This window comes from Acanthochromis polyacanthus, chromosome 10, assembly GCF_021347895.1.
Source record: "Acanthochromis polyacanthus isolate Apoly-LR-REF ecotype Palm Island chromosome 10, KAUST_Apoly_ChrSc, whole genome shotgun sequence".
Taxonomy (NCBI): domain Eukaryota; kingdom Metazoa; phylum Chordata; class Actinopteri; family Pomacentridae; genus Acanthochromis; species Acanthochromis polyacanthus.
The window spans coordinates 18,063,418-18,135,506 of NC_067122.1; the positions used below are offsets into that span (position 1 = coordinate 18,063,418).

At 40.4% G+C, this 72,089-nt stretch overlaps 3 protein-coding genes across 4 annotated transcripts in view; all 3 read right to left on the reverse strand.

The window, feature by feature from the left end:
* Positions 1 to 8,361: 8,361 nt before the first annotated feature.
* klhl4 (kelch-like family member 4) lies at positions 8,362 to 35,202 on the reverse strand. 2 transcript variants are annotated; one of them, XM_022190582.2, is made up of 12 exons: positions 35,063 to 35,198; positions 29,893 to 30,359; positions 22,096 to 22,263; positions 20,745 to 20,881; positions 20,055 to 20,251; positions 17,451 to 17,663; positions 15,949 to 16,135; positions 15,639 to 15,863; positions 13,088 to 13,250; positions 11,600 to 11,812; positions 10,194 to 10,365; positions 8,362 to 9,846 (listed from the first exon to the last, which is right to left on the reverse strand). In XM_022190582.2, exons 2-12 carry the CDS (start codon positions 30,351 to 30,353, stop codon positions 9,787 to 9,789), a joined length of 2,196 nt encoding a protein of 731 aa, XP_022046274.2. In that variant the 5' UTR covers positions 30,354 to 30,359; positions 35,063 to 35,198; the 3' UTR covers positions 8,362 to 9,786. The 2 variants fall into 2 exon arrangements, with proteins under 2 accessions (XP_022046274.2, XP_022046275.2); XM_022190583.2 differs by lacking the exon at positions 29,893 to 30,359 and having other exon boundaries at positions 8,462 to 9,846; positions 35,063 to 35,202.
* A 1,960-nt stretch (positions 35,203 to 37,162) lies between these two features.
* On the reverse strand, positions 37,163 to 46,284 carry LOC110948781 (neuroblast differentiation-associated protein AHNAK-like). Its single transcript, XM_051954382.1, has 2 exons — positions 46,147 to 46,284; positions 37,163 to 40,536 (listed from the first exon to the last, which is right to left on the reverse strand). Exons 1-2 carry the CDS (start codon positions 46,181 to 46,183, stop codon positions 38,159 to 38,161), a joined length of 2,415 nt encoding a protein of 804 aa, XP_051810342.1. The 5' UTR covers positions 46,184 to 46,284; the 3' UTR covers positions 37,163 to 38,158.
* Positions 46,285 to 60,117: 13,833 nt separating this feature from the next.
* LOC110948780 (neuroblast differentiation-associated protein AHNAK-like) overlaps positions 60,118 to 72,089 on the reverse strand; it is a 13,667-nt gene continuing 1,695 nt past the window's right edge. Inside the window, exons 2-6 of the mRNA XM_051954383.1 lie at positions 65,970 to 66,033; positions 60,998 to 61,058; positions 60,741 to 60,894; positions 60,425 to 60,651; positions 60,118 to 60,303 (exon numbers count right to left, since the gene is read on the reverse strand). Of these exons, the coding sequence (XP_051810343.1) occupies positions 60,247 to 60,303; positions 60,425 to 60,651; positions 60,741 to 60,894 (438 nt within the window). The 5' untranslated portion in view covers positions 60,998 to 61,058; positions 65,970 to 66,033 and the 3' untranslated portion in view covers positions 60,118 to 60,246. The remainder of the gene's footprint in view (positions 60,304 to 60,424; positions 60,652 to 60,740; positions 60,895 to 60,997; positions 61,059 to 65,969; positions 66,034 to 72,089) is intronic.

Consider the following 72,089-nt stretch of genomic DNA (forward strand, 5'->3'; position numbering starts at 1 on the left):
AGGTGGGTGGCATCCAGAAATCCAGAAGCATGGTTCCAGTGGTGAAGGCCTGTTAGCATTGGCATGAGCATTAGCATGATACTACACAGCTTTCAACATGCTTAACAAGAGTTTGAATTCACTTCCTCTTTGATGGTGTGATTTCCAGGCATGTGAAAAGTGAATGGTTTCCAGAGATGAGTGGTGTGGGGTGATCCTGTTGTTCAGGTTACTGCTGTGTGTGACTGAATGAAGCTGATGTGCTTCAAACAAAGGAATGGGGGGGATTCCAGGTGGGAGAGAGACTGCTGGTGATTGGTTCAGGTGTTGTGACTGACAGTGAGGAGGTCCAGTAATATGGAAGTGACTGACTGTGACTGATTGTGACTGATTGTGACTGGCAGGTGTCTGTTCATGTTGTGAATCTTTATGGCCAACAAGAACAATTACAGAGTGACGAGTGACTATTGCAGAGTGAGTGCTACAGCTGTGGCAGGAAATGTCATCGCACTCCTGTCAGTTTGGATCCTACTGTAAGATGCAAACAAATTGAGCAACATTAATGAATCGGAGTATGGACTCACAATATCTTGTCCATCTAAAATGTTCTTCTTATTATCACTGCACCAAAAGCGGTAAATCCCTCCCACAAGAACAGCTCAGGGTTCCTTGGTTGGGCGCTTTTCCTTTAACAAAGCTGTTTAATCGTGTTTACACTGAATAAACTTGCTCCGGAGTGGGTTTGATCTTATGGATATATTGTCATGACAACCAATCCAACAATTGTTTCAAAGAGACAAGAAATCCAAGATCATGCCATACCATCAACAAATATTGTCTAGCTAAAACCTTAATCCACATACAGAGAAGGACCCTGGGCTGCAAACCTGACCAAACAGCAAGTCCAAACAAGAGTAAGCAGGTCCCACAGTCCTCTGGGTGAAGGCCTGCTTTCAGCTAATTCCACCACAACCATTCCATCATCCCAACACCCACTCCGAGCCTCATCAAAAGTGGAAATGTTTACTATTAGGTCATGCTGTTACCTTACTGTAACAAAATAAGTCTCTTTCAAATTGTAGTTGAGAGTGCAGTTTAGCTGTATAGGAATGTATTTTTTGAGAGACAGGGTTGGAACAAAGATGATGGCAGAAATAAAAACACTAACTTGTTGGAAATGTTTTGATCTAAGATGCATTTTATTGTAAACTTTTACTTTCTCAAAGATGGCACCTGATGTGTTGATTGATTATGCCTCACCATACGTGACGCAAAGCTGACTGTCCCTACGATATGTATAAACTAAAATATTTTATTGATGGTTGTTAAAGCTAAAGTGTTGTTTTCTTGAGACTATAATCAACATTAATGGTTACCATTTTCGCATCAGTGTTTATTGGACTTGTGGGTGATCAGAAGTCTATTGTTTATCAGAAACTCTATATAATGATCGTATTTTCAGTTCTTTTCTGTTTTTTGGTTGAGGGCATCTGTTGAAAAGATTGCTGCACATTTCACAACAAGTCTATAGATGCTTCAAGTTAAGTCACAATAAGAAGATGCATTTCCAACCACTGTCTGATCAATCCCCTTATATGTCACTAATTGAAAAAGTAATAGTGTTCTAATTACTTCACAGCAAAAGTAATTAGTTGAATTACTTCTTAATTTACTTTTGCCACTCAGCCGAGCTCTGCCAAAGGTGCTTTAAAGAGCTCCAAAGGTTCCATACAAGAAAATGCAAAAATGCGAAATTCTGGTATTTTCTGCCCATCAACAGCCAGCTGAATAGCACTCTGGGAAATTTCCCTTATAGTGAAGCTATTAACTATGAATACAACCCAGGTGACCCCTAAATCTAGGCTGACTAGCTGCTAAAGTTAGAGCCAAGTAAAAACAACATGTAACACTAATTAAAACCATTTGGGGGTTTCAAATCTGGGAGTGACTTTATTTTTCTTTTGATCAAGAATAACTACCTCCCTTCATCTTCACCCTTTGTTCCAAGCTACAAAATCCCAAACAAATGCAAGACTCCATAAAATGTCTCACCTCTGCATGTAAACTCAAATCCCCATTATTATTTGAGACCAACACACATTTTAAATGCGTCCAGGAGTTTATATTGCGTGCAAGTAGGTCTGAATTTATCTAGTCTCCTAATCGCATGTGTTTTTCACATTATATTAAATGCACTGCACAGTGGCCTGTGAAGCCACAGTTAGATAGAAAAGCCTGTTAAGTTCACCAGTAATTAATATCATCCAGCTAATAATATCAGAATTAACTCATCAGAATGTTAAACCAGACATTCCATTTAAAGGGGAACTTCGTTTTTTTTTCAACCTGGGGTCTGTTTTCATATGTCATTTCATACATGTGAGTGATGGAGAAATGAATTTTCAACATAGCTCCAGTATTTAGCCAGGCAGGCAGCTTCGCAGCTCAGAAAGCTAGAAAGCAAATCTCGTTCCGAAATCTCGCGATAGCTCGCACCAAAACACCGGTGGGGGAAACAGCTGTTCCGCAGAGCAAGATTTGCTTTCTAGCGTCCTGAGATTTGGATACAGACCACAACAAACAGCGATCGCCAGGTAATGTGGAGGTTTTCCTTCACTTCTCATCTCTACTATGTTGTGGGACACTCGTTGAGACTATCCAAGCCGGTCAGTGTGGGAAAAAAAGCACGTTAGGGTGGACTTTGATGCGGGGGTGCAAGTTGCCCCATACTTTTCGCTAGCCGAGCTGCTAGCTGAGCTGCTAAGCTGCCTGCCTGGCTAAATACTGGAGCTATGTTGAAAATTCATTTCTCCATCACTCACATGTATGAAATGACATATGAAAACAGACCCCAGGTTGAAAAAAAAACGAAGTTCCCCTTTAATAGTAGGAGACATACCCAGTTTGGTGTATCCTGGAGATTTCCTCTGTATTGTGTTGGATATGCAAGTTTTCTGCACACTTTTCCTTTCTGTGTTTGCACAAAAGCTTCACTAAGTTACCGTACGTAATAATTTCAACCTGTATCCTTCACCTTCGACATTGCTGCACAAACCTGACCCAGAGTGTGTTCGGAGGTGGACATTTGTTGGCTCTTCATCCATTCCAAGGCCTTCCATTATGGCTCAGGATGACAGATGAAGATACGCCAGTGTTCTCCCACAGGCTGTAAAGCATGAGGTCTAACCTTCCTTACAGCAGAAGTAATGGTCCACACCTTTAATTGTCGTGGGCTGTTCATCTTCACTAACAATAGCAGTAAGCAATGGGTCTGGGAAAGAAAGGCAGTCGTGTCTGACAAAGGAAGTGATTTAGCTCTGGAGGCAATTCGTAAGCGGTCGCTGCACGGGCAGCAGTAATGTGCCGAGAGAAAGATCATATAGGGTAAGAGGCGTAGCAGACACAATAGTGGCACACAAGCAGCGCTAGATGTTTTTTTCCTCCCGTTGCAAGGATTTATCAGAAAAAAAGAGGCAGTAAAAATGTATATTGTGTGTGTCCTTCAGCAAGCTATGCCTGTGTTATTGAAGTGGACATGATGTTCTCTGAATTATGGATGCTGCAAAGACTGAGGAAGTGAGTTGGACGGAGCAAGTTTGTTGTCACGTCTGTGTCTGTCAGAAAACAAACAACACATCTCATTTAAAGAATTGGGCTGCTTGGGTATGTGATCTTCTTCAGGTCTTGATGTTTCCTCATTTTTTATTTGATGTCAAAACATCATTTGATGCTCAACTTTCGAAAGTCCACTTTCAGTTTTGTATTTCTTTATTCCACACAGACTTCCAAAGAGGCAAATCAGCTGTGAAAAAAATGTACAATTGACGGGCACTGGTTTACTGTCTGAATTACACACACAAAACAAGGAACAGACAAGTGTAGTTACCAAATTAAAGCGTGTTTCCTGGGAAAGTCGGGGCACAATAAAATGATAGATTGCATGTTGTATGCAGAGGGATGCTGTACACTCACAAAAATAGCCTAATTGCATTCTTTCCTGTGAGAAGTCCACAAATGTTGAATCTAGATACTCAGGCGTATTGGCAGCAAGCTGCTAGACGGCAGATGACTAGCTTCAAACGAGTAGTGAGGGGGAGGGATGTAAAATCTTGACAAACAGTGAGAGCCAGCGTCCACATCATCTCTCGCCCCTGACAGGCTTCCCCATGCATGAATTCAAAGCTGGTAAAACCATGGCTGGATTCATTTTGATCTGACATCCATCATGTAGATCAGTGTTGTGGTTTCACTGTACTGTGTCCACGATAAGATGTTTTGGCAATCGGCCCATGACATCTGTTAGAGCCAGTCAAGAGAATCAGGGACCAATTTGGCATTTGTGTCACAAGTTATTGTTCCCTTTTGGCTTTGAGCACTATTCAGTCATTATAGAATAGTCACACAAGCTCCAGAATGATGCCGCCGAGTGACTGCCTTCTTTAAAAATAGTTTTTCAAATTAATAGGTTAATGAAAAAATATGTATTTATTTGTGTATGTGAAGCTTGTTATCCTGATTTTCTAAAATGTTCATGTCTGTACTGTACTTTTTTTTTTTTAATGGAACAGCAGAGGTTTTTTTTCTCTTTCCATTTGTTATAACCGGTACAGTCTTTGCAGCCAGCTGCCTAGGGGTAAACATGTTGTGTGTGAGAGAGTTAGAAACCATTATGGGATAAACTACATGATATGCTGCAATATTAATAGTGATGCAGACTAGATGCATGTCTAAGAGACTGATTGCAGCCATAAAAACAAGCCCTGCTCGGACTCATCCAATCAGAAGCAAGTCTGCGTTCTCCTATTACTGACAGAAATATTTGACCATGCAGCGAGTTAGCTAATAGTGGCGTCCAGACATCCTCAGAATATCAGCCTCATAGCTGAGTTATAGGGCTACAGCTGAACAGTAGCAGCTTGCATGGCTGAAGCATGGCAGCATGTGTGTGGAAGGCGTTAGGCAGATGGGATGTGTCTGATATCTCTCACTCAACATAATGAGACAGGAATGCGCTTCACCAATCTTAGGGCCTGACTGATGGCAAGAGACACAGTGCCCACTCATACGGGAGGGATCTTTCCCCTCTTCAAAGATAATGAGATGACAATGTATTCAACTATCATTAGATGGAGACAGGGTTTGGGGGGAGGATAGAGGGAGAAACATTTTACAGCACTTGTCTGCTGCCTTTGATCAGAAGGGAGAAGCAACTGTCATTCTTTGTATCAGTGCTGGACTCATGAAAGCTCAGCTAACTACTTTATCACTTTCAGTGTCACCAGAAGGCTATACAGTGGTTTGTGGCGTACTTCCTCGAGGAGGAGATTCTCCAGGCTCGAAGGGGAACGCACATCTCATCGGTTAGATATTGTCCTGCTGCCTGTGTGATATGTTAAATATGTCGTTTCTCCCTCTGAATTCAGTCGCTTGACAAAAAATTGTTGCAGTGTAAAATCAATTTGTCATCACCTGGGAAGAAAAGAGACGACGTTTTGCCTGGCGTGGCACTCCATTGCAACATGTCAAAAGTGCCATGTTAACAGGCTTATTTAAGCAGGCTTGACGAGACAGTCTTATTCTAAGTTGACAGTTTGTTGTGGCACTTGTAGGATCCATCTTGTCTTTAGTCCCTGTGGTGAAGATCTCTCGCTTGTTTTTTTTCCTTTCTTTTTTTATTCACAGTCTTTCTCAGAACACTGTGTTTTGACATATAAACCATCCAAATCCTTTTTTTCCAGGCATTCTTCATTCAGCATTAGGCCAACTGATCTGCGGTGAAGTTCTGAAACTGTGTTTTGACAGCGAACAATTATGCAGTGTTATCATTTAACTGGCACAAGAAATGTGCTTTGATGAAGTCCAGAATTTGCTGCCTGTAACATGTTATTCTTGTATGGCGATGCTTTGTAATTTATGAAAATGTTAATTCCTCCTGAAATCAAATATATGTATTGAAACATAATAAGAAAGCAACTTTTTTTTTTTTTTTTGCACGAGTCTTCACAGCCAAAGATCAATATGGTACTACATTTGCAACTCCCGCTGTGTTGTTGCATCTTTCCCCCATCACTTTCTATCTCTGTTCACTGTCACAAAAAGAATAAAATACGAGGGAAAGCTGCTTCTTTACTCCTAAAAGAAAACACAAAAAAGAGGCTAGGAGCAGAGCTTAAAAAACAGAACAGTCTGTCAAGCTTTGTCTCACAATCATGACACATTGTTCAAACTTTGGCAATGCCAAAATCCCTTTAAAACCTGACAAATCATCTCTCAAGTCAGAACTCATCGTGTTCGTGGGCTTTAAGCTTCCCTTGAAACTCAGCAAGATGCTCAATTGAAAGTAAGAGAATGAGACGCCTTAACATCCAATTTCCCAACATTTCATCATCATGTCTCAATAATTATGCAGGGTTATTAGCTCAAGTATTTGTCCTTGGCATTCTTAATGCTGGTTGACATTTATTATGAACAGTAATGGTATTGGAGATTCTGATTTGCCGTTCAGGGTGGTGAGTACATCCTTTGCAGTGCAACAGCACCCTCTCTTGATAATTTATGATACAATTACATCACCATGCGGGAGCTTACGGTGCAAGACAAGGGTGATGGTGAAATAATACGAAAAGTCAGACTGCTAAGATGAACTGAGTTGAACACTCAGTAACAAACCCTGAAGGTCTGGATGCATAATTAGATACTGTGTTTAGATATTCTAAAGTACACAGTAAGAAAGCAATACCCATTCCTACTTTCTGAATCATCTCCTTCTGCACTAAATAGCCACAATCCAATTCTAGTCCTCTAAAAGCTTCAAACTTATTCTTTAAGTCATGTCGTAATGTTCCTGGATTTAAAAGAGGAGATCATTTCACTCTAATTCAATCAGTATGGTTTCCTTTCAGGGTTAAAAATAATAATAAAAAAACATCTAGTGTCTCTCTTTCTCTTCAATGAAGCTAAATGTCACCAACTAATTAATCAATTACTCTTGCTTTGGGGATGAGGCCTGTTTTAATATGTACATTTCCCACATTTTATGAAGGAATAAACTGTTGTGTAATCGTTTATTTGGATTAGAAGTGCGGTGAATCATCTCAATGCATCACCGACGGTGACTCAGATGTATAATGAGGAAGTATTAGCCAACATGCTGAGTTCAGAAAATTAAATTTGGAGAGGAACTGAGATTCTTCTTTCACAATGTTTTATTCCTCATAATTTAGGTCACAAACACCTATAAAGTTAAATAACGAGGATACCAGAGATAATCATAGCAGGATTTCTACACCAGTGCTTTTCCACTTCAGCTAAAGCAGCTATAAATTAAATCAGTGCTGTTCTGCATCGCTTCTGAATTATCAGTAAATTCTATTTGTTTGAATCCCAACAGAACGTGGTAAAAGTCAAATTAGTCAGTCCATGTAATGTTTTATGTATCTTCTCTTGTTCATTAAAGTGTTTCAGCATAAGATGAAGGATATTTTTTGGCACTTTAAACTAGAATAATACTTGGAAACATGACGCATTTTGATTTGAATCGTAGTCTCATCGTGTGGATGCACTCTGCGTGTACACTCACTTTGTGTTTTTGACTGTAACCTATGATTAGACTGACTTGAAAGAGTAGCTTAGTCTAACAAACGTGAAATTTCAAATTGAGCAATACTGAGCAAACCCACATCACACGAGTACAAGTGAAAGGAGCAGAAAAGAAGGAATCTTGTATATTTATATTATTGTAACTCTAACTTATCACAATCATTACAGGGCCAAATTGAATAAAGCTATTTTCATCATAATGGCCTCACAGTTCTACACTCATTAGTCTATGCTTCTCGAATTAACTGTACAGAGATTTGGTGAGATAAATTCTACATGTTGGAGCTTTCAGTAATATTATACTCCGAAGAGGTGAGCTTAGGTAAAAGCTATTATCCTTTTATTGATTTCCCTTATGAGATCTGACAGGAGAAGATGCAGATAAACAGAAATAGAAAGCCAGAGAAGGAGATGAATCTTAACATCAGGTGCGATATGGGATGTAGAAAATGGCTTGCTCTCTATTATATTGTGTGTTTTCGAAACATCTGTAGGCTTCTGAATTAAACCAGTACCTCTGAACACATAAGCCAATATTTTGCATGCAAAAAATGATCAAAATCTACACCAAACAAGTCGGAGGAGGGAGGATCGGAGGGACTATTTGGAGGGTAAACAAGGAAAAAAAAAACAAAGGCAAGCAAAAGCAGTTGGTCGTCAGTCTGTTGGTGGGAGACTGGAAAAAAACAGTCAACAAACATGCTTGCTTGATTTAGGGAGTGTGGTACTGAAATGAGAACAAAACTGAGGTTAATGTTGACATCAAAGTAGCGTCAGAGTCTGTTTAGTCAAAGAATCAGTTTTGTTTACTTAAAGCAGAACAACAAGAGGAATCAGAATCTGCCCGCTGTGGGGGCCACAGAACGAAACATGGATTTGAACATGCAGAGAAGACTGGAGTCATTTTATTTATAGGTTTGCATGCTGTACAAAATTATGATAAAAACATTAAAAGTAACATTTGGCCCCAAAAACATGTCTTAATTACAGTTACAAATTGTTTTTCGCTGCGAACAAGTTGGCAATGAAAAATGTTGAACAACAGATTCAGATCGGAGGTTTGGACGCAGCTGGTTTCACTTAGCTTGGTGTTGCATGAGGGTTAATTAAAAGGTTGCGCTGCGTGATCCACATGACCAAGAAGGCAATGTATATATATATATATATATATATATATATATATACTAAAAAATACAGAGGAGACAATGATCTTTATATATATTACTGTAGAAATCAAACGAAACATTCACTCAGCTAGCATGCCTTGAAAGACAAAAGAATAATAGTTACTGTAGTCACCAGCAGACACTGGTTTAGGCATGATTCTAGGAACGCAAACGTAGTTTCAGAAAGTTCACAAAAGTCTGTACAGCAATGTGAAATATCAATATGATATATTTTCTGTAATTCACAAATTTGTAAACCTTTATATAACGTATAACAAGACATCTAAGACAAGCAAATGACTTTGGTGTTCTGTAGCTACAAGCTAGAAAAAAAAAACAAAATCAATAAAATGTCCAAATATATTTTTCTGATTAAAGTTTGATTCCATTCCCAAACTTCAAATCAAACTCATCACACTCAGTGTTCACAGTGGTTTTCTTCACTAAAGAGTAAGAATCTGTTCAGAAAACCCATTAAGGAATGACACTGGTACGTAATCATGTCTGTTTATTATGACAGTGTGTATTATATTGGCTGTAAAGGGACATACAAACCCAAAAATATACTGTGTGAGATGGCACTGATAAGAAATGCTTGTGTATAAATGTAAACTAACCCAGAGTTCGGCTTTTTTAGTCAAAATGCTTTACATTTACATATAATCTTGCAGACATTCAAACAACTTTTCAGAAAACTAGTATAACAAACCAGTAGAACAAAGGCTCAGCACTGATTTGCTACAGCTTTGCCAAGTCTATGAAAATTCTTGATCGGTTGAGAATGTTGAGAATGTGCGGCGCATTCCAGTTTCTGAACAAGTCCTCCCCAGTGGGCAGACATGTCCACTAATGATAGAAACAATGGTTTATGGGCAAGGCTCTGTCTGTGTTTCCCTCTGAAAAATCTGGAGAGCTGAGTTAAAGGGAAAAAAAATGAAAAACACGACTCTCAGAGGATGTGTCCTTGATCTGTTGTTTTGTTTGTCCACTCTTCTTCGTTGCTCTCTCATTTGTTTTCCCATGCTGTTGTGAGACAAAATGCTCAAGGCAATTTCACCACCACCACGCAGGCGCCTGCCCTGCCAATGTTGAGAGGGACCTCCTACAAGAAGACAGAGAGGTTAACATGCAGCCTCTCATCCGAGGCCGCCTTCAAAAAGTCCCATTTTACTTCATGCAGAAAAGAGGGTTACAGTACCAGGATTGAAATAACAACAATTTTGAAATAGAAAAACAACTATGAAATATTGATAGGTTTCGGTGACTTTATCTCTTGAAGTAATGTTACGTGTCACTAGTTTCGGCAAAACAAGCTGCAATACCATTGAATTACAGTTTTAAGTGTCAAAATCTCTTCAAAACAGAATTGGCATTGTAGCATTAATAGGTGTATAATGTGTAAGCATGCTTTTAAAACTGCAAAAAAATTGTTTAAGTTGTGGTGAATACCTCGGTCCACTCATTGTTCAGTGCATCGTAGGACTCGACGGTGCTCAGATATGACTGGCCGTCATATCCACCCACTGCATAAAGCCTGTCACCCAGCAAGCAAACACCCACGGCATCCCGGGGAACGCTGAGGGAGGACACCGTGGTCCACGTGTCCGTCTTTGGATCATACCTGCAGTTGAAACATTTCGTCAAACAACTGTAATTGGTAATAATAATAATAGTAGTAATAATAAAAATACATTTTATGCATATGTGCCTTTCAAAACACCCAAGGACATTGTACAAAGTTAAAACACATTAACAATGTAAAACTTAAAGATGCAAACATTTTAAATAAAAGAAGGAAATGTAACAATTTTAGAACAGCAGAAAAAATTGTAGACAAATGGAAGTCAGAGCGAGTGGGCTTGTTTGAACAGGTGAGATGATATTTGCTAATGTCCACTGTGTCAATGTTTCGAATATCAGGTGGGAGAAAGTTCCAGAGCGGCAAGGTGAAAGAAGATTTTCTGAAAAAAATTCATTCATCTGATCAGCCAGAATCTCAAGAGGAAAACAGCATCCCATCTCCACTAATTGGAACATCCTCATGTTTGCCCTCTTTAATCACAGATGTCTCAGTGGTCACTGGTGAACTCTTTTAAGTGCAGACAGAAAACCAAATAGAAACATAAAAGCAAAATGCAAAACTGTCTCTTGAACAGCAGCTGAGGGATGCTGAGTCCAGAGAGAGCTGGTCTCATCAGTAGAGGCAGAATTTGCAGGGCAAAGGGTTTTTTTTTTCATCATAGAGACCTTACTGAAAGCTAAGACACATTATCTTGTGTATTTCATGATGTCTGAGTAAAAAGCTGACCCACATGTTAAAAAATACAGTCTTGTATTGATGACACAAGGTTTAAAGCTTTAAAAACAAGTTAAAATGTTTTTAAAGTGAAAATAATGTTTGGAAACCTACAGCCATCAACCAAAATGATTTCATTTTGGTTGATGGCTATGACTGCTATTTATATTGTAAGTGACAATTTTGTGGTATTTTCTAAGATTCACAAGCGTCATGGTACTTGTGTCCAAACTTATGGCCATGGCTGTATTGCAACCCTACATTTATTTACAGTCATCCATCCAGCACTTCACGTTCACATCCAGCAGGACTATTGTGGCCACCAGATGGCGCCAGATATTCTAAAATCAAACCTGGTGTTGTAACCATGATCTCTCTGATTGTGGTGTAACAGACATTTCTCAAAATGCAGGAACAGGGTGGAGATCGAGAGGAGCTCCACTCCCTTTTGTTCTTCTGAGAAAATCAACAGGCTTTGGCGCCCATATTACCGAGTTCCAGTTACAGAAATCCAAGCACAACATGGTGTGTTTTAACCAGAGGATAAGCATTTACTGACCTCTCAACACAATCGGAGAGTCTGGAACAGTGGTTGGAGGCAGGGGCATCGTGTCCGCCTACAGCGTACAGGAAGTTGTTATACGTCGCTACTCCCACTCCTCCTCGCCTCTTGGCCATGGGGGCACACATGCTCCACTTGTTGGTGTGCGGATCAAAGCACTCCATCGACCTCAGACAAGAGCTGCCATCTCTGCCACCTACAGCAAACAGTCTGAGGAGTGAAACAAAATGGTTCAAATTCTGAAATATTTGGCTTGTACACAACACGGTGGATCTGGCACAAGTAGCTCAAAAATAGTGATGGAGCAGTAATAATGTGACAGACCGGAGAAGATACAGCAGAAAGCAGTGGATAGCATTTTTCAAAGACCCTTCCTTGAAATATGTTCTCTTCCAGAAAAATCATATCATTGATTTAAGAGCTTGTAGCTCACAGGCCCAACATCAAGAAAGCAGAGGATAGAGAAACAGTTTCCTTGTTGTCTATTTCTGACCGAGCTGCAAAAATAACTCTGCATCGACGTGACACTGAATACTGAATGTAGCTGAGCGGCATCCTCTTTTCTGCTTCTGCACACAAACACATTCGAATTAGGGCAGAGAGCCAGTCTGTTCTTTGCTTAATTTATTTTTAAACAGTGTCGTACGGCTTTTAATACATACAAATACATAAAGCGTTGTGCTTTTATCGTGTCTAGATTACACTGTATAAATTACCACACTAATCGCAGCAGCCTCTGCTCTGAGCTGCAGACTATTGCACAGCCATGTTGCAGTTTATCTCACACAGACCACAAAGGCGCAGAAGAAGTATAATGTTGTCAGTCTAATAGTGCACCATTACTGCGCTTCAGCTTCTCTTGGACCAGTGAACTCTGAGTTACACAAGCATGATTGTGTTATTTTGCGCCCAATTCCAAATTATGCATGAGGTTACTGCTGACTGTTTTTCAGACCATTTTGTGCTGTAGGGTTCTTGTCATTTTAACTTATTTTAGTACAGTGTGCACATTAACTCGCAAAATACTGAATATTGTAGATAAACATTTTTGCCCTTCTTTCACTTGACGTCAGAATATTACTTTAGGCTAAAAAAATATATATATTTGGCAACAGCAATAGAGAACACAGAGATTTTAAGTGTCTAGCGAGGCAATCAACAAGTTGATTTTGTCGTAAAACTGGTTGAGACAAGCAAGAAGTTGCAAGACCAAGCAAAGAACAACAAAGAAGACACATTTATTACAGACAGAGCCCTTTCAAAAGCCTGCACTAACAGAGGCATTTCTTTTCTTAGTGTAAATTGTACGTGTCTGCCTCATTCTTTATTGTGACTTTATGGATGCAACTACCTTCAAATTCTGGCACATATTTCAAAGCAGCAGAAAGGCAACAACGTACTTTGCCGCAGGGTATACTGCAGCATGTTTTATCAAACAGATATGTCGGGATGGAGGTTCGGTAAACATAGGACGGATCAACTTACTTTCCATTGAGGGCTGTGACTCCCATGGTGCTCCGTGGTGTTGACATGCTGGCCACATAGTTCCACTGTCTGGCCTGTGGGTCCCAGCGCTCCACTGTGTTGAGATAACTCCAGCCATCATGGCCTCCCACCGCATACATGGGGCCCTCCAGCACAGCAATACCTGCACAAATGGAGAAAAAAGTGATGGATGCCTCACAAAACAAATGATTTTGTCAAACAAAAGAAGAGATCGTGCCCTGTGTGTACTCCTGTTTCACTTTGGCATCTTAATATGTGTATTTGTATATAGAAAAGCAACAGAGTATAAAAGCTGAAGTAGCTTCTACTACCATAAATACTTCATGAATTATGAAAGGCACATTTTAAATCAAGTACTTCGATTTTGTGGGATTTTGTGGGATTGTGTAATGGCTATATGTAGGAGAAATACACAATCGATGTCATAATGCCTGCAAATATCAACATACAGTACACTCATTTATGTATTTCACTGAAGCTAAATGAAACAAAGCTTATTTTCTTGTTCAGATTAGGTACAAAAGTGTATGTTTTATCATATGGTAAACTAGATGTTACTGAATCTTGAGTCAAAAAAGCTAAATGATTTCCAAATGATACTGTTTCTTCTTTCCACAGTTCCTGGAGAGAGCTGAGGCAAAGGTACATTTCTCGTTTTAGAACTGAACAGAGTGAGTCATCCAGCTGACCAAAGCTATTCAGAAAACAGGAAGACTGGAAAACTACATTGTTATTCTGTATTCCCAAGTCACACAGGAAAGCAGTTTTCACCAGCAACAATGGCAAGAGGATGTTAAACACAATGGATTTTCATATTACAACCTCTTTTCCTTTGGTGAGAGTTCAATTATTTCGAGGGAACATGAGAGCAAGACCGCGTTCAGAGAACTTTGAATGACATAAACACCATCAGGCTGCAGCTATCCTTGTACTGAAGCTCTTTTTGTCACTCACCGGTGGTTTGTGAATTAAAAAAAAAGGCCTACTTTTTTTTCTTGTCTTTACCCCTAATGCACACAGCAGGAAACGGCCACGCAGGGATGTTAGCAGACTCTAAGTTCAAACATATTCAGATTAAAAATATGCACATGATAAGCAAAGCAGCAAGAGATATTTTGCTACAGGAAAGATCAAACGTAGCACCGATAATCTGTACAGTGGGATCTCCTGGGCTCGCTGATACCTCCGACCACACTGGGTGCGAGAGTTGAATGCTTTGACAAGATCCCCCTGTTCTGTTACCCAGACCTGTTTCAACTGTAAATCAAAACGCTTCTGATATGAGATTTATTGGGCAGGGAAGGCTAAGGAAGAGCAGGACCGGCACAGCTTGCCAGGCTTTGATAGGGGAATGGGAAAATATCAAAGGTCCATGTCAAAGAACTTTTTTTTTTTTTTTTTTTTTACACCATACCAGTTGTGACCCTCTGAGCATGTCTCCTGCAATTTTTTGGTGTTTCATAACACCAGGTTGCCTGACTGAGCTAAAACCTCAAGCCTTCAACAGAACCATGTTTCATTTTCCTCTGAATCTATAATGCAAAGGTAAAAAGATTTTTTGACTCAAACATTTAAAAAAAAAATGAAAATACACATAGCATTTTACCTTTGAAAATAGTAACAAGTAATTTTCTTCATGACATATGGAGGTTAAAACAGTCATTGATTAATCAGTTTTGAAATTAATAGGCAGCTATTTTTAATCAAATGATAATTTAAGTCATTTACTAAGAAAAAACGCCAAACATTCCCTGCTTCTAGTTCCTTAAGTGGGAAGATTTGATGATTTTCTGTGCTCTGTGAAATTTCCATGGACATTTTATATCTTTTCTGACACTAAATAGACCAAATACTTAAAGGCATTAGAGGAGATTTAATTTCATACGACTTTGGACGTAGCATGCGCATGCGCACATACAACCTCTGCCTCACCCCCTCTAACCTCCCCCTCTTAACATTTACGAAGAAACACCCCCCTCCAGAAACTTGCGTAGGACTCGTGAAGTTGTCTTTTACGGCTGGGTCCCCCTGGATCTTTATCTGCCATTATGTAAAAAAGATGAGCAAAACAATTCGCCAGCTAACTACGAAGCTATACCAAAGCAACACATACAGAAAACACATAAGTCCAAGGCGTACGTAATCTATGTAACTAGGCCTGAGCCGGAAGAGTTTTGATTGACAGGAAAGGGAGCAAACCAAAGGCCTCGGTCCAAGGGCGTTGATTGGCTGATGTTTTTCAGGTCCTGCCATGTCCACAATTATTTTATTTTATTTTTTTTTATTCTTCCACTAAAGGTCAGTATATTCATTTTATGTGAATCAGACAAATGAAACAAAAAAAAACATCCTCCATAATGCCTTTAAGCATTGTTTCAGAGAATGAGCTACAGCCAAACTGATAGTGATAACAATCATTAAATGCAGTCCTACCAGCATATTAGCTGATTTTCTAAACAAAGTAATGTCATGTCTGCAACATTAGTTCACATGTGTATTTTTTAGTGAAATATTAAAGTCAAACACTCACCGAGTCCATGCCTGTGTGTTGACATTGGGGGCATGGTGGACCACACTTTGCTGATGGGATTGTAGCACTCCACCATGTTGGACGTTTTCAGACCGTCTCTCCCTCCGACCACATACAGCTTGTTGTCGATCACTGCCACACCAAACTGCAGCCGGCGTCCGTTCATGACTCCAACCTGGACCCAAGTGTTCGTCCGGAGGTCATACTTCTCTATGGTGGTCGAGCCTAAAATCGAAAAACGGCAGCAAGTGTTACAATGTAAATGAGCTCATGCTGCTGTGCTTTGACAATTCCTGTGTTTAAGCGATACCTTTGGTCGCATCCATCCCTCCTACAGCATAAAGTGCTCCCACAGTGGACTTTCGAGGTTTTGTTCTTGGACTCTGAAACATGGGACGTCGTTCGGGCAGGAGATGGTACTTCATGGCCTCCATCAGCAGCTTTTGACATTCCAGATCATCAGAGAACATCCTGTTGTTTTCCAGGTCTGCAAGGAGCTGCATTGTCAAGACAAAGCATTAATCAGCTACATCATTAGAGAGAGAGTGCATTACAGAGACACGGAGAAAGTGCCAAATGTTGACAGTGTTTAGACAAATCACCTTTGAATACATGCCATGAAGGGTTAGATATAGATTTGAATGAAATTTGGGGTTACAAATTAGTATTATTAGTGCTATTGCCCTGTCAGTGTCATCGTGGAACAGAAAGACTATGATTTCAGCATCTCTCTCACTTAAAGGAATAATTACTATCAGCATCAAGTGAGGTCATTTTTATTAGACCGATATGTACAAAGACATTCTCATCTATGAGTGGGGTGACAGTAAACACAGACTTGTTCATCAATCCATTACTATAAAGCAAATTGCAATATCATGTCTTACAATTAGGTATACCAGCATGTTCACTAAACCATTCTAGACTGTGTTGTCATATTTTGATATTTTTTGGTAAATAGACTTCAGCTTAAGCAACTTTACTGTGTTGAAAAATCGAAACCTCTGAATTAAATGTCCTCTTTCATTTCACATGGAAACTACACTGAAGACTGAGCAAGTTGCTTTTCCAAAAGGTCCTGTATTATGTGGTTTTATGGAATATTCCGTCACACATTTCATTTCCATGAATCAGACTTTTGTATTTATTTATTGCTTTGCCTGCAAGTAATGTCAGCAGCACAACTCTGTTCATTTTAAAAACCAGTACCAGTTTTGACAAAAATAATGATTCATTTCTGCTGTTTATTTGCCTCACAGCAAGCAACATCTCCCAAGCCAATGTATGAAATGACTTATGTATTAGACCATTTTTCCCCACATATTTTTCATTCATGAAAACATTTGCTGCGGGTTTTTGGTAATTTTTTTTTAAGAAAAGGCACTGTGCTATTTTTGCTGCATCTGTTGTGATGAAAATAAATGTAAAATTCGCATGAGCATAATTAGCTTTGGAAAAGCAATTCGTCAGGGCAAATAAAGCATTTTCTGCCTTTGTGTCAGCCAAAGGATGCTTATCAGTGTTTGGTGTTGTGTAAATTCAGATGACACAGCTGTAAAACATTGCTTCATTGTAGTAGTGTGTTATTTTTATAATGTAAGTTGCAGTGTTTCAAATGGTATAGTTAAAGTTAAAGCACACAATTTACACACAGCCAAAAAACAATATATATACACATTCTAATATTACAATATATATGTAAGTACATATACAGGAGGTCTTGTGATTATTAAGTTATTAATTACAAATTCAAACACAAGCAGAGTGGCTACACTTTGCAATCTTCATTTTATTTTTTCTCTGCTTTCTCACCTGTGGAGGAAGAAGAGGCAGGCGGATGTAAGACAGAAGCACTCCAAGGTCCTGTTGTCGATGCTGGACATCGTATCTCACCCACATCATCAAAGCCTGGAAGATTGTTTCTTCATCAGGAACGTTGATGTCATCGCTGGAAAGCAGCTTAACAATCTCAGCCGTGGGAAGCAGCAGGAACTCTTGGTTCTGAATGACCTCTAGGAAGTGTTCCTGGAACGTAGAGGAGACACCGAGGAGACAGATAATCATCAGTTATTAGCCAAGGACTGCGTTTTGTGCAGCATTTTGCGTGTCTGTGTGTGTGTGCTTCGACACCAAAGAGCACCGAGTGGCACAAGGACAGAGAGATTAAGAAAAATGAAGCGAGGAGATAGTGCCAATTTGGAGGTTTCTATCTTATAATAAGAGGCAACCACAGAGGAATTGTCTCTATTTCTCATCAGTTTTAAATGAGCAGCTGAAACTGTCATCTGTTTCACTTATCTCATTAAATAAGTTCATCCACACAACAACAGATGACTAATCAATCTGGCATAAAACATTCCCCAAAAAAACCTCTTCATGAGCTTCAATAGCATTTTTTTTCCTGCTGATCATACATGATACCATTAAGCCTCTGAAAGCCTTTTAATGAGTAACAATAACACCCTGCAAACCAGCAGTAAAATCCCACCAATGCAGTCTCCAGCTCTAAGTTTTGTGGAAGCTTTTTTTCTATTGCCTTCCCAAAGATTAATCTTCCATTTATTGGCCAGAAGCCCAGGCAATATCACAGCCCTGCATGGCTACGTCTTCAAGGTCTTTGTCTCTGGGCTGTTCCATTAAAGATGATATATAAAACACTCTCCCTCCTCAATGCATCTATAGTATGTCCAACATTTCCACACATGAAAGTCATAGAGAGATCTTTGGCTGTAATTCCACCCTGTTTACTCGCCACCCAAGCGTTAATTATTAAGCTGCCACTGCAACTTTGACAAATCAAGTGCTCACGGTGGAGTGGATGCTCAACAATTACAAAAAACAAGCTTGTTATTGATCATCAACTTGCAACAAATTACAGTGTCTTGGTCCAATCTATTATGAGAGCAGGTTTTAAGAGCTTAACACAGAGAGCCTTAATGAAATGAGGGACATATATTGATCTTTGGTGGTGAAGCTAAGGGAGAGACTCCGACCAATTCTTCAACATTGCTTTAGTCCAATTATTTGTAATTACCAGTCCCAAACAGCTGAGAGCAAAACTGAATGCTAAACAAGTTTGTTTCATAACCATTTAAAAGACGTGTTTTTCGACTGCCGGCAGACTCATTGGTGAGTAAACTGCTTGGAAAACAAGATCAGCGGGAGAGGATACTAATTGATTTAACTGCTTCAAAAGAGTAATTGTGTAATACTAGTGTTTTTTGTGGAGGAGGAGGAACACTGATGCTTAATCGGAGAGAGGCTGGAAGAATTACCCTAAAAGAACTTTTTGATTACCATGTAATTTGCAGCAGAGGCTGGCAAAAACAGACAGATATACATTGTTATTTTCCTAAAACAGGCATTGATTTAAGCGACAACGTCTAGACTCATAAGTATTTTCTGAGACATGTAAGTGAAATATAGTTCTGTCGCTGAAAAGAAATAATGTCAGCCCAAACAATGAAATATCACATTTGCATGTGCTGCCACGTTAAAAGGGCAGTTCTTTCACAAAGGAAGAGGATGTTAGAAGCGGATCTCGCCTGTCAAACTCGACTAGAAAAACCAAGCTTATCAAAACACAACTCTGTCCACTTAGAACGCAAAGGATGGTCTTCCAGGAAGCCCACAGCCCTCCCTGTTCATTACTGAAGGGATTGAACAGGAAGTTGGCCCTCTTGTGCAGTTTGATGATTAGATTAACCTCCTGGTCTTGGATGGGGACTGTGTAAACAGAGTGAGCAGATGTCCTTTAGGAGATAACGCCTGCCTGCCGCTGTCACTTGTGCATGACCAGCAAGAAATTATCGGACGGATATGTGGATGAATCTTAATCTGGTGCAAATATTCCTTGCAGAAATATATAGCACATGCACTCCTGGCAGTGCACTAATCAATGTGCTATCTCTAACTGACAGCTCATGACCAAATTACATGAAGTTAATGCATGAAATTACTTGATTTCTATTCCAGTGGGCACATTATACATTTATCTGCTAAAATCATAGGATATAAATAACCAAGACTCGAACATTTTGTTGCTCAAAATGAACTAGCTTATATTCTACTGTGTTATGTACAGCATATCCATCCAGGCCATTAACTGGATATGTTATATTTATGGACTGAAGTTACAAAAACAACGGTATTAACAGAGTTGATGCCAGGAAAACAAATCCGGATAAAAGCATAAAAAACAACGACTAAGAAATTAGTAAATTCTGCTCATGCCTTAAATTGTGTGAAGCAGCGTTTATTTGACCCACAATTAAAGGAGTCATTGGAATTTACATACATTAATAAAAATCTCTTGATGCTGTTATGGCTTGCATTACCATAGTTGCACATTAATAGAATAAAAGAGTGCAATCCCTTACAATAATTTAGACCATCTGCTTATGTTTACTGTCCTACCATGGTGTAGTTATGAGCCACATTGAGCAGATCCACGCAGCCCTGGGCGTCTGCAAAGGAGCGTATTCCCAGGCAATTGGAGGGATGAAGCTGCTTCATGAGGAAGTTACAGCAAACCTGGATGACTTGTGGAAGCTGGAGGAGGCAAGCTGCCGCCAATAAACTCTCAATGGTTTCCTCTTTCAGCTCAAGGACACCTGCAATGTCGGGGTGAGGAAAATACATGTTTATGTCATGGCTAAATACAGCAGCAACACCCAAAACAGTGGTAGTAGAAGTACCATAATCAGCATTTTCATCAAGTAAATGGCAATTAAATTACAGCATTAATAGTAAAAAATACTTTCAATGAAGAACAGCCTGTATTCAGGCAGTGAAAAAATATGGAGCATTAACCCTTAAGCTGCTTTTTTTTAAAAATGTGCTTAAGTACTTTTAAAAGCAAACCAGCTTGACAGTCATTGGTATGATGTCTACATTCCACTGTTAACACTGTAAAAGTGGATGTTCTCATTTAAACACACAGTCAGGCAATTTGCCCGGTGACGTAAAGCAATTTCAAGCTGAAGTGCTGCCCGGTCAGTCAGCCCGGTGATGAATGGTCTTGTAAGAACCATTTTTAATCATGCTGGATTTCAGAGTTCTCATAACTACTTACAAGAGCTAGTGAACATCTTTATGAGCACTCACCAGTGTAGGCAAAATGAACCAGAGATCTGAGAGCCTCTGGATCCACTCCCTCCATCTTGATCTCTTCTTGCTTCGCCTCTCTCACATCACTGGTGAACATGGCAGCAAAGTAGTCTGACACAGCACTCAGGACCAGTCTGCCATGAAGAAAAGTGCACTTAATTAATGGCTTTACTTTGCATGTCTGTGGGAGATCAATGTAGAGATGACTGAAAGAGATTAGTGAATCGGTCCTTAGACTGTGTTTCATGTCCTCATGTGTAGATATGTTTTATGATAAAAGACGTGTCTCCACAGTATATACTGCAGTATCGCACTGTACTGTCGGTGGTCAGTGTAATAATTTCGTCTAGTACTGTTTCCAACAGTGATTTATGCTGCTTGTGTGCTTTTACACCAGGCTGGGTCACTGTGAGGACTGTTCTCACACTTCAACCCCCACCCTACATTGTATGATTCCACTTTGTCAGTGTATGATAAATGATTTTATCCCACATACTTCATGTTGATAATAGCTACAATGGCCAGACTTCTAATTATGTTAACTCATTTTTCTAGCTCGCAAAGCAAACCAGCTGATTTATGAAGAAAAAGAGAGATCATGTAGATAAATCCAGCAGTATTTATTTCCACAGTTTTGTGGCTTCTAATATCTATATTCCTAACCATTATATCTCGTATCATTTATTATGTCTCAGCCCTGCTGGTTGCTTGGTTGTATCCAAGAACATGGAATCCTTAGAATATAAATAGAAACACAAAGCCACAATGAAAAAACACTCTGTTCACCTAACTAGGTTACTAGGATGCTTGTTTTTCTGTCTCTGTGGAGCATTTCTTTCAGTTTCATGAGTCTGTCTGGATCAAGGAACAAAATAGCCTGCTGGAGAGACGTACAAGCAGATGCATTCAGTGAACACAATGGCTCTCAGCGTTCAGGAGATGTCATGTGACCTGTTCGATTCAGCCATTCAACCGATGCTCTGATATTGACATTTCTATGCAGTGGATCACAGTGTTCTTCCATGGATCAAATCTAATGTGGAAATGAAGATGGGCAGAGATGTAATTAGAGCACAGCGGGATACACACTTAGATGCAAACCAGTGAACACAGAGTTTGCATACTTTTCCTGTCAACTGTGCCGTGGAACAGAATTTCAAAGATGATTCCGTTTTTCCCCAGATGAATCAAACTGACAAATTTGCTGCAGACTGTGGTCCAGACTAAAGCTAGAATGTCTGCATCACCAACTTAATGAAATGCATCCAGATGAGCTTCTTTACCTCTAATCTAAGCAGATGTGGGTGTAATTAATGAAATCAAAGTGGGCAGAAGCACTAACACCTACCTATGAGCTGGTATCTTGTGATCCCCTGCTATCAACAGGACATCGCACAGCTGCTTATGCTGGAGGTAGGTCTCCATTTTACGGAACGTCTGTTCTGCATGATTTGTGGCCTGGAAAAATTCATCAGAGGAGTTGGTGTTCATTCTGGAGAACGTGCTCAGAACCAGCCTGTGGGAGACAAATAAGAAGGGAGGGAGAGGAAACAGATGTGGAGTGATTTAAAGAAATGATGCAAGCAGTTAACCTTGACCATACAATCCTTACTTTCTACATTTGGACATCGAGTCTGAACCCATTTGCCCCTGCTAGAATATATAAAGTAGTATTTTTTAATTTAAAAACTCAAAAGACTTCATAAGGTTTGTTGCATTATACTTACCGGTTTCATTTCAGCAAAACAATAAATAAATAAATAAATGGAATAAAATTGTGAACTACAAGCGACAACTTCAAATAAAGAAGAATAAACTATTAGAGCATGAGATATCACACGTAAAATTAAAAAGGAATGTCTAATTTAGAAGCACAAATTAATTAGGCAAATTAATTATCTTCTCTCAGTTTTTTACTGTTCATATCCACGCATGAAGTAAAAAGAAATTAAATAGCTGTGCACAGCGAGATAAGCAACAAATTACTGAGGACACAAAAGAGCTCATTTGGACACATTGCACTCCTGAATCCTCTTTTCCCTACGGTGCATCTGCATCTTTCTTGCCACTCTAAGCTGAAATTAAAACTGTTATGGACTAAACTCCGTACATAAGTGGATAACTAAGTACTACATTCCAACGGGACGAGCCACAATCTATGCAACAGCTTTCCAGACAGAATGTGCGTTTGCCGTTTTGTCTGTTCCTGTGTGCATCTGCATATCTGTGTGTCCATGTGTGTTTCTCCAAAAACAGGGACTTAACAAGTGAACCAGCCTGTTCCTCACCGCATTGTGGTGAGGCTGAGTCCCCGTCCCCGCAGGCTGCTAGATTACATGCTGTTTTACAGGCATCCCAGTAATCCCTCACACTCGTGGCAAATAATGCAGCCCAGTCACTTTGGTGTCCTTCACAGAGAAAGTCCACTCATTGACATTTAGAGTTGTTTGTTATGCTACATAAACACCCAAGCTGTCTCTCCGAGGGAATTTACTGCCATCTCATGGTCCTTCTGCTGTGTAAAGCCTGATAGTGCTAAAAAAAAAAAGTTACTGCTATTTAAAGTAACACTTTATGTCCCCACTCATTACTACTCATACACTGATATGAGAGCTGCGTAAACTAGTAAAGTTACAGATTTGTCAATAGAAATGAACTGAAAAGCCCATCATGCTTGGCAGCGCAATGTATTGGCACATGCTATGATTCACAATGCAGGAAATATGGAGGGGGAGGTGGCTTTTATTGATGTCCTAATTAACGCACTATTATAAAGTTTTTAGCCGAGCGTGTTGTCTTTCTCCTCTTTGATTACCAAAAGCAACAACATTTTTCCTCTGGGAATTGTTTATATTGCACTCCGGTCACTGCAGTATCCTACAGTCTAATCTTTATTGGGAGACTTTATGCTAAATGCAAGAGTAATTTATTACCCTGTCATGATATTCCCCACTGACTCTGGAGTCTTGGAGAGGAAGACCAAACAAGACTGAATAAGCAATTGGGCCATAAAACTGAGATGCATTGCCTTTGTATTGGCTCCAAGGCATGCTGTAAGGATTTTCATGCCTACCAATCTCCCCGACACTAATTGCTTTGGTATCACATTCTGGGGAGCAGTAAATTTCCTCAGAGGTGTGTAGTTCGCTTCCAGTGGTGGGTTGGATCATCAGAAGTATAGCCCAATTTTATTGAGGCACTAAAACCCCAGAACACCTTGCCGGAGAGAAACTGCTGGGACAATGCTGTGCATCACATATTACTAAGCAATTCAGAGAAAGTAGCAAAGTAAGAGAGCATATAGATTTCTTTTGCGATGTGCAGACTAAAACACATGGTCAGGGTTCGTACTTGCATCCTCACTACAATGAACAAGTAAATTAGCCTACAAAATAGAATAGAATACAAAGTAATACAATAGAGGGGAAGACTGCTTTATTCACCATCACACCTCATCCTACTGCAGATTTCCTGAGCTCACATCACCTGAAGTCTTGTCATTTGCTCTTCGCACCTTCTCACAGTTATCACACCAAAATGTCACTAATTGGCACTGTATATTAAAATAAATAATTATAGTATGCAGGTGGAGCAGAAGCTGTGTCGTATTTTACAGTTTTGCCATGACTACGTGTCTATGTTAAGGATGTGCTATGGTAACTTCATATGCTGTTTTTTGCAGCACTAACATAGAGAAGACACTCGTAAATAATAAAACAAAGCAGTTTAAAATTTCGTGTTAAATAGACAAATGATTGGAAGGGTCAAGATGTTCCGTCGTCAGCCCAGATTAGGACCTAGCTGAAAAGGTTATGAGTCAGACGTGTTGCACAGAATCTCAGTCTTATTCCAACTAGTCTCAACTCCTTTCCGCTACAAGACGGAAAGTCGTGCCTGCCTGGGCCAAATGGGAAATGTATCTTTCAAAATGGATTATAACAGCCATTTTCCCCAGAACTCCTCTGAGCTGCATGGGTTAGGTTGAGAATCCAACAACTACAAAGCCTTGTACAGCATGCGCCAAGTCTATACATCCCATAATATCTCTCTGCCTCTGCATTTTGACAGTCAGTATGCAGCCATTGGGCTTTGTGCTGAGAGAAATATATATACACAGTGACTGTAATAACTTGATCCAGACAGTGAGACCGAGATGATAACCCTGCGCAGAATTAGATTATTCTCTCTGCACTTTTTCTATCTCACCAATGCTCACAAAAGATATTTTTCTTCTGTTGCCACTGGGATGATGGCTATATCTGCTTAACAATGATAATGACTGAGGCTGCATACTGCATGCATGTCCTCTGAAATCTGCTCCAAGTGCAGTCAGTGGGCCCTTGATGTTAAAGAATTTCATGGAATATTGCCACAGCTAATAGCAGAAATGAAATATGGCCTCCTTATAGCATTTTTACATTGACCCTGACAGCTCAATCCACATCAACTTATAAAACCACACACACACACACAAACACACACACACACAATAGCCAAACTAACATCCTCACTAGTCTGACAACACATGTGCAACATTCAGAAAGAAAATGTTTCAAAGTGAGAAAACACGACTAATTACAAAAATGCAGCAAATATACAATCAAATGATGAAATATGCTGCAAATACACAGTGTGGTTCAGGTTAGAGGAAGGGTCTAGGGAAGGCATCATGTCAATAAATGTCCTCACAGAGACAGAGAGACCCACGTGTGTGTTGGGGGTGGGGGTGTCCTGAAAGTGAAGAATGTGCAGATGTTAGCAGAAAGCTTCTCGCTGCTTTGCTGATGGCAGGTTAACTTGCATAGTGTATGAGACTGTCATCGTTGTTACATTGCCCATAATTTATTTACACTGGATGTTGGTGGGTAAACAAATTAATCTGCAACATTACAGTGTATGTGGTCAACTGTACAGATATTTATAGATCTGGGCTTTTACATCCTATGTGCTGTGTCGTGTCTTAATATTTTACTGTTAATTGAGGTGACTCTAAAAGCGGCTGAATTACTGCATTATTCATTTTGCATTTGCCCAAGACCTTAAATTGTGCATGTAAACCTGGACAATAAAACAGAATAAATAACTACGCTTTTCTCATTTGTGTAAACGGTCATATTTTCACTTTGATCATAGTTGTTCATGATTCCTGTCTCAGCGCACATTACTGGATGTGACTGCCTCAGGACATTGTTGAACTAAGTCATGACCTCTGCTAATCGGAAAAAAAGCATATATTTTTTTGAAATAGGTGCGTTTGGAAAAAAAAAAACCCTGATCCATATTTGAACATGTTCGAGGGACTGACAAAAGCATATAACGAGGCTATATGTTATCTTACTAGTGTCCAAAGTCTTGATCTAGCAAGGATTTCTGATAAAAATTCTGGCTTCATCTTTGGTTTCCATCTGAGTCACAGAATGCTGATTTGGTGAAGTTTAAGAAAAATGTTCACAATTTATTATTTGCAATCACAAAATCTCCCAAGCCCAGTGTTTGTCATTTTGAAATTACGGCAGATATAGTGTGTTTTACAATTTACAGTATCTTAAAGACGCATTAACTGGATGTGTCGCACACAGAGCCTATGAGCCTTGTGGTGTTATGGGGCATTCAACAAATATCTGAATTACTGCTGTTGACAGGGGGAGAGGTGGTGGTATTTCTTTTCCAAGGCGGCGGAGAGGGAATTGAGATATCATTCAAACTAACAGCCCGCTGACTCACGCCTCTGTTAGTGTTTATGTGGGAGAGGTCAGGGTTTCCATTCCATTCGGGTTAACTTCTGTCATATATTCTCTGTCAACGATGGGGAGAGGTTATTTGGATGAGAGTCATGAGGACAGAACAAATACACTGTAGATATGTAGCGGCATTAGGAGCGAGGCTGGGAGACAGCGAGGTATTACACTCTGCTTCACTACGTTTGATTTAACAACTCAGCAGATATGCAGCAGTCACTTGGATGAGAGAGGTTAACTAAATTCAGAGGAAGGTTAACAGCATTCGAATAATTCTAACAGCACAGACCACAGCATAAATGCAGAAATGAGTCACCGACTTTTTGTGCAGTCTTCAATATTCCTGGCACCACATCAGATTTTTAGTTACAAATAACTACATTGCTTACAATATGTATTTATTTATATCTATCTATATTTATGTTTTCAATATCTTCCAGCCACATCACTACTGGTGGACTACTGCAGTCGTATAAGTTTATGATTTGTCATTACTGAATATTACTTTAAAACATAAAATGTTCAACTCAAGCAGAGTCCTGAAAGTATACTGTTGTTACATTATTTGTTCCACACGTCTTCAAATGACAGAATAAGACAACTGTCACTGACTTCTAAAACAACGCACATATGAGTGTTAGAATTATTCTGACACATAATTTTAAACTACTTAACTACTTGGTTAGGATTAAAAACCAAAGCTAATAGTTATGTTTAGCAAAACATTGTTTGGGGTAAAGTAGACCCTTTCAAATTTGCAATAAGCTTCTTAGATTTTCATAGTTACTAGGCTCCCAAGGAGCAACGCTGACGAGACATCTGCCTTTTGGAAAACTTTTGGATGCACTTATTAACACAACCGCAAGAGGTCACAAATGTAAACGTTGGTCACCAGTTATATGGTTTTTCTGATGAGGTCATACTATTTATTTTGCTAAAGGTACTGCCTCAAGAGCTGAGCTATTTTCATTAGCTTGCCAGTTAGCTCAGCTTGACAACAATGTGGCATATTTATTGGAGGAGAAACTAAATCAATGAAAAAAATGGAAGAAATTGATGGGATGGATTACTTGTAGACACTGAAACTAATCACTGAGGAGTATTCAGAACAATATGACTGGCACGAATTTTCCAACTACAGAGGAACGGCTAGAACTTTTGTATTTTCACAGCCAGCAGAACTCATTTCGAGATTCAGCCTGAGGGATTGTGACAAATTATGTGTCAGGGATTTATGATGTGAGACGTAATAAGGCCACCCAGCTGGTGGAATAAATGAATGTGCATATCTCAGTGACATCCACACATCTGCTTAGCCGCAGATGAACATGCGAGCCATGATGTGTCACACAGTCACTGGTCTAATTCACCAGGATACATTGTGCATCTACAGATGCAGTGCTTGTCGTGAAGTCATTCCCAGCAATTATTCTTTGATTGTGTTTCCATTATTAACCTTAATTGAAAAGTGGCATTATGCAACATACAGCTTGCATTTCCCTGATAACTGCTGACATTAAACTCATTTTGTTGCCTTTCCTGCTGCTTCTTGTACTGAATCATCAGAAGACACAGAAAGATTTTATGATTTAATAATTATGTAAAACAGTCGCTGACTGGGTGAATATTAGAGAGGAAGGGTTGTAAGAGCCTGTCAAAATTAGTATTAACGACACATGACCATCTATAATAAAAGATTTATTTTCTGTGTACATGGTTGACAGTTTGAGTAGGATAAAGAATCATTTAACGTTTTTCATAACTTCTGATTATTCCCTGCAATCGAGAGCTGAACCAAGGACAGATTTCATGATCCAACAGTGCAGAACCATTTTAATATTTCAGTATCATTGTCAAAATATGATGGCTATTCCATATTTTACATGGCCAGCATGAACTCAAGGTCCCTGAGAGCCAGAGAGTTACACAATTTTACTGTGAGGCACATCTTTTATGCATGCACTTTTCACACACAGAGACTCCAAAACATGAACATCTGCCAATTATGCCAACACGAAGAGCAGAACGTCGAGTTGATTCCAAAACTGTATCTTAACTCAGAATAATTCATGTTCTGCTCAGGGAACCCAACCATCCACTGCCCATGGCGTTCATTTTATCCACATTGACACATTTTTGGCTGTAGGTAGAGAATATATATTTAGAATTACCAGTTTAATCACATTGGGCTCTACAAGGGACAGGTTTACTTCCATTGTTCATTTCATCAGCAGGTGCGCAGAACAAAAGCTCACAGGAATCAGCAAGCTTAAGGACCAATCACAGTTGAATGTCACAGACAAGATAAAAGGAGACTTGGTCTTTTCATCCTCGATGTGAGGTGCTTTTAGTGTTCTGCCAGATTGCACACACACAAACACCCCGACAGGCACACTCATCCCTAACCTGTTTACTTCCTGGAAGAAGACGTGGGATCACAAGGAAGACAGAGGAGAAATGCACCATGGAAAGATGGAAGGTTCAATTCATATAGCTGGAAAAATCATTTGTGAGAGTTTGGCATTAGGGTTTGTAAAAAGATTTTGGTAGAAAATAAATCAAATCCTGTGCCAGCCACTTGCTATGATGGCTTTTAGCTCCTAAAGTGGATGTAGTTGTGCCTGGCAGTCTAGATAATTCATGTGATTGCACTGCTCCCTCTTTTTATAGGTCCAGTATGTGTTACATGATGTAATGGCCCTTTCCCGCTATCCACTTTTAACTCTACTTCTTCTCTGGAAGAATGCATTACTGTGCCATGTAAAAACTAAATACTCTGAGGAATCAGAAAAAGGCCTACTGTGCACATAATCTGGACCACAACACAGACAAGGGAGCAGAGAAATCCTTGGCTTTTGGTTCACTGAATAATTAAAAAGCTGTTTTATTGGTTTATCTTGCCTGACATGCCGTGGACAATGAAAGTGAGCTGTCCCTAGGTGAGCCATGGAGGCAGCTCACTGGCCTGAGTACAGTGGAAAATTATAACTGTGCAGATAATTCAATCTTAGTTTAATTAGAGGATCTGTATACAGGATACAGTGCAAATATTCAAGGTAAACAGCAGTAAATATACTGTTTTGATATATTTAGTTCCAGAAAAGATGAGCAGATTTTATATGACTGTCAAGTGCAAAGTAAGCAGTATGTATTATCTAAAGGAGGGTTGTGCTCATCTGTCCTGATCACAACAAAACATTACTACTGTTTCATTGTGGGGTGCTGTCTCAGATATCACACTTCAGTTGTAGGCTTGGGGGGGTTTGTGGAAACCACCCTAAAAAACTGAATTTCCAAAATAGCATCCCACATCACAGTCTCTGTTAATTGAGCACATAATGAAGAGTGACTAATACGCCATGAGAGTCCGTGTTTCCTAAGTTTATAACACCTATTAACAGTCGTACCTCTCTCTGGCCTCCACCTCTGCAGGTTCTTCTGTGCTGCTCTTCACATCTTCTTGGCCAGTGTTTGTCTCCTCCTTCCTTGTGGTGCTGGGAGAGGAACTGCTCTTTGAAGATTCCTCGTTGACCTGGAGACCTTGGATTGTGTTCTGCTGATGATGCCATGATTGATGACCCGCTCTGACATAGACAGGTGTGGGCCCTGGCGTTGGTGCCAAGATACTGTGGACCGGGCTGTTAGTCTTCCGTAGTCCCCCAACACCTCTTTCCCGTGAGTGGCTCTTAAGGCGTCCCTGGACAGGCGTTCCTCTGTGGTCCAGGCCGTCCTGCTGGATGTAGCCTCCCACACCACCGCCACCGCCACCGCCACCACCGGCTGAACCTTGGGATGAATGGCTGAACCAGCGCCAGCGGAGCCTGAGGATCTGTTTCACGTCAAATTCCTTCTTCCCCGACACAGACATCCTCCTCTGGGTTTGGAGACGAAGGCAATGGTACGTTGAGTCCCCAAAAACATGGAGAGCAGAGAAGAGAAGAGCCTTGGTTTCAGTCCTCACTGACTACAATATGCCTCTTCTCTCCCGTTATTGTCTCACTACTGTCATGACCACCCCCTCCTCCTTCTATTACTCCTCCGTTGTTCTTTTAGTGGAGATGGAAAGCAGTCCTCTGCAGCTTTTGTTCCTGTGCCTGAGACTACTACCCTCCCTCCAACTCTCCCTCTCTGTCTTTCTCTCTCCCTCTCTCTCTCTTTCCCTCCTGTGCTGCTGCTGTTTCTGTTTGCTGCTGCTGCTGCTGCTGCTGCTGTGCCGCTGGAGCTGAGTTAATGCACATGCATGATCCCCACTCCCTCCCCTTCGCCTCCTCTGTTTCGCTTTCTCGCTCCCCCCTTCTGCTTGTCTCTCCTGTGCACACACACACACACACACTCCAAGAGACAGATACATCGACTCTGAAACTAAAATGAGAAAATCTCCCAAGCCCTGCTCTGCTGCTGTTCTGTGTGCCCCTGTGTGAGTGTATATGTTGCTGTATGTGTGTGCGATAATGGGGCTGCCTGCTCTCGTTGCAAGGGGGAGGTGGGGTATCATGGAGGCAGGATGATGAGGTCACACCTTAACAAAGTAAATCACTGCTCGCCGAAGGAGGGACAGAGCAACACTGCTAACTACTCTGTACTGTGAGGACCAGTGGCAAGAGCTTGCAACATTGTGGATAGACTTGCATGCTCATCCATAACACAGAAAAGCGGGGATACGTTAATATCTCTCTCATAAATAAGCAACGCACATCCAACTCACACCGTTAAAGGCAAGAGAAATTAATTTCACACCAACACACATCTGTGCAGCCTACTATTCTCACATCAAACAGAATCCCATGGGGGAATGTCTCAATGTAGGTAGCCATGCAGAAAAAATATTCTCCTTCAGTCACTGTCTTGAAAGCCCCCTGCAATACAAGTGAAAAACTACATACTGATGAAGCTTCAAGGTCAGTAAGCTGCCTCAGCCGCAGTCTGGGTGTCAGATTTTAGCATTTTACGAAATGTTACAATTGACACTGCTTTTGGATCAACCTAACGCTGCATCTGTCATATTTGATCGAGGTACCTTTGGTAAACCACTGATGCAAAGTCAAAGAGACATAGGCTATTTTGTCAATAATATTGGTTCTTGATGTTATACTTGGTTATCATCTCATTGTCAAAGGAAAGTGTATATACCTGTGGGTCAAGTAGTAACTGAATTTTAAAATATATTGCGAACTAGAAAAACACTACGAAGCACAGCAGTCCTTTTCCAACTTGCTTGATACAGCATAACATCTGGTCAGGATTGATAGATTTCTTTAATGGAACAACTCAATCAATGTTAATGTTGTACATTTTCGCTCCCGATTAACACTTGGTTGCTCCAACAAGTCCTCCAATTCATACGACCGCATCGGTCGTTTTCACCGTGCACCGGAATACGACCTATGCGGTCATATGAACGTTTGCGCCCCTACGGGGAAAACGAACGCATTACGGGATTTAATTTGCAAAACGGCTTTTCCGTCGCAAAACGGCTTTTTTCTCACTTTCCCAACACGTTTTTAGGGTTATGGTTAAGGTTAGGGTTAGAGATAGGGACAGGGATAGTGTTAGATAAAAGTTTGTTCATGATGACGTTTCACCTGCGACTCCAGAGTGTCGATATTTACTCAACCGCTAGAGGTCGCATAGTCAAAACGTAACACTGGGTCGTAATACTGGCATGTACAGACGACCTATGTGGTCGTTTTTTGTTTGAGGACAGGCTCCTTGGTTGTAATAACCTTCATTCACATCACAGAATTGCAGCAAGCTTAACTGTTATGCCCATGAAAGATAAAAATAAAAATGCAACGCTTTGTGCATATGTTCCTAATTTCCACTTCCGTGATAAAGGTAAGAGGAGAGCGTTGCACTCAAACTGCTCTCAATCCGCCTACACTGCCTCCCACTGCAGCTATTGTGTCCACTAGTATTTATCTAAATCATAGCTGCCCATGTTATTTGCTGGGGCAGTTATGGATTTGACCCATAAGTTATGTTTAAATATCATCCACTCACAGACTCCACATTGCCTGTATTCTCTGATTTTTAATAATGTATTTAAATTTTGGGATGAAATACACAATTTTTTGCTTCCACTCACATTCGCTTATGTGTTGATCAGCTTTTAGTCCATCCTATTAAATTACAATACTCTCACATTTACATGTATGCTCTCCATAAAAACCCAGACACTTGTGGAGTAAGTTCAAAGATTAGGATTTTTAGAGATAGAATGATTTTCCCAGAACTACTGTGAGGTCAAGTGCTGCACATTTAAAAAAAAAAAAAAAAAATGCTCTACTCAATGCATTATTCAGGTACGCTCCATGGAAGGAGCTACAGGAAGCATGAAGTGCATGGATCATTTTTTGCTTATATTCAAGTGTTTATGCTAATACCACAAAAGCAACAGATGAGGTTCAAACAATATTTTCACCATCAAGAGCGAAAAACACTGAATTATTAATAAGCTTTCTCTGCATGTAATAATATTTTACATTGTGTTATGTTATTTGGAGGCCACAAGGATCAGTGTGCAGCAACTGGTTTCTACTAAAGACCTGTGCCGCTGTACTTTAGACCTTCACCTTTTGGCATTACTCATTCCAAACCAGAGAACATGAAAATCTATAATGTCTAAATTAATTGCTTCCATTTGTTACAAGAACCGATACCTTTGGGTGCACAGTATTTATTTATCATAAGCTTCAATATCTTGCAGGTATCTGTTATGGATGTGTACTGATGATGCTTTATCCACTGTTACTAAGGGCTCTGACAACGTGCAATAGATTGTGTTTAACTATACATATAGCTGTAATGTGACTAACCTCAATGTGCCGTACCACAACCAGCTCTTAACTACAGGCATAAAAATGTAAATAATAATTTTTCTTAAATCAATAATATGATTATATTAAAAGTTATTGCTCACATCATTGTACACACTCAGGTAAATTTTATAACACAACAATTTAATTACAAAGTTTCATGGCTTCTTTTATATCTTTTAGGAAGAGATCTGGTGACACAGAAGTCAGAGAGACCTTAAAATCTTACATCTCTTTGTTATTAGACAAATATGCTCCTCCTCTGTCCCACAAGCGTTTATTTTACTATAGATTGGCTCTATACTCCTTTTTAAATTCAATCACTTATTTAAACTGCTTTTACAAAAGTATCGTTGAATTAAGTTGTATATGTGATGTATTGTACCGAGAGCATGTTCCGAAAATTAATCTGAAAAATGTCAGTGAGAAAAGTAGGGTTGGTTTCCCTAAAATCTCTCTATCAATAAAACCTCGCTCAAAAAGAAACTCAAGGCATTTTCAAAATTCTTATTAGCTTTAATGTATCATATACCTGCACTTTAAATAGATTTGTAATGAAAGTACTCCATTGTTTCATAAAAATAAATGGGGACGTGATTTACATGTTGAGAGAATCTAAGAGTATCATGATAAAACCCCTAAGAGTGAGATATGATCTAATGTATGGTAACAAGCCATCGCACTGAGTAACCTCTTTTATTCATACAGAAGTCAAGGACACCATCTGGCAGCACACCGCATGACACATGAGATGTCGGTTGTCAGACTGCTGTGATAACCCACAATATCATCCAACATCTGCCTCCACAGCAAACATACGTATGTTCCTAGCCAGATATTCTTTGAGCATGCAAGACAGGTAGATGAGCTCTAAATGCCTTAAAACACCTTTGGTAATTTTATACATCATATGCATTACTTAAAACAAATTTTACAAATCAATAAAAAGCCAAAGCTCACATAAAAAAAACGTAGCTTCTAATAACTCCAAAATTCTTGCCTTGCTATGGTTGTCAGAAATCCAGTCATATGTGCGGTGTAATTGCAAAGAAACATGTTTATTTTACATTGTACTCGCAGGCTTGCACTTTGGGTTATTCTGAATAAGGGATACATAAAACATGAATGGATCCCCTTCCATCCAAAGCTACAACTGCATGATCCTAGCCTGAATATCAACTAAATACATATTGGAGAGATTAAAAGAATACATGTCAGATTTTAGGCTTTGTTGGGCATAAAATAAAAATCTGCAAATGCAATGAAAATATAAGCAGACCAACTAATGTGTGTTCACATATTCACCAGCAGCTACAGAGCACTTGAGTATGTGCATGCTCATACACAGTGATTTGAAATTTGCTTTCAATATAAAAAAAATACTTCAAACTGAAGGATGTCAATTCCTTTACTATTATATCCATAACTTGAAATGTGAAGGTGTAGCCTTTCACTCATTACCGAAGTCATTAGGCACAAGAGCAAAAATGTATTTTAAAAAACTGTACAGAGTGCATGGAGGAGTTCCTGAATGTGTAGCATACACCGTTTTAGACACAGCAGATCAGGGCCAAATACGTACAGAATGCACAGCCAGAATGCATAATGTAGTAAAAACAAGCCATAAAAATGCTACTCATCAAATCAAAATCTTTTTCTGACAACATTTTCATTTGTGAAAAGGAATAATAAATGTTAATTTTCAACAAAAAACTTGAAAAACTTATAAACAATCATTATATTCAGTGATGCTCCTTCTTACCTGACAAATCCCGATTCCAAATATTACTCTTCAGCACTCAAATGGCGGAATTATCTTCTAAAATAAATGACCAACAGAGACGATTTGCACGACTGTTCCAACTCTTTCTTCTCCTGTGTGCCTCTTTCACGACAGAAATGTTTTCTTCTCCAGAAAGGAAAGGGGCACTTTCCTCTTTTAAAGGAAACTCCTGATAATTTCCTTCCTCTGCACTGCAACAACAATTGCATTCAAGCAACCAACACAGGGATCACATCCTGTGTTTGAGGCAAAATATTGCTTTTACAAAGCTTTGCCCTACAAACCATATTTCTTTAGCGAAAATGAAATCTGTGGTGTGATCAAGACTTGTAGCTCGTGCTTGTTAAAACCATGACTACAGAAATTGCACAGATATGCAAGATGTAAAGTATTTATAATGTTACCGTGTGACAGACTTGTAAATTAAATCTCTTTCAAAAATTGCATTAGGCAACTAGATTAAAAGTTTGCTCCTTTTATCTTATCTGTATAAGAAAATACACACAATAAATTATCATTGCCTAATCACACCACTTGCTTATTATTCATAATTCATTACAAATAGTTTACTACTACTAGTAGTACAGTAATCTACTACTATGACTAGTTGAAAACAATGCTTTTTTATATGTTTTTCAATGCAGTGTTGAGCATTTACGTCTGTGAAATTTCTATTGCAAAACAAGTTCCTTCTTGGTTTGGTGACAATGTGCCAGGTCTTGTGCTGTCACTGCTCTCTGGGCTCTGTCAAAACACTGTTCTTTAAGCATTTTCATTCTCAACCAACTGCCACAAAAGCTTTTATGTATGAGCAGTTTCCTGCTTTCCTAAAAACAGATACCATTTCTTATCTTCGACTTTCTTGCATCCACTTTAAGGTAATCACCGTCTTAAAAACTATTGACGGATCCTGTTTTTATACTATATTAAATTCAGCTCAGTTTAATAAATGAGAATATAAATGCACAAATGCTAATAAATATAAATGATGTTCCTATAGTCATCAATTACAGGTACACTATACTTTTTTAGTGCTCTACATCAGCACTCTCTCTCACTCACTCACTCTCGCACTCACACACACACACAGACACACACACACACCACTAGAAAACGTGTTCCAACTGCAACGACTGCCCTCATACCCACAGATAGCCTGCTGCAAATGACTTATTACAACTGTTTGGCGACATGTAGTGCAAAACACGCCTTCAGTACAATAGATGACCTCTGCAAAAACAAGGTGTCACAGTCCTTTAACAGGTCAACGTGGGCCTACCGTATTTGAAAAGAAGCTCACATCAACGGCCGATGTGATCCCAGTCTCTTAACTTCCAGCTTTTCCTCCAAAGACATTGAGGAAAATGGACATGAAAGCAAATAATCCACCTCGGTTATGCTAACGTCCGCCATAGCTTAACCTTTTCTCCCTACTTCCCAACTCTGGCACAAATAGCAGCACCGCTGTGCTAACTCGCTCTTATTGGTGTGGGCTGAGTGAAGTTAGCCCAAATGATCAGTAAATCACGGGGGCGGGACATGACACCTGTCAATCACTTACAAGAACGAAATGAATGAAAGCGGACTGTATCTGCTGGGGCTGTAAAAAAAAAATAAGCCCATTTAGAGATATTCTGTTTTTCTTTTGACTGATTGGTGCTGTCGCTCCCTTTGTTTTCACCTAAACTTAAAACAATCTGTTGTAAGTTATTAAAAAATTGTTTTCTCATCTTTTTTGTGTTGGCCTGGGAGGGCTTAGCCCTGTTAGCCCATTTATACCAGCCATCCCTGGACGTCAGTCTGTTTTGCTATTTTCCGTTTAAAAGTTTTAGATATCTATTGGAATTTTACAGGTAAAGTTGTAAAGTCCAGTGTATGTTGTGTATTTCCTTGAAATTTATGTATCCATGTACCTTATGTTAGCTCTAGTGTCGCTGCATCAGTTGTGGACAGTGGCAGGTGTCAAAAATAGAAATGATAGTTTAATTACAACACAATAAAAAGTAATTGATTATCCAATTTTAGGATTATATCACATGTTGAGGACACTGGCAAGTACTCAACTGAGAAGCATTATAATTTATTTAAATCTTTTTATTTAGTTTATTTGGCAAACTGCACACAAAAGAATAGACCCGAAGAATCATGCTCTCCATCATATGATTTGATCAATACTGTGCATCTCTATCAACACAGAATTTTTTGGTAAACAATTGACATCAAAAAGTGAAGTGTTTCAAACAGATTTATGCAAGCATCAGTTGTGCATACAAAGAGAGAGTGACAACATAAAAAAAACGGAGGATCATTAAACTGTGAAAATAACACAGGGTTAGGATGCAGAACCTGTTTAAAATAAACAAAGCACATTCATATTTATGGTAAATGGCACTGAATTTAGGCAAAATAGATTTTCTTAATAACGAACAGAAACCTACTAACAGCACTTTAAAGAATTTCCAAACAGTGATTGTCTTTGCAATTATGGTATATACAACATAATCACTCTTTCGAAAGTGTTATAAAGGGCCAGCTCTATATTGCGTAAATATGCTTCTGCACTGATTATATATTATGAAAGCTTGGAAATAAATCTATTTCATATATAAAATATGGCAACCATTTAAATGTGTGTCTGTGTGTTTAAAACAAACATTTTCCTTCGAAATAGTTATTGCAAATGTCTGTAATGTGCAATAGACCCCTGGTTACAAATATACCTCTCCCGTTAATGAACAACATTCTTTGAATAGAATGAAATAGGACACAATGACAAAACCTGGAACAAACTATTGGTTAAAGTTTCGTAATATGGCATATGTTCAATAAATCTGAACTATGTACAAAAACAATATTTATTATTACAATACAAATTTATCTTATTTACAGTTTGAAGGGATTTTAAACAATCTCATGCAATTCTGTCTAATTACTGAAAATAAAAATGAATTATTTACTCAGCACTGAGATGACTGTGCGTATCCCCTTGAGTTTTAAAGTTTTAAAGTTTGAAGAATTTTCTATATTATAAGAATACATCTGGATGAACTTGAGAGAGTTTCATTTGCCTCATAATCACTTTTTTGGTGACATAGACAGCTCTAGTCTTGGGAACCTGAAACCTCCTCTTGAACCACTATCACTGCTTGAGGATGAAGACAATCTCGACTTTTTAGAAGGCAGAGAAACACCTACACCCCCCTCCTCTCCTGCTTCACTGTCTCCAAGTGTCACTTCATATGAGCCCTTTGACTTTGAGCCAAAACCTCCAAATGTGCCAAACTTCAACTTGCCTTTCTTTCCTTTGACCTTGCCTCCTCCGAGGTCTAATGAAATGTCTCCACCCTCAGCTTCTAAGTGAGCTGAAGGAGAACTGGCTGCAAGCCCTCCCTCATCACTCAGAGAAGAAGACCGATGTCTTGATTTCTTAAATAGATCCAGTGAAGCTGATTTGCCTTTAGTTGATACACTGAGGCCAGGATCCCCCTCTAATTCAAATTTTCCACTCATCAGTTCCCCAGAATGCACACTTGATGCAGAGACTTTATTCAATTTTCCACCAGTAGTCAATTCTGCCTCTGGTCCAGTGAGGTCACCTACACTGCTTCCCTTTGCTTTTGATTTGCCAAATAATTTTGGCATCTTCACCTTGACTTTGCCTTCCCTTTGTCTCAGTTCAGGACTGGGAACGTCAATATTTTGTGAACTAACTTGGTAACTAAAAGATGGAGACTGTACATTTATGCCACTGCTGGCTGCAAGTTCTGTTTCAACTTTTCCTCCAGTTTCCTGACCTTCCATCTGTGGCAGAGCAATTCCAAACTTTGGTACCTTGAGTTTAGGAAATTTTACTGTACCTTCTGGGTATTGAAGGCCACCAGTTGCAGTTCCCCCTGAAACACTTGCATTAACCTCTGGACCACCTTTCAAACCTGACATTTTAATATCAGGTGTCTTGACTTTAACGTCTGGCTCTTCCAAACAAACATTTGCACTGTCAGTGTTCAAGCTAGCAGAGGGCAAATCAATGTCATGTGACTTGAATCTTTCAGATAAAGATGTATCACTTTTCACTTTTGGTGATTTGATATCTAATTCCACACCAGGAAAATGAAGCTTCCCAAAAAGAGGCTTCTTTGCCTTTGTTCCTTTGACGTGAATATTGGGTGTCTCTAGATCTTCATCTAATGCTGGTGTTTCTATGTCAACATTTGGTTTCTTTGCATTTCCTTTCACTTTAGGAAGTTTAAACTTTCCCTTTTTGCCCTTTAAATTGATATCGATACTAGGAGCATCAAGACTTGTCTCAGTTTCTGGGAGTGTAACTTTTGTTTTGGAACCTTTGACTCCCACACTGAATTTGGGTGTCTTAACCGTGGATTCAGACCCTTCCAATTCTGCAGATTTCGTTGCAAATTTAGGACCTTTGAACTTGGGAAAGGTAACACCAGACTTGTTAAGATCAGCATCAAAGCCAGCATTTGGACCTTTGACATCTCTGTCAAATTTGGGATCAGATGCATCCATGTCCCCTTTGACTTTGAGGTTTTTTTGATTGATATCAACATCTGGCATTGAGATTTTAGGTCCTGAAATTGTTGGCATGTTGAATTTTGGTCCTTTGATCTTTCCACTAGGGCTTTTGATGTCAACGTCTGTTCCTTTAATTTCCATCTCAGGGGCTGTAAAATCAATGTCAGCTGTCGGAAGACTGACATTAACATCTGGCCCTTCCACTTTTGGACCTTCACCACTGAAGGATGGCATTTTGATCTTTGGCATTTTAAATCCTCCTTTGGCACCTTCGACATCAACATCTGGAATGTCAAGCTTGGGAGCTTTTATGTCACCCTCAACTTCTGGAACTGACACGTCCACATCACCTTTCAGTTTTGGACCCTTCAGATTGAAATCCACATCTGGCATTGAGATTTTAGGTCCTGAAATTGTTGGCATGTTGAATTTTGGTCCTTTCATCTTTCCACTGGGGCCTTTGATGTCAACGTCTGTTCCTTTAATGTCCATCTCAGGGGCTTTAATATCAATGTCAGCTTTAGGAAGACTGACATCAACATCTGGCCCTTCCACTTTTGGACCTTTACCACTGAAGGATGGCATTTTGATCGTTGGCATTTTAAATCCTCCTTTGATGCCCTCAGTTTCAACATCTGGTCCTTCAATGTCAATCTTGCCAAGATTTCTGTCACCCTCGACTTCTGGAACTGACACATCCATATCACCTTTCAGTTTTGGACCCTTCAGACTGAAATCCATATCTGGCATTGAGATTTTAGGACCTGAAATTTTTGGCATGTTGAATTTTGGTCCTTTGATCTTACCATGAGAACTCTCAATATCGATGTTTGGTCCTTTAACATTCAATTCAGGGGCTGGAATATCAATGTCAGCTTTAGGAAGACTGACATCAACATCTGGCCCTTCCACTTTTGGACCTTTAAACCCGAATGATGGCATATTGAACTTTGGCATTTTAAATCCCCCTGTGCTGCCCTCAATATCAACATCTGATCCTTCAATGTCAACCTGGGGACCTTTTAGGTCACCCTCAATTCTTGGAACAGACACATCCACATCACCTTTCAGTTTTGGACCCTTCAGATTGAAATCCACATCTGGCATTGAGATTTTAGGTCCTGAAATTGTTGGCATGTTGAATTTTGGTCCTTTCATCTTTCCACTGGGGCCTTTGATGTCAATGTCTGTTCCTTTAATGTCCATCTCAGGGGCTTTGACATCAATGTCAGCTTGAGGAAGATTGACATCAACATCTGGCCCTTCCACTTTTGGACCTTTAAACCCGAAGGATGGCATTTTGAACTTTGGCATTTTAAATCCTCCTGTGCTGCCCTCAATACCAACATCTGGTGCTTCAATGCCAACCTGGGGACCTTTTATGTCACCCTCAACTTCTGGAACTGACACGTCCACATCACCTTTCAGTTTTGGACCTTTCAGATTGAAATCCACATCTGGCATTGAGATTTTAGGACCTGAAATTTTTGGCATGTTAAGTTTTGGTCCTTTGATCTTGCCATGAGAACTCTCAATATCGATGTTTGGTCCTTTAACGTTCAATTCAGGGGCTGGAATATCAATGTCAGCTTTAGGAAGACTGACATCAACATCTGGCCCTTCCACTTTTGGACCTTTAAACCCGAATGATGGCATACTGAACTTTGGCATTTTAAATCCTCCTGTGCTGCCCTCAATATCAACATCTGGTCCTTCAATGCCAACCTGGGGACCTTTTATGTCACCCTCAACTTCTGGAACTGACACGTCCACATCACCTTTCAGTTTTGGACCCTTCAGATTGAAATCCACATCTGGCATTGAGATTTTTGGTCCTGAAATTGTTGGCATGTTGAATTTTGGTCCTTTCATCTTTCCACTGGGGCCTTTGATGTCAATGTCTGTTCCTTTAATGTCCATCTCAGGGGCTTTAATATCAATGTCAGCTTTAGGAAGACTGACATCAACATCTGGCCCTTCCACTTTTGGACCTTTACCACTGAAGGATGGCATTTTGATCGTTGGCATTTTGAATCCTCCTTTGATGCCCTCAGTTTCAACATCTGGTCCTTCAATGTCAATCTTGCCAAGATTTCTGTCACCCTCGACTTCTGGAACTGACACATCCATATCACCTTTCAGTTTTGGACCCTTCAGACTGAAATCCATATCTGGCATTGAGATTTTAGGACCTGAAATTTTTGGCATGTTGAATTTTGGTCCTTTGATCTTACCATGAGAACTCTCAATATCGATGTTTGGTCCTTTAACATTCAATTCAGGGGCTGGAATATCAATGTCAGCTTTAGGAAGACTGACATCAACATCTGGCCCTTCCACTTTTGGACCTTTAAACCCGAATGATGGCATACTGAACTTTGGCATTTTAAATCCTCCTGTGCTGCCCTCAATATCAACATCTGGTCCTTCAATGCCAACCTGGGGACCTTTTATGTCACCCTCAACTTCTGGAACTGACACGTCCACATCACCTTTCAGTTTTGGACCTTTCAGATTGAAATCCACATCTGGCATTGAGATTTTAGGTCCTGAAATTTTTGGCATGTTAAGTTTTGGTCCTTTGATCTTTCCATGAGAACTCTCAATATCGATGTTTGGTCCTTTAACATTCAATTCAGGGGCTGGAATATCAACGTCAGCTTTAGGAAGACTGACATCAACATCTGGCCCTTCCACTTTTGGACCTTTAAACCCGAATGATGGCATACTGAACTTTGGCATTTTAAATCCTCCTGTGCTGCCCTCAATACCAACATCTGGTCCTTCAATGCCAACCTGGGGACCTTTTATGTCACCCTCAACTTCTGGAACTGACACGTCCACATCACCTTTCAGTTTTGGACCCTTCAGATTGAAATCCACATCTGGCATTGAGATTTTTGGTCCTGAAATTGTTGGCATGTTGAATTTTGGTCCTTTCATCTTTCCACTGGGGCCTTTGATGTCAATGTCTGTTCCTTTAATGTCCATCTCAGGGGCTTTAATATCAATGTCAGCTTTAGGAAGACTGACATCAACATCTGGCCCTTCCACTTTTGGACCTTTACCACTGAAGGATGGCATTTTGATCGTTGGCATTTTGAATCCTCCTTTGATGCCCTCAGTTTCAACATCTGGTCCTTCAATGTCAATCTTGCCAAGATTTCTGTCACCCTCGACTTCTGGAACTGACACATCCATATCACCTTTCAGTTTTGGACCCTTCAGACTGAAATCCATATCTGGCATTGAGATTTTAGGACCTGAAATTTTTGGCATGTTGAATTTTGGTCCTTTGATCTTACCATGAGAACTCTCAATATCGATGTTTGGTCCTTTAACATTCAATTCAGGGGCTGGAATATCAATGTCAGCTTTAGGAAGACTGACATCAACATCTGGCCCTTCCACTTTTGGACCTTTAAACCCGAATGATGGCATACTGAACTTTGGCATTTTAAATCCTCCTGTGCTGCCCTCAATATCAACATCTGGTCCTTCAATGCCAACCTGGGGACCTTTTATGTCACCCTCAACTTCTGGAACTGACACGTCCACATCACCTTTCAGTTTTGGACCCTTCAGATTGAAATCCACATCTGGCATTGAGATTTTTGGTCCTGAAATTGTTGGCATGTTGAATTTTGGTCCTTTCATCTTTCCACTGGGGCCTTTGATGTCAACGTCTGTTCCTTTAATGTCCATCTCAGGGGCTTTAATATCAATGTCAGCTTTAGGAAGACTGACATCAACATCTGTCCCTTCCACTTTTGGACCTTTACCACTGAAGGATGGCATTTTGATCGTTGGCATTTTAAATCCTCCTTTGATGCCCTCAGTTTCAACATCTGGTCCTTCAATGTCAATCTTGCCAAGATTTCTGTCACCCTCGACTTCTGGAACTGACACATCCATATCACCTTTCAGTTTTGGACCCTTCAGACTGAAATCCATATCTGGCATTGAGATTTTAGGACCTGAAATTTTTGGCATGTTGAATTTTGGTCCTTTGATCTTACCATGAGAACTCTCAATATCGATGTTTGGTCCTTTAACATTCAATTCAGGGGCTGGAATATCAACGTCAGCTTTAGGAAGACTGACATCAACATCTGGCCCTTCCACTTTTGGACCTTTAAACCCGAATGATGGCATACTGAACTTTGGCATTTTAAATCCTCCTGTGCTGCCCTCAATACCAACATCTGGTCCTTCAATGCCAACCTGGGGACCTTTTATGTCACCCTCAACTTCTGGAACTGACACGTCCACATCACCTTTCAGTTTTGGACCCTTCAGATTGAAATCCACATCTGGCATTGAGATTTTTGGTCCTGAAATTGTTGGCATGTTGAATTTTGGTCCTTTCATCTTTCCACTGGGGCCTTTGATGTCAATGTCTGTTCCTTTAATGTCCATCTCAGGGGCTTTAATATCAATGTCAGCTTTAGGAAGACTGACATCAACATCTGGCCCTTCCACTTTTGGACCTTTACCACTGAAGGATGGCATTTTGATCGTTGGCATTTTGAATCCTCCTTTGATGCCCTCAGTTTCAACATCTGGTCCTTCAATGTCAATCTTGCCAAGATTTCTGTCACCCTCGACTTCTGGAACTGACACATCCATATCACCTTTCAGTTTTGGACCCTTCAGACTGAAATCCATATCTGGCATTGAGATTTTAGGACCTGAAATTTTTGGCATGTTGAATTTTGGTCCTTTGATCTTACCATGAGAACTCTCAATATCGATGTTTGGTCCTTTAACATTCAATTCAGGGGCTGGAATATCAATGTCAGCTTTAGGAAGACTGACATCAACATCTGGCCCTTCCACTTTTGGACCTTTAAACCCGAATGATGGCATACTGAACTTTGGCATTTTAAATCCTCCTGTGCTGCCCTCAATATCAACATCTGGTCCTTCAATGCCAACCTGGGGACCTTTTATGTCACCCTCAACTTCTGGAACTGACACGTCCACATCACCTTTCAGTTTTGGACCCTTCAGATTGAAATCCACATCTGGCATTGAGATTTTTGGTCCTGAAATTGTTGGCATGTTGAATTTTGGTCCTTTCATCTTTCCACTGGGGCCTTTGATGTCAACGTCTGTTCCTTTAATGTCCATCTCAGGGGCTTTAATATCAATGTCAGCTTTAGGAAGACTGACATCAACATCTGTCCCTTCCACTTTTGGACCTTTACCACTGAAGGATGGCATTTTGATCGTTGGCATTTTAAATCCTCCTTTGATGCCCTCAGTTTCAACATCTGGTCCTTCAATGTCAATCTTGCCAAGATTTCTGTCACCCTCGACTTCTGGAACTGACACATCCATATCACCTTTCAGTTTTGGACCCTTCAGACTGAAATCCATATCTGGCATTGAGATTTTAGGACCTGAAATTTTTGGCATGTTGAATTTTGGTCCTTTGATCTTACCATGAGAACTCTCAATATCGATGTTTGGTCCTTTAACATTCAATTCAGGGGCTGGAATATCAATGTCAGCTTTAGGAAGACTGACATCAACATCTGGCCCTTCCACTTTTGGACCTTTAAACCCGAATGATGGCATATTGAACTTTGGCATTTTAAATCCCCCTGTGCTGCCCTCAATATCAACATCTGGTCCTTCAATGTCAACCTGGGGACCTTTTAGGTCACCCTCAATTCTTGGAACAGACACATCCACATCACCTTTCAGTTTTGGACCTTTCAGATTGAAATCCACATCTGGCATTGAGATTTTTGGTCCTGAAATTGTTGGCATGTTGAATTTTGGTCCTTTCATCTTTCCACGAGGGCTTTTGATGTCAACGTCTGCTCCTTTAATGTCCACTTCAGGGGCTTTGACATCAATGTCGCCTTTTGGAAGACTGACATCAACATCTGGCCCTTCCATTTTTGGACCTTCACCACCAAAGGATGGCATTTTGAACTTTGGCATTTTTAATCCTCCTTTGGGACCTTCGATGTCAACATCTGGCCCTTCAATTTCAATTTTAGGTCCTGAAATTGTTGGCATGTTGAATTTTGGTCCTTTGATCTTTCCACTAGGGCTTTTGATGTCAACGTCTGTTCCTTTGATGTCCATCTCAGGGGCTTTAATATCAATGTCAGCTTTAGGAAGATTGACATCAATATCTGGCCCTTCCACTTTTGGACCTTTAATCCCGAATGATGGCATTTTGAACTTTGGCATTTTAAATCCTCCTTTGCTGCCCTCAATATCAACATCTGGTCCTTCAATGCCAACCTGGGGACCTTTTATGTCACCCTCAACTTCTGGAACTGACACGTCTACATCACCTTTCAGTTTTGGACCTTTCAGATTGAAATCCACATCTGGCATTGAGATTTTAGGACCTGAAATTTTTGGCATGTTAAGTTTTGGTCCTTTGATCTTGCCATGAGAACTCTCAATATCGATGTTTGGTCCTTTAACGTTCAATTCAGGGGCTGGAATATCAATGTCAGCTTTAGGAAGACTGACATCAACATCTGGCCCTTCCACTTTTGGACCTTTAAACCCGAATGATGGCATACTGAACTTTGGCATTTTAAATCCCCCTGTGCTGCCCTCAATATCAACATCTGGTCCTTCAATGTCAACCTGGGGACCTTTTAGGTCACCCTCAATTCTTGGAACAGAAACATCCACATCACCTTTCAGTTTTGGACCCTTCAGATTGAAATCCACATCTGGCATTGAGATTTTAGGTCCTGAAATTGTTGGCATGTTGAATTTTGGTCCTTTCATCTTTCCACTAGGGCTTTTGATGTCAATGTCTGCTCCTTTAATGTCCACTTCAGGGGCTTTGACATCAATATCACCTTTTGGAAGACTGACATCAACATCTGGCCCTTCCATTTTTGGACCTTCACCACCAAAGGATGGTTTTTTGAACTTTGGCATTTTTAATCCTCCTTTGGGACCTTCGATATCAACATCTGGCCCTTCAATTTCAATTTTAGGTCCAGAAATTGTTGGCATGTTGAATTTTGGTCCTTTGATCTTTCCACTAGGGCTTTTGATGTCAACATCTGTTCCTTTGACGTCCATCTCAGGGGCTTTAATATCAATGTCAGCTTGAGGAAGATTGACATCAACATCTGGCCCTTCCACTTTTGGACCTTTAAACCCGAAGGATGGCATTTTGAACTTTGGCATTTTAAATCCTCCTGTGCTGCCCTCAATATCAACATCTGGTCCTTCAATGCCAACCTGGGGACCTTTTATGTCACCCTCAACTTCTGGAACTGACACGTCCACATCACCTTTCAGTTTTGGACCTTTCAGATTGAAATCCATATCTGGCATTGAGATTTTAGGACCTGAAATTTTTGGCATGTTAAGTTTTGGTCCTTTGATCTTGCCATGAGAACTCTCAATATCGATGTTTGGTCCTTTAACATTCAATTCAGGGGCTGGAATATCAATGTCAGCTTTAGGTAGACTGACATCAACATCTGGCCCTTCCACTTTTGGACCTTTAAACCCGAATGATGGCATATTGAACTTTGGCATTTTAAATCCCCCTGTGCTGCCCTCAATATCAACATCTGGTCCTTCAATGTCAACCTGGGGACCTTTTAGGTCACCCTCAATTCTTGGAACAGACACATCCACATCACCTTTCAGTTTTGGACCCTTCAGATTGAAATCCACATCTGGCATTGAGATTTTAGGTCCTGAAATTGTTGGCATGTTGAATTTTGGTCCTTTCATCTTTCCACTAGGGCTTTTGATGTCAATGTCTGCTCCTTTAATGTCCACTTCAGGGGCTTTGACATCAATGTCACCTTTTGGAAGACTGACATCAACATCTGGCCCTTCCATTTTTGGACCTTCACCACCAAAGGATGGCATTTTGAACTTTGGCATTTTTAATCCTCCTTTGGGACCTTCGATATCAACATCTGGCCCTTCAATTTCAATTTTAGGTCCTGAAATTGTTGGCATGTTGAATTTTGGTCCTTTGATCTTTCCACTAGGGCTTTTGATGTCAACATCTGTTCCTTTGATGTCCATCTCAGGGGCTTTAATATCAATGTCAGCTTGAGGAAGATTGACATCAACATCTGGCCCTTCCACTTTTGGACCTTTAAACCCGAAGGATGGCATTTTGAACTTTGGCATTTTAAATCCTCCTGTGCTGCCCTCAATATCAACATCTGGTCCTTCAATGCCAACCTGGGGACCTTTTATGTCACCCTCAACTTCTGGAACTGACACGTCCACATCACCTTTTCGTTTTGGACCTTTCAGATTGAAATCCATATCTGGCATTGAGATTTTAGGACCTGAAATTTTTGGCATGTTAAGTTTTGGTCCTTTGATCTTTCCATGAGAACTCTCAATATCGATGTTTGGTCCTTTAACATTCAATTCAGGGGCTGGAATATCAATGTCAGCTTTAGGAAGATTGACATCAACATCTGGCCCTTCCACTTTTGGACCTTTAAACCCGAATGATGGCATATTGAACTTTGGCATTTTAAATCCCCCTGTGCTGCCCTCAATATCAACATCTGGTCCTTCAATGTCAACCTGGGGACCTTTTAGGTCACCCTCAATTCTTGGAACAGACACATCCACATCACCTTTCAGTTTTGGACCCTTCAGATTGAAATCCACATCTGGCATTGAGATTTTAGGTCCTGAAATTGTTGGCATGTTGAATTTTGGTCCTTTCATCTTTCCACTAGGGCTTTTGATGTCAACGTCTGCTCCTTTAATGTCCACTTCAGGGGCTTTGACATCAATGTCACCTTTAGGAAGACTGACATCAACATCTGGCCCTTCCATTTTTGGACCTTCACCACCAAAGGATGGCATTTTGAACTTTGGCATTTTAAGTCCTCCTTTGGGACCTTCAATATCAACATCTGGAATGTCAAGCTTGGGAGCTTTGATGTCACCCTCAACTTCTGGAACTGACACGTCCACATCACCTTTCAGTTTTGGACCTTTCAGATTGAAATCCATATCTGGCATTGAGATTTTAGGTCCTGAAATTGTTGGCATGTTGAATTTTGGTCCTTTCATCTTACCACGAGAACTCTCAACATCAACATCCACTTCAGGGGCTTTGACATCAATGTTTCCTGTCGGAAGACTGACATCAACATCTGGCCCTTCCATTTTTGGACCTTTAACCCCGAAGGATGGCACTTTGAACTTTGGCATTTTAAATCCTCCTCTGATGCCCTCATGATTGGGACCTTCGATATCAACATTTGGCCCTTCAGTTTCAAGCTTGGTAACTTTCATGTCAGCCTCTGCTTTTGGAACTGACACATCCATGTCACCTTTCAGTTTTGGACCCTTCAGATTGAAATCCACATCTGGCATTGAGAGTTTAGGTCCTGAAATTTTTGGCATGTGGAATTTTGGTCCTTTGATCTTGCCACCTGGGCTTTTGATATCAATGGCTGGTCCTTTTATATCCCCTTCAGGGGCTTTAATATCAATGTCAGCTGTAGGATGACGGACATCAGCATCTGGTCCTTCCACCTTTGGACCTTCAAAACCGAAAGATGGCATTTTGAATTTTGGCATTTTTAATCCTTTTTTGGGACCTTCGATATCGACATCTGGTCCTTCAATTTCAAGCTTGGTAACTTTCATGTCACTCTCTGCTTTTGGAACTGACACATCCATGTCACCTTTCAGTTTTGGACCCTTCAGATTGAAATCCACATCTGGCATTGAGAGTTTAGGTCCTGAAATTTTTGGCATGTGGAATTTTGGTCCTTTGATCTTGCCACCCGGGCTTTTGATATCAATGGCTGGTCCTTTTATATTCCCTTCAGGGGCTTTAATATCAATGTCGGCTTTAGGAAGACTGACATCAACATCTGGCCCTTCCACTTTTGGACCTTTAACCCCGAAGGATGGCATTTTGAACTTTGGCATTTTAAATCCTCCTGTGTTGCCCTCAATATCAACATCTGGTCCTTCAATGTCAACCTGGGGACCTTTTGGGTCACCCTCAATTCTTGGAACTGACACATCCATATCACCTTTCAGTTTTGGACCCTTCAGATTGAAATCCACATCTGGCATTGAGATTTTAGGACCTGAAATTGTTGGCATGTTGAATTTTGGTCCTTTGATCTTTCCACTGGGGCCTTTGATGTCAACGTCTGTTCCTTTGATGTCCATCTCAGGGGCTTTAATATCAATGTCAGCTTTAGGAAGATTGACATCAACATCTGGCCCTTCCACTTTTGGACCTTTACCACTGAAGGATGGCATTTTGATTGTTGGCATTTTAAATCCTCCTTTGATGCCCTCAGTTTCAAGATCTGGTCCTTCAATGTCAATCTTGCCAGGTTTTATTTCACCCTCAACTTCTGGAACTGACACGTCCACATCACCTTTCAGTTTTGGACCTTTCAGATTGAAATCCACATCTGGCATTGAGATTTTAGGACCTGAAATTTTTGGCATGTTAAGTTTTGGTCCTTTGATCTTGCCATGAGAACTCTCAATATCGATGTCTGATCCTTTAACATTCAATTCAGGGGCTGGAATATCAATGTCAGCTTTAGGAAGATTGACATCAACATCTGGTCCTTCCACTTTTGGACCTTTAATCCCGAATGATGGCATTTTGAACTTTGGCATTTTAAATCCTCCTGTGCTGCCCTCAATATCAACATCTGGTCCTTCAATGCCAACCTGGGGACCTTTTATGTCACCCTCAACTTCTGGAATTGACACGTCCACATCACCTTTCAGTTTTGGACCCTTCAGATTGAAATCCACATCTGGCATTGAGATTTTTGGTCCTGAAATTTTTGGCATGTTGAATTTTGGTCCTTTCATCTTTCCACTGGGGCCTTTGATGTCAATGTCTGTTCCTTTAATGTCCACTTCAGGGGCTTTAATATCAATGTCAGCTTCAGGAAGATTGACATCAACATCTGGCCCTTCCACTTTTGGACCTTTACCACTGAAGGATGGCATTTTGATCGTTGGCATTTTAAATCCTCCTTTGATGCCCTCAGTTTCAACATCTGGTCCTTCAATGTCAATCTTGCCAGGTTTTATTTCACCCTCAACTTCTGGAACTGACACGTCCACATCACCTTTCAGTTTTGGACCTTTCAGATTGAAATCCACATCTGGCATTGAGATTTTAGGACCTGAAATTTTTGGCATGTTAAGTTTTGGTCCTTTGATCTTGCCATGAGAACTCTCAATATCGATGTCTGATCCTTTAACATTCAATTCAGGGGCTGGAATATCAATGTCAGCTTTAGGAAGATTGACATCAACATCTGGTCCGTCCACTTTTGGACCTTTAATCCCGAATGATGGCATTTTGAACTTTGGCATTTTAAATCCTCCTGTGCTACCCTCAATATCAATATCTGGTCCTTCAATGTCAACCTGGGGACCTTTTATGTCACCCTCAACTTCTGGAATTGACACGTCCACATCACCTTTCAGTTTTGGACCCTTCAGATTGAAATCCACATCTGGCATTGAGATTTTTGGTCCTGAAATTGTTGGCATGTTGAATTTTGGTCCTTTGATCTTTCCACTGGGGCCTTTGATGTCAATGTCTGGTCCTTTAATGTCCACTTCAGGGGCTTTAATATCAATGTCAGCTTTAGGAAGATTGACATCAACATCTGGCCCTTCCACTTTTGGACCTTTACCACTGAAGGATGGCATTTTGATTGTTGGCATTTTAAATCCTCCTTTCATGCCCTCAGTTTCAAGATCTGGTCCTTCAATGTCAATCTTGCCAGGTTTTATGTCACCCTCAACTTCTGGAACTGACACGTCCACATCACCTTTCAGTTTTGGACCTTTCAGATTGAAATCCACATCTGGCATTGAGATTTTTGGTCCTGAAATTCTTGGCATGTTGAATTTTGGTCCTTTGATCTTTCCACTGGGGCCTTTGATGTCAATGTCTGTTCCTTTAATGTCCATCTCAGGGGCTTTAATATCAATGTCAGCTTTAGGAAGATTGACATCAACATCTGGCCCTTCCACTTTTGGACCTTTACCACTGAAGGATGGCATTTTGATCGTTGGCATTTTAAATCCTCCTTTGATGCCCTCAGTTTCAAGATCTGGTCCTTCAATGTCAATCTTGCCAGGTTTTATGTCACCCTCAACTTCTGGAACTGACACGTCCACATCACCTTTCAGTTTTGGACCCTTCAGATTGAAATCCACATTTGGCATTGAGATTTTAGGACCTGAAATTTTTGGCATGTTAAGTTTTGGTCCTTTGATCTTGCCATGAGAACTCTCAATATCGATGTCTGATCCTTTAACATTCAATCCAGGGGCTGGAATATCAATGTCAGCTTTAGGAAGACTGACATCAACATCTGGCCCTTCCACTTTTGGACCTTTAATCCCAAAGGATGGCATACTGAACTTTGGCATTTTAAATCCTCCTGTGCTGCCCTCAATATCAACATCTGGTCCTTCAATGCCAACCTGGGGACCTTTTAGGTCACCCTCAATTCTTGGAACTGACACATCCACATCACCTTTCAGTTTTGGACCTTTCAGATTGAAATCCACATCTGGCATTGAGATTTTTGGTCCTGAAATTGTTGGCATGTTGAATTTTGGTCCTTTCATCTTTCCACTAGGGCTTTTGATGTCAACGTCTGTTCCTTTAATGTCCATCTCAGGGGCTTTAATATCAATGTCAGCTTTAGGAAGATTGACATCAACATCTGGCCCTTCCACTTTTGGACCTTTACCACTGAAGGATGGCATTTTGATTGTTGGCATTTTAAATCCTCCTTTGATGCCCTCAGTTTCAACATCTGGTCCTTCAATGTCAATCTTTCCAGGTTTTATGTCACCCTCAACTTCTGGAACTGACATGTCCACATCACCTTTCAGTTTTGGACCTTTCAGATTGAAATCCACATCTGGCATTGAGATTTTAGGACCTGAAATTTTTGGCATGTTAAGTTTTGGTCCTTTGATTTTGCCATGAGAACTCTCAATATCGATGTCTGATCCTTTAACATTCAATTCAGGGGCTGGAATATCAATGTCAGCTTTAGGAAGACTGACATCAACATCTGGCCCTTCCACTTTTGGACCTTTCAACCCGAAGGATGGCATTTTGAACTTTGGCATTTTAAATCCTCCTGTGCTGCCCTCAATATCAACATCTGGTCCTTCAATGCCAACGTGGGGACCTTTTGGGTCCCCCTCAACTTCTGGAATTGACACATCCACATCACCTTTCAGTTTTGGACCTTTCAGATTGAAATCCACATCTGGCATGGAGATTTTTGGTCCTGAAATTGTTGGCATGTTGAATTTTGGTCCTTTGATCTTTCCACTGGGGCCTTTGATGTCAATGTCTGTTCCTTTAATGTCCATCTCAGGGGCTTTAATATCAATGTCAGTTTTAGGAAGATTGACATCAACATTTGGCCCTTCCACTTTTGGACCTTTAACACTGAAGGATGGCATTTTGATCGTTGGCATTTTAAATCCTCCTTTGATGCCCTCAGTTTCAAGATCTGGTCCTTCAATGTCAATCTTGCCAGGTTTTATGTCACCCTCAACTTCTGGAACTGACACGTCCACATCACCTTTCAGTTTTGGACCTTTCAGATTGAAATCCACATCTGGCATTGAGATTTTAGGACCTGAAATTTTTGGCATGTTAAGTTTTGGTCCTTTGATCTTGCCATGAGAACTCTCAATATCGATGTCTGATCCTTTAACATTCAATTCAGGGGCTGGAATATCAATGTCAACTTTAGGAAGACTGACATCAACATCTGGCCCTTCCACTTTTGGACCTTTAACTCCAAAGGATGGCACTTTGATCTTTGGCATTTTAAATCCTCCTGACCTGCCCTCAATATCAACATCTGGTCCTTCAATGTCAACCTGGGGACCTTTTATGTCACCCTTGACTTCTGGAACTGACACATCCACATCACCTTTCAGTTTTGGACCCTTCAGATTGAAATCCACATCTGGCATTGAGATTTTAGGTCCTGAAATTTTTGGTATGGAGAATTTTGGTCCTTTCATCTTTCCACTGGGGCCTTTGATGTCAATGTCTGTTCCTTTAATGTCCATCTCAGGGGCTTTAATATCAATGTCAGTTTTAGGAAGATTGACATCAACATCTGGCCCTTCCACTTTTGGACCTTTACCACTGAAGGATGGCATTTTGATCGTTGGCATTTTAAATCCTCCTTTGATGCCCTCAGTTTCAACATCTGGTCCTTCAATGTCAATCTTGCCAGGTTTAATTTCACCCTCAACTTCTGGAACTGACACGTCCACATCACCTTTCAGTTTTGGACCTTTCAGATTGAAATCCACATCTGGCATTGAGATTTTAGGACCTGAAATTTTTGGCATGTTAAGTTTTGGTCCTTTGATCTTGCCATGAGAACTCTCAATATCGATGTCTGATCCTTTAACATTCAATTCAGGGGCTGGAATATCAATGTCAGCTTTAGGAAGACTGACATCAACATCTGGTCCTTCCACTTTTGGACCTTTAATCCCGAAGAATGGCATTTTGAACTTTGGCATTTTAAATCCTCCTGTGCTGCCCTCAATATCAAGATCTGGTCCTTCAATGCCGACCTGGGGACCTTTTGGGTCACCCTCAATTCTTGGAACTGACACATCCACGTCACCTTTCAGTTTTGGACCTTTCAGACTGAAATCCACATCTGGCATTGAGATTTTTGGTCCTGAAATTGTTGGCATGTTGAATTTCGGTCCTTTGATCTTTCCACTGGGGTCTTTGATGTCAATGTCCGTTCCTTTAATGTCCATCTCAGGGGCTTTAATATCAATGTTAGCTTTAGGAAGATTGACATCAACATCTGGCCCTTCCACTTTTGGACCTTTACCACTGAAGGATGGCATTTTGATCGTTGGCATTTTAAATCCTCCTTTGATGCCCTCAGTTTCAAGATCTGGTCCTTCAATGTCAATCTTGCCAGGTTTTATGTCACCCTCAACTTCTGGAACTGACGCATCCACATCACCTTTCAGTTTTGGACCTTTCAGATTGAAGTCCACATCTGGCATTGAGATTTTAGGTCCTGAAATTTTTGGTATGGAGAATTTTGGTCCTTTGATCTTACCATGAGAACTCTCAATATCGATGTCTGATCCTTTAACATTCAATTCAGGGGCTGGAATATCAATGTCAGCTTTAGGAAGATTGACATCAACATCTGGCCCTTCCACTTTTGGACCTTTACCTCCAAAGGATGGCATTTTGATCTTTGGCATTTTAAATCCTCCTGACCTGCCCTCAATATCAACATCTGGTCCTTCAATGTCAACCTGGGGACCTTTTGGGTCACCCTCAATTCTTGGAACTGACACATCCACGTCACCTTTCAGTTTTGGACCTTTCAGATTGAAATCCACATCTGGCATTGAGATTTTCGGTCCTGAAATTGTTGGCATGTTGAATTTTGGTCCTTTGATCTTTCCACTGGGGTCTTTGATGTCAATGTCTGTTCCTTTAATGTCCATCTCAGGGGCTTTAATATCAATGTCAGCTTTAGGAAGATTGACATCAACATCTGGCTCTTCCACTTTTGGGCCTTTACCACTGAAGGATGGCATTTTGATCGTTGGCATTTTAAATCCTCCTTTGATGCCCTCAGTTTCAACATCTGGTCCTTCAATGTCAATCTTGCCAGGTTTTATGTCACCCTCAACTTCTGGAACTGACACATCCACATCACCTTTCAGTTTTGGACCTTTCAGATTGAAGTCCACATCTGGCATTGAGATTTTAGGTCCTGAAATTTTTGGTATGGAGAATTTTGGTCCTTTGATCTTACCATGAGAACTCTCAATACCGATGTCTGATCCTTCAACATTCAATTCAGGGGCTGGAATATCAATGTCAGCTTTAGGAAGATTGACATCAACATCTGGCCCTTCCACTTTTGGACCTTTAACTCCAAAGGATGGCACTTTGATCTTTGGCATTTTAAATCCTCCTGACCTGCCCTCAATGTCAACATCTGGTCCTTCAATGTCAACCTGGGGACCTTTTATGTCACCCTCGACTTCTGGAACTGACACATCCACATCACCTTTCAGTTTTGGACCTTTCAGATTGAAATCCACATCTGGCATTGAGATTTTAGGTCCTGAAATTTTTGGTATGGAGAATTTTGGTCCTTTGATCTTACCATGAGAACTCTCAATATCGATGTCTGATCCTTTAACATTCAATTCAGGGGCTTGAATATCAATGTCAGCTTTAGGAAGATTGACATCAACATCTGGCCCTTCCACTTTTGGACCTTTACCTCCAAAGGATGGCACTTTGATCTTTGGCATTTTAAATCCTCCTGACCTGCCCTCAGTTTCAACATCTGGTCCTTCAATGTCAATCTTGCCAGGTTTTATGTCACCCTCAACTTCTGGAACTGACACGTCCACATCACCTTTCAGTTTTGGACCTTTCAGATTGAAGTCCACATCTGGCATTGAGATTTTAGGTCCTGAAATTTTTGGTATGGAGAATTTTGGTCCTTTGATCTTACCATGAGAACTCTCAATATCGATGTCTGATCCTTCAACATTCAATTCAGGGGCTGGAATATCAATGTCAGCTTTAGGAAGATTGACATCAACATCTGGCCCTTCCACTTTTGGACCTTTAACTCCAAAGGATGGCACTTTGATCTTTGGCATTTTAAATCCTCCTGACCTGCCCTCAATATCAACATCTGGTCCTTCAATGTCAACCTGGGGACCTTTTATGTCACCCTCGACTTCTGGAACTGACACATCCACATCACCTTTCAGTTTTGGACCTTTCAGATTGAAGTCCACATCTGGCATTGAGATTTTAGGTCCTGAAAGTTTTGGTATGGAGAATTTTGGTCCTTTGATATTACCATGAGAACTCTCAATATCGATGTCTGATCCTTTAACATTCAATTCAGGGGCTGGAATATCAATGTCAGCTTTAGGAAGATTGACATCAACATCTGGCCCTTCCACTTTTGGACCTTTACCTCCAAAGGATGGCACTTTGATCTTTGGCATTTTAAATCCTCCTGACCTGCCCTCAATATCAACATCTGGTCCTTCAATGTCAATCTTGCCAGGTTTTATGTCACCCTCAACTTCTGGAATTGACACATCCACATCACCTTTCAGTTTTGGACCTTTCAGATTGAAGTCCACATCTGGCATTGAGATTTTAGGTCCTGAAAGTTTTGGTATGGAGAATTTTGGTCCTTTGATATTACCATGAGAACTCTCAATATCGATGTCTGATCCTTTAACATTCAATTCAGGGGCTGGAATATCAATGTCAGCTTTAGGAAGATTGACATCAACATCTGGCCCTTCCACTTTTGGACCTTTACCTCCAAAGGATGGCACTTTGATCTTTGGCATTTTAAATCCTCCTGACCTGCCCTCAATATCAACATCTGGTCCTTCAATGTCAATCTTGCCAGGTTTTATGTCACCCTCAACTTCTGGAATTGACACATCCACATCACCTTTCAGTTTTGGACCTTTCAGATTGAAGTCCACATCTGGCATTGAGATTTTAGGTCCTGAAATTTTTGGTATGGAGAATTTTGGTCCTTTGATCTTACCATGAGAACTCTCAATATCGATGTCTGATCCTTTAACATTCAATTCAGGGGCTAGAATATCAATGTCAGCTTTAGGAAGATTGACATCAACATCTGGCCCTTCCACTTTTGGACCTTTAACTCCAAAGGATGGCACTTTGATCTTTGGCATTTTAAATCCTCCTTCACCATCTTCAGTATCAACATCTCCTTCAATGTCAAGCTGGGAAGCTTTTTTGTCACCCTCCACTGTTGTAACTGAGTCATCAACATGTACTTTCATTTTTGGACCTTTCAGACTTACATCGCCGTCTGGCAGTCTCGGTCTTGATGTGGATGGATGATCAAACTTGGGTCCTTTGAGTTTTGCATCAAGGCCTTTAACATCAATTTCTGGTGCTTGAATGTCAACTCCAGGTGCCCTGATATCAATGTTTGCTTCTGCAAGATTAATGTCAGCAGTTGGACCTTCCAATTTTGGACCTTTTTTGTTAACAGAAGGTATTTTTGGCATTTTAAATCCACCCTCGGTACCTTCACTGTCAACTTCTGGACCTTTCATGTCAGCTGAAACATTTGGCATCTTGATTTTCGGTCCTTTGAGTGTTGTTTTGGATTTTTCAATGTCAGCATCAGGTTTTTTAATGTCAACATTAGGTGCTTTGACATCAGTGTTAGCTTTGGGTAAATTCATGTCAATATTGGAACTTTTTGCCTTTGGACCTTTGATGTCAAATGATGGGATTTTAATTTTAGGCATTTTAAATTCATCTTTCTGGTCCTCGATCTTAACATCTGGCCCTTCAACGTCCACCTTTGAAGCTTTTGTACCTCCTTCAATTTTTGAATGAGATATTTTAAATCCACCTTTCTGTTCTTCACTGTCAACACCTAGTCCCTTAATATTCACCTCCTTTTTGTCTGTTTCAACCTTTGGCACTGATGCATCTATATCTCCTGCCATTCTTGGCTCTTCAAGTTTGAAATTCACATCTGGCATCTTTGGTCCTCTTGCATTACAGCTTTCAACATCAGTTTCAGGTGTTGTTTCACTAATTTTATTTTCAGGAATATCCACATCTGCACCCTTGAACTTTTGACCAAATGATGACATTTTGATTTTTGATTCACCTTGAGGTCCCTTAAAGCCAATGTCTACTTTGGGAGCTTTTGTGTCCACATCTGGGCTCTCTACATTAACTTTAGAAGTTTTCATGTCAAACTGAGCTGCTTTGACATTGACTGTTGTTGAGGGGATTGTGAACTTCTGTCCTTTCATTTCTACATCAGGACTCCTACCATGAACTCCTGGTGATTTAATGTCAGCTTTAGGTGCTGTCGTGTCAGTATTGGGCTTTGAAAGTTTTAGATCAATGTCTTGGTCCTCCTCTGTTGGAACATTAGTTGCTGCATAGGGACCTGTCATGTTTATTTGTGCTCCCTTAATATCAACATTAAGACCTTTTGAGTCTCCCTTGATCTTGGGAAGGGACCCAGATTGCACAGTATACATTGGTCCCTTTAGTTTTATGTCTGTGCTTTCAACAGTAGCTTCTGTTGTTCGAATATCAACCTTAGGAGCTTTAACATCAACATTTTGTTCCTTGGACCCAAATGATGACATCTTTATATGAGACATTTTCAAATCTCCTTCTTTCCTGTCAGTGTTTACAGATAGACCTTGACTGTCCACTTTGGGTGCTAATATTTCTTTATCAGCCTTTGACACTGTTGTATCAAGATTTTCGACTATCTTAGAACCCTTCATGCTTACATCTTTGTCTGGCCCAGATAAAGAGGGAATTTTAACCTCCATTTTGTATTTGCTATCACTCTTTGGTACGTTGACTTGGATGTTAGAGTTAATTTCAGGTTCTTTGAAGTCACTTTCACCTTCTGGAAGTTTTACACTGACAACTGATCCTTCAGTGTTAGCACTGGGACCTTTGATCTGCATATCTGTACCTTTGATGCCCAACTCTGATGTATGAATCTCTCCATGTGTCACAGGTAGTGAAATGTCGGCATCAGCACAGATTCCAGATGCTTTCAATTCTCCCTTTGTGCTTGGCAAGTCAACATCTTTGTCACCTTTCGGCTTAGAACCTGTGATGTTGACATCCATACCTGTCACTGAAATCTTGCCTGGTCCTGAGGAAAATCCTGAGCCAACATTTCCTAATGTGATTGTGGTTCTACCTAACCTGCTACCTCTCAGTTCAGTGTCACTGTCCATGGGACCTCCACTAAGTCTGACGTTTGGAGTATCACTACTACCTGATCCCTTTGTCTGTGGGTGACTGCTGGTGATTTTAGAAATATTCACTTTTTTCATATCACCTAAGTTAGTGTTCGAACTTCCCACTTGTGTTTTATCCATGGTTGTACTTGAAATCTGCATGCCTTTTTCTGGTATAGACAGGCTAATTGGCCCTCCGTTTTCATCAGTTGAGGCTATGTCTGCACTTCCCAAACCTGCTATTGTAACATGCCTACTGCCAGTGTGTGTGCTGTCTCTAAGTGTCATGCTTGTTTCTGAAACCTGAAGACTTCCATCTCCTAGCTCCCCACTCCCTCGTGACATTGCAGTGCCGTCCTGGCCTTCACTGAGTTTTAAGCCAACATTAGGCCCTTTAAATTGGACATCTGTACTTCTTTCTTTTCCCTCTCTTATGAATGTGGTGGTGTGAACTCCCCCACTGCCCCAGCGGGTCTCTGTGGAGCTAACCTTTGGCCCAGTGTAAGTTACATTACTCAACTCAAAAACTCCCTCTTCTGCTCCCGCTTTACCTGAGGGGCTACCATGTGAGATTCTTATACGAGGAGAGCCATCTCCAGATTCATGCCTTCGCCCCTTGAAGTCTGGGCTTGAAAGTTCAAGTTGCTCACTTATGCCACTCGGCATATCCACTGTGTAGGTAGTGATACGGCGAGTGACGGTAGTGATTGTGCTGCCATCGCTGCTCGTGCTGCTATGCCGTTCTGTGCGAACATCTACTCCCTCTGCAAGGTCTTCAGACTTCAGCCTTGGTTTAATCTTTTTGTGTATATTCTCTTATAGTCTTCATCATCCCCACTCTGTTTATTGAAAAACAGGTAAAAAAAAAACACAACATGAAAATGTTAGTACACTATATATTCTCCTGTAGCTTCCCTACAAACAAATCTGTTGTCCTAATAGTTTAAACAGGAAACTTACAAGAATGATGTCTGGACTGGAACCTCCAAAACGGGTCTTCCCTTCCCATGTCAGGGTGCCTATTGGTGAACGACATGGTGTGCTCAACGGTGAGTAGCAAGGGGATTTGTCTCCTTTGTTTTGTAGTTTCAGTCCAACTTTGTGTCGGTTCAGTGTCTTCAGTAGCTCTGCTGTTTCTTCTGAGCTCATATTATCAAAGTAGATAGTGGCTCCCACTATCTGGTCACCTATAAATTAAGTATAGAGAGCAGTTAAGTTTAGTCAGCGTCTGGGTGAGTCAAATCTTACTTCATTTTTGATGAAAGATGCTGATTACCTTCATATACTTTTCCAGACCGTGCTGCAGGTGACTCTCCCTTCACCTCCTTAACATAGATCTCTCCTCCTGTCTGTTCAATGGTCAAGCCAGTTTTGTCTGGACCCTCCCAGTCAGGAAATAGCACTTCCCTGGTGTCCTCCTCTTCAGCCATCTGTAATCAAAATCATACAAACAATGGGTTTCATTGAAATAGCTCAAGGTCGTTGACAAGAAGTCACTATAAAAAGAACTATGGTCTTAACTTTATATAATACCTTGTTTTTGCTTCTCTGTTTTTCAGCCCTGGTGTGATGGAGACTCTGTCTTATTGTTTTCCTGTTTATAAAAAAAAAAGAAAAGATAATAAGCATGAAAAGAAAATCAGTCCGGGAGGTACTTTGTTCTAGACAGTATGTTATTCTTTCCTCATTAAAAGAATTTCAATAACTGTCTACATGAAATATTTACAGACCCCGCTGTTTAAGTAGTCTGGCCTATAGCACCTAGAAGTGAACACTAGATGGCATTAAAACTCTTTCAGACAACACATCTTCTGCTGCCCTGAACACCAAACTATGAGCTCCATCCCTCCAGGATGCTTTGTTTTGGAAATTTGGTTGAAGTCAGACCACACCTCGCCCTGAGGAAAGCTGCCCGATCCTGTGCCTACACCCCAGCTCCAAAGTCAATAGAAAGAACATTTATGATTGACGTTGCCCTGCTTTGTGAAAACACCCACAGAATTGCAGAAATATATATTAATGTTGTTGTCTCTTATTAATATGAACATCCACAAACAGTAGTCTTTTACTGAAACAAGTACATATTTGTACATGTGTACAGAAAATGCATATCAAATGTCTTTTTCAACGAGACAGCTATGCATACCAGTTTCACTAGAGGTTAAACATTTGATTTAAGTGAATTTTTGACCACGACTCAACTTCGTGATGAAGTAGTAACACATACCGTACTGATTGGATGTGGTCATTACACTTAAATATGTTATCATACAATTTCCAATCCCATACGCAACAATTATGCAACAATTCACCATATTTCTACCAGCTCATATCAAGCCGATTGAAATCCCCAATTGCTTGTTCTACAACTGTCTGTCTGTGCTCTGCAGTAAGCACATTTGCAAAAAAAAAAGGTAGTAATAATAAGGTGTGTATACATCATTCCCAGACATGCCTCTTCAAACACGCTGAATAGCCATACTCACTGTCCTCTTTGAAACAGACATCACATTGTTTCCTCGATGCCAAACTCTCCGCATCCCACCCACTGAATTACCCAAAGCCGTCTAAACCACGTGTCTCTATTCACTCTGTTTTAATACTGCATTCATTCAGTTAACGGTGACTTTTTCTCATGTATGCACATGCATCAGGAGCCTTTTAGGATACATTAAGATACATCCACAACACCTCCAACTTCAGCATAAACAAACTACTCTTCCTACCACCTGAACAGCAGGTTAAAGGTTCAGTGCACAAAACAACAAATCAGTGGCCGTTTGACAGAAAGTAAGTAAATATTAGTGACAGCAGCAGTACTTGAAATACTTTTTTATTTGCTTGTAATCACCCAAAACAAATGGCAAAACCCTAGCCATGGGTGGCTCAAAAGAAACAGGATGTGAATCATTGTGGTGGTTGCCTGCCTGTGTCTTTATGAGGGAAGCTACCAACCAGAGCCCAGCTTGGAAAGTGGATAAGACATGCAAACTCAAAAGCTCCCTCATTACGTCTAACATGTCACTGGAGACAAATCAAGAAATAATTTTCTGAGGGTCGAATACATTGTAATGGTCGCAGTTTAAAAGCTGGATTCCTATGTGATTTAAAACACCTATTTAAGGTGTGAACAAATCTTCTTGGGGAAGTTATAGCTGAGAAAATGTTTATATTTATATTAATCTGCCAAAATATTATCAGTCTCTGAAAAAAATACTAAATAACGCACACACACTTGCTTATATTTTTCGTGCTATTTTTCACCACTGTAAATAACATAATTACGCCAGTAAGCCACATATCCCTTCCTCATTCGCTGTAATTGCCACACTGTTCTGCATGATAACAAGCTGCTGGAAACAAGATAAAGGCAAAGATAAAGGCACAGCTGTTTCAAAAGGATCGGTAGCACTCATCACCCACTCATCAACCATCTGCCACTCTTGCCTCACTGCCAATATACAGTATTTTAAACAGATGAGAAAGTTAGAGAGGAAAAAAAAACAAGACAGATGTCTGACATAGTTTGCTATGTTAAACAAAACATAAACAAATTTTGGTTTTGTGTGCATCTATGAGATTATGTGAGTGAGACAGAGACCTGTTTGGCCCCTGACAAAACTGTATTTCAGCAATAGGAAGTGTTGTTTTGACAGATTATCATTTTTTTATATATATTACCACCTTATGGCTAGAAGATCCCCGGTTTGCATCCCGGCCTGAATCTGGTATCTTTCTGCATAAAGTTTGCATGTTCTCTCAGTGCATGTGTGGGGTTTTTTCCAGGTACTCCGGCTTCCTCCCACAGTCTCTAAATTGTCCGTGGGTGTGAATGTGAGTGAGTTTGTTTGTCTCTATATGTAGCCCTGTGATAGACTGGTGACCTGTCCAGGGTGTCTCCTGCCTTCACACTAAGTCAGCTGAGATATGCTCCAGCCCCTCTGCGACCCTAATGAGGATGAAGTGCTGTATTGATAATGGATGGGTGGATGTTGCCAGACTGCCTCAGTGCATACAGTAGCAATAACTAGATTGGCTACAGTGAATTTATGAGACATGAGACACATATCAAAAACATTGTGAACTTTCTAGCAGATGTGTATGGTCATAAAAGAACAAACATTTCGTAAAAGTTAGCAGGGCTAGAAATCATTAAGAAAGAGACAGTTTGGAATCCATAGTGATCTACAAACTGGTCTTTCAAGTTTGTTGGACTCCATCCAAGGACATACAACCAAGCAATGCAGCAATTAAACAAGTCAATAGACTGGTTCTGTGTGAATGCGAATACTGGAAAATGCTTGCAATGTTTTGAGGCAATATTAAACCCTCTCTCTAAAATGGACTTTTGCAGACTCCCAGGACTGAATACCACAAGCTAGGACAAATGAGAGTGACAAGACAAGAGACCAGAAAATGTTTATGCCAAAGATGACGACAACCACTTGCAGGCATCTACAACCTGATCCTCTCATTCTTTCTCTCTCTTTCCTTCTACCCCTCTCTATCTCATTGTCTCTATTAGCGTGACATGACTAAAGATTGAAACATGAATCTATTAAGACCTCAAGTCACAACATTATATGCATCAGTTACAGCTGTATTGTGTAAGTATGGAGGGAAACGGACAAAGCTGTTTGTGATGTGAAAGACCCAATTAACTTCACTCAGGTGAACTAAGTTACAATATTTTAATTCTAAGACAATTTTTACTGAAGCAAAAGGGATTTGCATTTTATCCAAGGGTTATGAAGTGGCTAATTTTACACATCCACATCTTCTTTTCATTCAGTCAGTAAAAACAGACAAAAATAGCTGGCAAACATTTCACATGATCTTGGTTCTGTCACTTTAGTCCTTTCTCAGAGATCTAGTAAAGAACTATTCAGTATGTGAGAGGGTGGTAGTGAAAATGCAGCACTTTAGCTCTCAAAAAATGTACACATTATTGTTTGCTGGATTACAAATTTAGAAAAAAATGTCTCAGAGAAGTAAGGAAAAGCCAACTTCCATTTGAGAGAATAATTTTCTTTATAATTTCTCCCTCTCTCATTCAAAGGCACAGTCTCAGGACTCTTTTATATTCTCTCTCTTTGCCTTCCCTTCCTGTCCATTGATTTATTTTCATGCATAACTGCATATAATTAATGCATGTTTAAAGATTTAAACATTCCCTCCTACATTTAACTTTCACACTGAGTCTTTCCACAAGTAACTACTTGGACAGTTTTGACATATTTGCAGCAGGCTGCAGGGAGGAGCTGAGGCTTGAAGTAATATAGAAGGGCAGGAAAGAAGATAGTGAGAAGGAGGGACATTGAGAAAAGAGGAAATAACAAATATATGAAAGGGAAAGGGATGGCTATGAAACTGTTTTGTGGAATGTTAACCTGCAAGTAAATAATGAAGAATTTAAATGTCGGATTATCACAAGACTCTCAGCTAAGCTTATAACACTACACTGTGCATAGGAAAACTTTACATTTTCTGTTTTCTTAGATAACTAAACTCTGTCTCAGTTATTTCTGTATCTTAATGTAGCATAAGCTATACTTATAATCCGAAAAGATCAAATGATTAGATGTGGAATGTGCTATAAACAGATGCTCAATAAATACGCTTTTGTTCTTGCAATCATACGACAGGCAAACTGTCTGACTCAAAGTGCTCAGACGACATGACAATCTTCTACTCTTCAGCTCTTTCGCTTTCATTTCTTTGACACACCTGAGTCTGATAACACATATTAATTATTGAATTTGATTAAAGATGTCATCAAAACACTGTGTTAGCAAAAATGCAAACATAATGAGAAAAAGCTTTGAAGGAAAACATGGAAGCAAGGAGAAAATGAGGGTAAGGGTGACAGATGAGCTTGACTGTCTATCGTGTTTTATTATGGCCTGGTATGTGTGTTGGGAAAAGGGGGCGTGGGGACAGGCAGCCAGACAAAAGCGTGGAATCACAGAGCATTTCTGGACACAGCTCTTTTTCCCTGTCATTGGCCTTCAGAGGCTGCAGAAAGTTTGGGTTTTACATCATCTTTTTCTGCGCCCTTTTCCCTCCACTCAAAAGAAATGAGGGACTCTACAGCTGCAGACTGCAAATAGTTAAAACAGCATGAGTTCGGCAGGCTTTTGACAAGGTTGTTTCATAAGAAAGGGAAAGGGACTTGAGTCAAACAGGTGGTCGCTGGGGGAGGAAGGAGGGGTGCAAATAGAAGGCACAGGGAGCAGAAGCAGCCAAGTGTCAGGTTTCCACAAGGCAGGCCTTTCACAGCTGAATGGCGAAGGCATGACCTTCCAGGTTCAAAGCAGGCTTCGCAACAAACATTCCAGCAGAGGTTTGGCATCTAGCCCCATAATAGATCGCTGTTCTAAGGTGACACTGACTGGATGGTCTTGAGTGGAGTCATGGGTAGCAAGAAACCCAGTTTCCTTCTCTTTATTCAACCAGTGACAGATGTAGCGTGTTGATCTTTTGCATTATGCTTAAGGGCACTTACCTTGGATTGCTCAAGCAAAGCCAAGGGTTTCAGTTTGATGCTTTTGTTCTTGTATTCTTGACTTCTGTTGACAAAAAAAAAACAGAAACAGGGTCAGATATTTACTTAATATGATTAGAAAAAGCATTTGATTTAATTAAGCTTCATTAGACTTTCAAAAAAGTCTGTCCTGAATTCTACACGGTGTCCTCTAATGCAATAACACACCGTAACTCAGTCACATGCTCAACAGATAACGAAAGTCTTTCCCCACACACAGGCCACTGTTGCATTAACAGGTGTATCCACATATGATACACAAACCATAAATACAGTTGTTACACTGAGGATTTACTGTTATTTTGTGCACATGCTCAATGGGCCTTTCATGACCAATCACAGCCTTCAGAGACTTTAATAATTAACCAGCCAAGTGGTAGCAGTACTGACCCTGGTGAGCAATTATGCAAAACTCCCTTAAAGTAAATAAATCCAGCTACTTGCTCGGTGTGGTTTTCACCTCTGCAGAAAAGAAGATGGACAGACAACAACCCAGAATCTAATTCAGTTTGCAAAAGCCTAAAATTTAAAGCTAAGACAAGCATATCTGGTTCTAGAGGAATTCAAAAAGGGCATGTACTCTTAAATAATGCTTGTGAATTATTCTGTTCTCGTGTCATTGCTCAAGAGATAACCAGAGATAGGCAGTCATATATTGTAGTTATAATTTGGATTCTGTCTCATTCTGTATGCCAAGCTAATCTTATTTCTACCAGCTGTAACTAGCCCAATATCTCACAGGTCTTATGAGGATTATTGTGTCAACCTACCGGCACATTGTGAAACAAAGCCTTCTCTTTGTCAGTCCCTGTACAAACAGAACCAGACTTGGTGTGTGTACAGACAGGCATCTACTGGTAGGAACATGTCCCTATGAAAAATTCTTCTTAGACAAGCTTTCAACCCCATCATTAACTTCCCCTTCCCCAATACCCTGTGTCCAATAAACTAAACTGCTCATTACTTTGGTGAAAATTATGCCAAATAACAGTGTTTGTTTGACAGAAACCACTTCCAAACAGTCAGCTTTAAAAAACAAAACAAAAAACTGTGTGATGTAATAGACAGAAAGTGAGTGTTTGTTAATATTACTAACTGGCAAAGCTTGTGAAACACTTTTGTTTTGCCCAAGAACACATTGTTTTTGTCTTTTTCTGTGGGTCTTATACTAATAAATAGCTGGCATGTATCCCTGAGATGAATGCCAGTCAGTATGTGGCTGTCATTATGTTTGTGTAGGGGAGACACAGCAGCTGTGTACACGCTAACTCATACTCTTGTCACAGAGACGTTTTAATCAGACTGCCATGTCACGAGTCATTCAGGTGCAGGCTGATTGATATTTTCAAAGGTACAAGTAGCAATCTAAAGTTAATATGGGATAGAGTTTGCCTTGATCTGATGCTCCGAGCGAGGTTAGATTAAGGGTATGTGAAATCTGTAAAAGGTCATATAGCTATAGTAGCTGTATAGTAGCTTGTCCATTACAATCAGAATCAGAATCAGAATCACTTTATTCATCCCCGAAGGGAAATTACAATGACCATTTGAAAATTAACAAACTCAAAAGATAAGAACTAGGCTGCCCAACCGTCTGCAACTAATACCTCTGTGGGACCACACGTGTAAAAAAACATAAATATGCAGGAATTTCAGAAAGGGTAAATGTGGTCATGAACAGTGGGGAAAGCGAATAAAAACATGGCATGAGAGTAGAAACACCACACCACAGTCTACGATACAGATCGCATCACTCTGCCTCTTTGCTTTGCTTACGGAGGGAGCAGCTCAGTGCACAGCCCCACCCAGGCCTCCAGTCACACACATTCCTTGATAGAGCCATCAGGCCAGCTGGAAGGGAGCCCGGCCTCTCCCCACAATGACTAACTCCAAAGAAATGTCCTCTTTCTCTCTGACTCTCTCTCTAGCTTCATTCTGTGCTGCCCACCCTGCACCCTGCAGTCAGTCCACCACAGCCCCTCACCTCCAGGTTCAGCCCAAACAAACAAGCAACAACAGCACACTTGGTCAGATATGCAAATTTAACGCCACCCTGAAACGTGCAATCTCAAATGAACGATTAAGAGGTGACACTGGAGACTTGCAAATTTTGACAGGTTCCACTTATGTTTTCCATATGACCTTTATCAGCACAATCGTCATTCACATCATCATTTTAGCTGGCTTGACTTGTGCGTTTGGATGATGAAACAGCACTCCCTCCATCTATTTCATCTACGCTCCAGGCCTTATCCGTTCTCTTGTAATTTCAGGGAACATATCTGGACTGTTTGACTGTCATAGTTTGTAATAAAGTAGGTCACAGCACAATGGAAACTGATCAAAGTTGACTGCCAAAATCTAATCAATTTGGTGAACAGAAAAGAGGAACAGCGTGACAATGATTATGGCTCAGTCGTAAGTATATCAGTGGTGCTGGTGAGTGACAAGATTTGATTATGAAGCAAATAAAAAGACCTCAGTGCAGAAAGGCAAAGAGGGAGAGAGGAGTAGTGACCAAATCATTTTTGTTGTCAAAACAGAATAGACTCCCTGTTCCCTTTGCTGTATTGTAGTTTGACACAGCAAGTACAACAAACACAAAATGAGACGCAACAAGCCCCAGCCTTCAGCCTTGGGAAAAAAAAGCCTTAAAAAAGCAGATAGGACATGCAAGTGTGACACATATGAAAGGAATGAACGCCAAAATAAATGGCTCTTTTCTGCACTCCATAGTCCACATAGCCCTGAACCAAACCACAAGTCCTGCATAAGACCAAAGCCTGCCCACTGACGCCAACTTGGCCTGCTGCTGATTAAACCATTGTGACTTTGGCAGGAGTCATGCACTGAATGGAAAAACTGAAGAAAACCCTTTAAATCCTCTTCTCCTTTTTACGAGATCACAAACAAGGCCAGGGGTTTTGTGAAAAGCGCATTTCAGCAATGCCTTGATTTTCATGCATTTTATTTTTTAAGCCTCATTTCAAAATGACAATAACAGAAAAGTATGTATGTATACAGTATGAGATGGTTCATACCAGACAACTCATGGCTTCTGTTGTGACTTATTTTTATCTATTACACCCCTAGAAAAGGAAAAATGTAAGAATCCTCTCTCAAGGGTGCTTCAGTTTTATTTTTCCATATGTGCAAAGAGAGTTTTAAAGGGAGTTTTTTCCTTCTTTCTTAGGAACAGCATTATGAACTTTTGCAGTCAGAAGCCTGTGAAACCCACAAAAATCTATGCAAAATTGTGCTATACAAAAAAATTGGTGCGGCATTTGAAAAAACAGAGGTGATATTTCTACACAAATGAAACAAATTATCTTTGCTGTTCTAATCTGAAATGAGAAGTGATCCTGGGCTGGTGCCCACGGACAGTTTTAGAGCCAGAAACATTGAGCAACTGACAAAGCAATAGATGGGATGAAGAGAAGCACCAACACGTTTCTACTGCACAGATATTGAATATTTCAGTTGAAAATGCAAATTTAGAACTGGCCTAACTAGTTAAGCCAATGAGTATTAAAGAGGAGAGCAAGTTTTGCATAGCTATATATCAGAGGAGCCATTCTGACATCTCTAGAAACCTTATATAGTTCAAGCCATGTAACTGCACTGCTCAGTTTTATTTGGAAATTTATTCAGGTTTTGTTTTTGTCTTCCACAGCTGCTGTTTGAACAAGAGCAAATGCAAGTCCATTCATGGAGCAGGAGACAAGAAGGTTAAAAGGAGGGCTAGATGGCAACCATAGCAGCAGAATGTATGTACAGACATAAATGCTTCCTTTGCGGTACAACAAGAAGTGTAAGCTGAGCATAAGGAAAAGGAATTCATGCTTAGTATTTAGATCACACCAGAGCAGTGCAGAGTTGTTTAGAGCAAGAGAGAGTGTTGGATGGTGAGGAGTGTCATCCTTGACTATCCTGAACCAGATAAAGAAAACCTAAACAAAGCTGAATATATTTCTAAATTTACATTCCAATCCCTGCTGCCCAAATAGAATTTTCCTAACAGATGCTGCATGTCATTCCTTGCACAGGGCAGGAGGATAGTTTTTCTAGGGAGTTGGGGTGCAGGTTGAACAGTAAGGGGCAGTAAGGCAGGTAGACTGTGCAGTACAGCATCAGTTATTTAAGGTTTATTGATTTTGGATGGTTCCCTGCAGCAGATGTTTGGAGGAGCGGTGGTGCAAGTTATTGGCTTATCAGAAAAAAATGCTTCCCACCCTTTCTGAGTTCAGTGCTTGCAAAAGTTCCACCAAGTTTGAGCTACAATAAACAAGTCTGAATTCCTCACACGTGCATGGGTGTGACTTCGAGAGGTGTGACTTTGTGATGACTATCTCATCAAAACGGGTCGAATTGCAATTTCTCAACAACAAGGCGAGCAACACTAATGATAGGCACACCGCAGAGAGCACTGAGAGCATGATGAAACATTCCAAACCAGCACTGGATGGGTGAGAAGGGTGTGGCAGCTGGGTGGATTGCCTAGAAAAACTAAAATCACACACTACGGTAAAGTCTTTATTTGAAATTCAACTTCCTCAACTGGAACTTTCATGAATCTACAAATATTCTATTGTTTAACTTAAACAATATCTAGGTTCTTCAGTGAGCAGCTGGAATTTAATAATGTCTGAGAGCCCAGTTTTGCTTCGAAATGAATGCCAAGTGTGAAAATAATGACCTACAGTTTGATTGCAATCGCCCTCTCTTTTGTCAGCTTATTCAGCCTCCCTCATATTCACCCTCCAACCCACACCGTCCCTCCTTCCAACCACCAACTCAACAAGCCCACGAGGAAACGGCAGAGGAAGTGTGCTAGAGACCAGTTTCCTTACGTTTCACACTGGCACGTATGGGTAACACCGCTCCTCTCATCAGTGCTGCCAATCAAAAGTGCAAGAATACACGAAGGCTCTGAAGTGAGCACTGTGAAAAATACCTTAACACAGTCAGGTCAAGCTCCAAACAGTCATGAGGCATGTTTCTTTCTTTAGCCAACTGAAAATGCTGTTTGCCACATGGGTGACAAGTGCAACAAAACCAGAGAGTGAGTAAATGTCTGCTGTGATGACTGAGCAAAATTTGACCTACAGAGCTTCTTCAGAATTTCCCGGTGTGTCTTTTTTTGGAATTCCACATGGCTTACATTACTGCAGGTGACAACATAATGTAGGCTCTGTGCTGCTGCATTGGTAGACAGGGTGAGTATTTAGACAAACAGCATCCGCCCCAGGCCAAGATGAGGTTCTGTTAACTGACGAGCATTTCAGCTGCAGGCGGCGAGGAGCAGCGGTTGAAATGTAAGTCACACTCCATGTTTATTATGTCTGTATACGTCCACATGCAGGAACACATGTAATTTTATACTTCACGCCATATTGTCAGTAAAAACATGGATTTTTGAAATTCTAAAAATGCTTGACATTCTATAGCAAACAGCAACCCGCCATCCAAAGACCTTTCAGCCCCATGTCACTTTTTGGCTGTTAAGGCAGTTTGCGTCATTATTAATCACCTTGACAGGGGCAATTTGAGAAATGCTAGATATTTACAACAGTGAGGCAGTCAAAGTGGGTTAAGTGTGCATTGTTTAAAAAAAACTGTACAGAGTAAAGTAAAAAAACAAGTCTTCCAAACACTCCTCTGAACTGACTTTTGGGTGTGGCAGGAGGGAGCAGTGGAGGACAGGCAAACGGCACACAGTGAAATCTGACTTCCAACTGCTATTCAACAAAGGATTATATCTGATCTTTTCTATCTGCTTTTCGCTCAACTTAATCACACGCATCACCTCAAACTCAGATCAGACCACGAATAACATTTCTGGTTTGAAGCACACCTGAAAGGATGCCGTTTAGGCGTTAAACATACAAGAGGCAGAAAAATCCCTCAACTTGAGTGTTTCTGAAACGTGTTTTTCCTCTTTCTTCAAATGTGCAAAACTTTAGCTCCCCTCTATGCCTCAAACCTGGTTTCAATTAGCTTGTCTTTCCAAACCACTACATTCCATTACTCCCCTCCTCACCCCCGCCCCGCCCATCCCCCCTCACTAACTCACTCTCTCTC

What these genes read in the sequence shown, in the direction of transcription:
- LOC110948781 (XM_051954382.1), bottom strand. Translation starts at nt 46,183, where the DNA reads ATGCCAAAGTTCAGTATGCCATCATTCGGGTTTAAAG. An exon ending in GCCATCATTCGGGTTTAAAG is followed by an intron (nt 40,537 to 46,146) that starts GTCCAAAAGTGG and finishes TCGGGTTTAAAG; the next exon opens with GTCCAAAAGTGGAAGGGCCA.
- klhl4 (XM_022190582.2), bottom strand. Translation starts at nt 30,353, where the DNA reads ATGTCTGTGTCGGGGAAGAAGGAATTTGACGTGAAACAGATCCTCAGG. An exon ending in CACAAGATACCAGCTCATAG is followed by an intron (nt 20,882 to 22,095) that starts GTAGGTGTTAGT and finishes TCTTCATGGCAG; the next exon opens with ACTGGTCCTGAGTGCTGTGT. An exon ending in GGTTCATTTTGCCTACACTG is followed by an intron (nt 20,252 to 20,744) that starts GTGAGTGCTCAT and finishes CCGACATTGCAG; the next exon opens with GTGTCCTTGAGCTGAAAGAG.